This window comes from Strongylocentrotus purpuratus, unplaced genomic scaffold, assembly GCF_000002235.5.
Source record: "Strongylocentrotus purpuratus isolate Spur 01 unplaced genomic scaffold, Spur_5.0 spur5_scaffold_8, whole genome shotgun sequence".
In the NCBI taxonomy this organism is placed as follows: domain Eukaryota; kingdom Metazoa; phylum Echinodermata; class Echinoidea; order Camarodonta; family Strongylocentrotidae; genus Strongylocentrotus; species Strongylocentrotus purpuratus.
Genome location: NW_022145614.1, coordinates 11,177,936 through 11,232,006, shown reverse-complemented (window position 1 = coordinate 11,232,006; position 54,071 = coordinate 11,177,936). Strand labels below are relative to the sequence as shown.

Sequence of the window (54,071 nt, the reverse complement as noted above, 5' to 3'; positions counted from 1 at the left end):
CAAAACGAATTGCATTATGCAACGTCTAGACATAAAGGTGAAATCTCACATTTATTTTTCTTATTCTTCTTTTAAATTTCGAAGCGTTGCATGGGATCTTAATCCTGTTTTTTCTACATACATCAATGCCCCCATTTAAGCATACTTAGAATCTGGTCACGCTTCGAAAAGTTCGTGGCCTAGCATTTTGCTTCTGTTGATGATCAAATAGAGAAAACACCCTTTATAGAACAGGGAGAGTGTGAACAAAGCACGAAGTAGGAGCAGTGCAATTTAAATATCAAGGGATGGATTAGAGTTTATTTCTAAAATGAAATGAAAGGGCTATTTTATTTTCAAGAGTCCTTTCACTTCATTGAAGAAATAATCTCTCTTTATATCTTAGAAACACTTGCTCTTTAAAGTCAAATTAACTCGAGAGCAGGGCTCAAATTGATTTTTTGTCCACGGGGGCTCTTCCCCCCAAAAAAGAGCCCCCGTGAGCCTTCTCACGGGGGCTCTTTTAGTACTAACGGGGGCTCTTTTTTATACAAATATCCATTGAATTGGTACCTATGATACTCCTCAATTATTTGCTATTTCATCATTATCATTCCAATCAGCATTTTCCCTCTTACAAATTTACAAGCTACATAGCTGTTACTGGCCTGTGTATATAATATATACACATACAACACTGATCTTTATGATGTCTTTAACGTGACATATCTTCTTCTCCCCTTGCAAACGAGAAAGAAAACAAGGTCATTAAAAGGGATTAAGCGACAAATAATGATTGTGATTCAAATTGATGCGAATATTTGTTTGAATAAGCACTGCTATTCACCCGAATCTTCTTTGTAAAAACAACTTTTACAAATCTCAGTCATGCTTACTGAGTTGAGACGTTCCATTCAATGTAAAATACTCATTAAAGAATACACTTCTCCTAATCTGAAAGTGATCTTACAACACAGTGGCAGATTTGCATGGCTGAGATTTGTAAAAGTCGTTTTTACAAAGAAGATTCTGTTGAAAAGCATTGCTTATTCAAAAAAATCCTTGCATCAATTTGAATCACAAGGATTATTTGTCGCATGATCCTTTTATTAAATAACCTTGTTTTCTTTTTTGTTTGCAGGGGGAAAAGAAGCTATGTCACGTTAAGAAATCATAAAGATCAGTTGTATTATGCGTATATACATTATGATACCAGAACAAATGTTGATTATCAGAATGTCATTTTGGAATACCTCTATACAAATACCACATTGTCTTTATTTAATTCAGTATAATGCTTTTCCTCAAAAATAGTTTTGCCATTTTGTTAGGGTTGAGACGCTAAGAAATGGTTTCAAATATACATAACACGAACCCTGAACCATTGCAAAATGATGGTGGTTCTCTCTCTCTCTCTCTCTCTCTCTTTACTTTAATCATGCATTATCAACTACATATAAAGCAGCAACCAAAAACTTAGGGTTATCTGAGATAGGTGAAAGTAAGAGTTAAAAAGAACGTCATGCTAAAACGGCGCTTCACTCCCCCCCCCATGAAAAAAATAAAATAGATTAGTAGTCCTCCTCTCCAGCATCCCCCCCCCCCGCTTTAATATCACATTTTCACTTGGCAGCCCAAGGGGGTGGGAGGAGGGGGTTAAACCCCTAACCCCCCCCCCCCGTATATCTGCCCATGTTACCACATCATTCCACGACATCTTGGTCTTCCTCTTCTTCTCAATAGGGACTTTTAGATTTGCGTGGACGTGGACGTGTTACGTCCTTTTAAGGCACTGGCAGTCACATGTCACGTCCTTTTAAGCACTGGCACTGCCTTAAAAGGAGGTCACACGTTTCAGTCCACGTTCCCATCATGCAAATCTAAAGGTCCCTAATATTGATTTACTGGTCGAGGTTCATTATTTGCTAGTCATTTGAAATCACCAGATTTCAGCGGGTTAACGCTTTCACAACGAAAAACTTCTCCATGACCATGTTTCTGCCCTTGCGCGATCGCCTCCAGCTCCAGCAGACATAGCGCGGCAGCGTGCACACGTACCGCTACTAAGGGCGCAGTAGGCCTATAACCACTGCTGACGGCGGCACTGCACTGTGAGCTGAATCGGTAATAATCATAAAACAAGAAATCTTGCACGCTAATCTAAGTTCCATTTCATTTGAAAATTGAAACTCAATATTGTGTTAAAGTTATAACAGAAAAGAAAATCTTTATTTTATAATTCCACGGGGGCGATTTTTAATTTTGCAATCGCCCCCGTAAGCAACCTGACGAGGGCGATTATGTAGCTCACGGGGGCGAATCTCCCACCGCCCCCGTGTATTTTGAGCGCTGGTCATAGCGATTCATCCAAATAAGAAATCCAAGTAAGAGGCATTTTGAAAGTTTTAAGAAAATTCTTTCAAATTCCAGGATATTGGGTGTTCTTTTTCAGGAAACTCTATTTAAACGAGTGGAAGCACTGGCGGTTCTGTTTTTTAAACTGTAACAATTCTAGTTGGATCAGATATAGACCAAAAACATGCCTCATTATCTTCAGTATACAAGTGTCATTTCGGACCTTACAGCTTTCATAGAAATCGCTTCTGGACCGTCAAAGAAAAAGTTTGAGAACCCCTGGTCTACGCATTATACACATCAGGACCAACTTGACAACTTGACAAAAATTTGAGGGGGGTTCGACCCCCCCTCCCCCTCCCTCCTCCCCCCTCCCCTCCCCCCTCCCCCTCCCCCTCCCCCTCCCCCCCCCCCCCCCCCCCCCCCCCCCCCCCCCCTCCCCCTGCGTACGCGCCTGCATGTGCATCCCTTCCTCCTTATTTCCTTATCCATCGTTACGGTCACTACCATTTGAGTAGGGCCGGCCCCCTCCTTAATAACGACTCCAAAGCCATCAAGAATGACCCCATAATTTATAGATTACCATTCTGCCGTTCTTTGGAGGGGCCGGGCGCGGCCTTTTCAGAAGTGTTTCTACACTAACCTTTTCATGCACTCCGGCTTAACATAAACAAGCATGCTAAGATTGTTTTGAAAAGAAGCATAATTTCGACTCAGTTTCGCATAACCTAAAAATAAGAATACAGCCAGTCACCCCTCCCCCCCCCCCTCCCCTCAATGCATCCGCCTTCACGCACCCCCCTTCCCCTTGTCTTTCCCTTATTCGTCGTTACTGTCACTAAATTTTAGTGCCATTTCGTTGTCTTTCTTTCTCCCCGGCTCCTCTCTTCTTTTTCTTTCCTCTTTTTTGAACTCTCTCTCTTTTCTTTACTTTTTTGTTCTCTTTTCTTTTATCTTCTCCTTTTCCCCCTTTTTTTTCCTTCTTTTTTTCTTTCTCTTTTTTCCTTCTCAATTTTTTTTTGCTTCGCCAATAGGGGGGGGGGGGGGGGGGCCGCGGCCGTTTCGGCCCACCCCTGGATCCGCCACTGATACATCCACGGTACAAGTGTTTTCATTGTGTAACAGAGAGAGGAAAATTATAAAAAGACAGACCGAGAAAAAGATCGGATTGAAGAAAAAAAAATCCCTGGAAGCTCACTTCTTCACGAAGACCGGTTTCAATTTGATTTCTTCTGATAGAAATTTAGAATAAAATAAAATAACATAAAATTGGAGAAAAAAAATGAAACTGGTAGTTATAGAGAAGTGAACTTTCACTTCATTTGTATGTCAATTGCTGTATAAAATCTTATAAAATAATTGTTCACGCAAGAATGATTTCGTGTAGATTGTGTATAGGCAGAAAGTATGAATTTAACGTTTTTGTCAACTTCCATCTGTTCTTTAAATTCATTGGGCTAATAAGTTTTTTAAATGCAGATAAATTATCAGGTGCATAATCTAAGGCAGCATTTTCCAACCGGGAGTGCCGCTAGGCGCGGATCCAGGATTTCTTAGGGGTTGGGGCCCAAATTTGTAATAAATATGAAATTTAGTGTGCTGAAATATGAAAATCGTGCTGGCCAATATTTCGCTCAGAGGGGGAGGGGGGGGGGGGGGGGTAGTGAGCACTAATTTTTTTGGGGGGCCCTCGAAAATTTGAAAAATTGCACCCCCCCCCTGGATCCGCCACTGGGTGCCGCAAGACATCACTGGGGGTGCCGCGAGAGAAATCAAGTCATATTAAGAAAACACGGAAATAACATCAATTTCGTGAAAACCAAATATAAGAAACTGATAGAGAATGTAAATTCGTGAGGAATTCAAATTTCAAAAGTAATTTAAGGTCTTTCTTCCTCGCTGGCAAAATTTAGGAACCGGATTTCAGGCTTCGAAGTGCCTGAATACCTCCACATTATTTTGGACATAATAGAGGTGCTCGAATATCTTTCTAATTGACAGCGAAATGCCCGAGTATATCTTTTAAATCTTAATTATATTTTTTCTACTTACGTTCGCTTCACTCGCTCGCAACATTAAGAAACGGGTTTGCAATAACTCGCCTGTCATTCATTTCCATCTACTTAATCAATCAATTGAGAGGAGGAGAGGGGCGTCTGGGGTTTGGGGAGGGGATGGGGGGGGGCAGTGGCGGATCCAGGGGGCCCCCCCCCCCTTGAGAAAAAAATCATGTAAAATCACGTGATTTTTACCTTTTTGGGGGGGTTGGGCCCCCCCTGGCGCTCAAGGGGGGGGGGGTGCAAATTGAAAATTTTTTGAGGATCAAAAAAAAAAAAAAAATTGTGCTCACTACCCCCCCCCCCCCCCCCTGTCTTTCTCCTTTTAGTTAACCTAGCGTCCATCATTGCGGGTAAAGAGAGTACGAGACAAATTTAATAGAATCGCAAATCTTTAGATTTTAGCCCCTAGTTATCACAATTTCTGGCCTCACTGTATATAACAATTTTTTTGTCGACTTCTACTTTTCCTTTCTTTTCGAATTCGAGACTAAACTAAACATTATACAGACCAAGCAACAATAGCAGAAGGCTCAGCAAATATTCCTTGTGTGTGTGTGTGTGTGTGTGTGTACACTGTACAATAATCGATAAGGCATATCTATATAGATGTATTTCTGTTGCCTGGTTTCCAGCCAAGGGTCGTATTGATTATGTGTACAACTTCAACAGTGGCGTATCGGGGGTGCATACACGAAAAAAGATAAGGAGAGGGTTGAAGTTTCACGATTTACATGTCCCTATAAAGAATTTTGTCACATTTTCGCACCGATTAAGGATAAAAAGTATGAAGTAGCATATGCAAAACTTGAAAGAAATCCGAACTTTCGAAACTATGGCTATCAATCACGGGATAAGAGCAACATAAATAATTTCACACAGTGTCATCTGAATAAAAACCGGGAATCAATCTTGTTTCTATCTCTGAACTGATAAGTTTGGACAAGGCAAGAGTGCTAATGAAGATAACTATTGTTTCTATCTCTGAACTGATAAGTTTAGACAAGGCAAGAGTGCCAATTATGAAGATAATTATTGTGTCGGCAATTTATTAATGGTGTCGGCAAATTAAATATCTGAGGTAATCACTTTCCCCCTTGTTTTCTTGCTTGTTGTCATTTTGTTTTAGGCGGGAGAGTTAGATCTAACAAAATTCGGTCCCACGTACTGCATACAAAATAGTTTTATAGTAACGCCCCTTCTGAAGCTTCTATATATTTTTTCGTTTGCTCGTTAAGTCCAAGGCCCAGATAGGAACTGTTGTCTGTATTTGGAAAGAACATACATGAACTCACTTGTATTACCATATAAGAAATTGATTTCCTCTCTACAAGCTCACAATCAAACAGCTGCTCACCAATTGTAATTTAGGGAGGGTACCCAATAAAAGGCCTCCGAAGTATGTAAATAACATTGTATAGATTCAGCGAAGCCTTCGCCACTGAATAAATACCAGAGAATCACGATTGTATGTATGTGGTTCATGATTATATCGATAATTCATTCAAATAATTAAGATAATTATAGAATGATTCAGCAATTTTTAAGCTACATTTTCATCATTCACTTCTGCTGGCATTTAATCACAAATTTGACACTTGAATTTTGTTGTTATGAAATTAACCAATGTCTATTGCGTGGTGTTTATGTCTTATTAATGCACAGGTTTGTCATCTCGGTTTTCAAGATAGGAGAATATCATCTAAATTGCTTGTTGTTCTTGTATCGGGGATCGGTCATTTGCACATACTAGACCTGTATATGGAATCAATGACTGCAAGATACGCAATATTTCAGTAGCAGATTGCTTTATAAAATAACCTCAAAACACATCTCTTCAAAATTGCTTTGCAGTATACGTTTATTATATTGTTGGTTGTTATCCCTTTGTTATTGTATCTTAGTTGACTGTTCTTAGTTTTCTTATCATTTGCGCATTGACCACATTAATCATGCATAATTATATAGAGTAAATGTTGGCGCAGGTAGATATTTATATGTTGTTATTATTATTTGTATTATTCTCTATGTTATCTTCATCATCATCATCATTATCTTCTACTAAAAAGAAAAGCCATGATGTAAAAAGGGGCCTCGGTCCGACATCAAACAAGGCAGAAAATGGAATCATAATTATTAGCTATGATTACGAAGTCCAAATTTCAAATGTTTTTTTAGTCAGACATATTGGAGTTTGATTCCTTCAAGTATAAGATTAATCACTTTGAAAATCATTCTGCGTATTTACATTATGAATGACTGTGCAAATACTGTTCTCATAGTGAAGATTATGATCAGCAATAACCACATTATTATGTATGCTCACCAGTCTAAATATGTTTATCGTATAGATCGTGCAAACTTTTTGAAGTTCAAGACAAATTAACATCAATCAAATGTATTCCTTATCAAAAATTTGTTATTTTCTCTTTTCCTCATACGAGGCACTTTATTACTTTATATCATTTGAACAACATTGCGTATAGAGTTTGATTACAATACACATTCAACAGTCTGATAAAAATCAAATAGAGGAGACAAAACGAAAGTGGAAGGGAAAGATCAAGGCATGAATAAAAATGCGTCAAAGGCTTAATATAACCATTAAGAAAGATTTATCTTCGTTATCAAACATACTTCGTATAGTATACAGCAATACTTTTTTTTTCAAAAGAAAAACATTTAGGGCGGATGTGGTAATGTGGTTTTTATCCGGTTATTTTTCATGAAATATTTGAAGAAATTATGGACATACAAAAGTGAAAGTTGTTTCGATTCTCATAAAAAATAATGAGGAAGTTTTGTGTGTAATATATATATATAGGTTATGTCTTAATTTCTCTGCCTTGTACCTCCCAATCCGTACATCTTTTCCTGCACGCCACAGTATTCGTGCTACTCAATCGTTTCTTTGGAAAAACTACAAAAATCCCGAGTTCAGGTGCTTTATAAAACGACAAGGAAGCAAAGCCGCTGAGGCCGCTCCCTTTCCTAGTTCATCTGTATATTTTATACAATTATAATTTGTTTTCAATTTTTCAGATAATTCTTGTTTTGTGTTCAAAACCATGATCATAATTAATTAACCAACCCTAGTTCTTTATCATATTTTCTGATGTATTTTTGTGTCCATAAAGTTTGGGAGGAGGGCGCATAATGATTTATCTTCGTTATCAAATATACTTCGTAGAGTATACAGCAATACCCTTTTTTCAAAAGAAAAACATTTAGGGCGGATGTGGTAATGTGGTTTTTATCCGGTTATTTTTCATGAAATATTTGAAGAAATTATGGACATACAAAAGTGAAAGTTGTTTCGATTCTCATAAAAAATAATGAGGAAGTTTTATGTGTAATATATATATATAGGTTATGTCTTAATTTCTCTGCCTTGTACCTCCCAATCCGTACATCTTTTCCTGCACGCCACAGTATTCGTGCTACTCAATCGTTTCTTTAGAAAAACTACAAAAATCCCGAGTTCAGGTGCTTTATAAAACGACAAGGAAGCAAAGCCGCTGAGGCCGCTCCCTTTCCTAGTTCATCTGTATATTTTATACAATTATAATTTGTTTTCAATTTTTCAGATAATTCTTGTTTTGTGTTCAAAACCATGATCATATTTGATTAACCAACCCTAGTTCTTTATCATATTTTCTGATGTATTTTGGTGTCCATAAAGTTTGGGAGGAAGGCGCATAATGCTTAATATTTGAGGGGTATGCCATTTTGTTTGGTATTAAAGGGGGAGATCTGTGCTCCTTGGATCCGCCACTAGTTTTTCCTTAATAATTTTGATAATTAAGTTTTAGATTTGTAAAGCGCGCTTGTCATTTAGGCACATAGCTTGATTCAGGCATTAACTGTAAATGAAATTGCCCTAGTTTTGTGATTTATGTAAGCAGCTATATCATGCGAAATTGATTGTAATTCACTTCACATCCATGACAAAACGTAAAAATAAACAATGAAATGAATATTACTTCCGCATTTCAGGTACCCCTTGAGAGACCAAAAAGTGCTTGTCATCGTGCTCTTTGAAGCTTGTTTACGAATGCCTGGAATGACACGGACTAAACATTGTTATGCTGCTCTTCAGCACATCAAAGATTATAAAATTGATTAATGCTATCTTGCTCGTCGCTAAATCTGGCCAAAAGCCAAGAATATTGATAAGGCCTCTATTAGTAGCTTCAACAATGTTCTTTTTACAAATACATGTACATGTATTTTTCTTTCATATCCCCGATGACCGATTACATTGTCATTTGTCACCATGATAAAATGTTTAAAACAAATATTAGAACGGAACTGATAACAATTTCTCGCTCGATCCCCTTGCTCGGTTGCAAAATCAAGAAACTGGTAAGTGCATATTCGGGCAAAAAAAAACTGTCATTGCCCCCTCCCCCCTCCCCTGCGCCTTCTGTTGTTATAATCTTTTTTTTTTTTTGGAGAGAGAGAGAGAGGGGAAGAGAGGGAGGGAGGAAGTGTAAGAGGGAGAGAAATAGAGGGAGGGAGGGGAGGGAGAGAGAGAGAGAGAGAGAGAGAGAGAGAGAGAGAGAGGGGGGGGGGGGAGAAGGAAAGAATGGTTTCTAATCTAGAACCTATTTCATAATTCAGTATATTGTACAAAAGGATAAAAAAATACTCATCATATAACTGCGATTCTGTCCTTTAATATGTTGAATATTTTTCGAAATCATCTAGGTCACTTCTTTTGGATCATCAAGTAAGTTGACAAACGGCCCGCTTTCAAAGGGCCCATGAGCCTAACAGTAACGGCCCACGAAGCCGACATTTCGGTATTTGCGCCCCCCCCCGACCCCCACCCCTTCTCTTCTCATCCTTTAGCCCCCTTTTACTCTCTCTCTCTCTCTCTTACTCCTAATATTGTTTCTCTTTCTAATATTGCTTCTCTATCTAATTGTGCTTCTCTTTCTAATTATCTGTGTGCTTTTTGTCCGTCTTCTTTCTGAGAAAGATTGTTCCGTCTCCCCTCTCTTTTTTCATCTTTGGTCTCATAGTAGCTATGTCTGCCCCCTTTCTTTCTCTCTGTATGTCTCTGTCTCTCTCACTCTTCAAAAAACTCTATCTGTCTTTTTAAAAATATTTTCTTCTCAATTCCTCTGCTTGCAAAATTTATCTTGTATTCCTTTACCCCCCCCCTCTCTCTCTCTCTCTCTCTCTCTCTCTCTCTCTCTCTCTCTCACACCCTTTATCTCTATCTGAGTCGGTCTCTCTGGGAGTGTCTATCTCTGTGCATGATCTCAAGTGGTAAAACGTGTCAAATCTTTGATGTCAAAATTTAATGCCTATTTCCTTATCTCGAAAATCATGTCTACCCCAAAAATGTAATGCAGTGGAACCTCTTTATAATTCTTTTAACAACCTGTCATTATAACAAGGTAATATCTTCTTTGTTTTTCTTTACCTGTGCTCTATTCTTTTGAGCTCTAATGTACCGAAATTTCAATACAGCAAAGTATGATTTTGTTGTTGTTATTCCAATGACTTTATAGGATGTCATGAAAAGGTTCCACTGTAAAATCATTTCTTTGACGAAAAAAGTACCTCTAATTATCTGTCCAATGTTTCTACATCATCACTAATGTTACTATACCGTGCGAAGCCAAAAAAGATTTACACTAGGAAAATTCTCATTTATTTTCAAAAGTCAGTTATGAAAGTAAGGTTATCATACATGTTTTTAAAGAGTGTTATATCCTGAATAGTTTGGTATCATTTTTGTGTGGTATGTGTTCACGCTTGGATGAACAGGAGGCATTGTTTGCGAGAGTGCAAAAATCGGTTTGCGCAAAAGTATTAAAGTAAGAGAATGAGTTTAATGTATCAAATGAGATGCATTGCATATGCTTTTTTCAGAAGCAAAGTCACACACACACGCGCACAAATGTTCTTTGATATTTGATATGTGTGGCGTGATAAATTTTGTTAGGGATGTTATTTGGATCTGCAAAGACCGAATTGATACCCAAATCTCAAATGTTTTATTCAAACATCACATAAGCATTAATTTGGCGCAAGTCGATTTTTGCACTCTCTTAAAAAAAAATTCTCCTGTTCATCCAAACGTGAACACATACCACACATAAATGATACCAAATGATTTAGGATAAAACACTCTTTCATAAGATGTATAATAATTTACTGTTCATAGATGATTTTAAAATAATTAGCAATTTTCTAGATGTAAACTTTTTTTTACTACAAGGTATATGACCACAATCCAGTATAATCACTATAATCAGATTTACATACTCATTCAAAGGAATTGACATGATATAGAGTGTATTTGTACGATTTGATTTAATTTAATCACGAGGTATTAATTAGAAGACTTTTCCACATACATGTATTTTTCTCTGGATTTTCAATTTGAATGATCATAGATGTACACATGCAGCATCAACCATTGTTTAAAATGTACACATATTTTATTTCAATGATTTATAATCGTGGGTGACATAGTCAAAAAGACTTGTCACAATCAATATGCAATATGAAAAATATACATCTTCATGATTGAGTTTCAAACACAAATTAACAAACAATTCAAGAATTATATAAATGTGATGTAATATAACAGTTCTTTGTCTCAATTTGCGAAGGAATACAAAATATGTCAGTACCATTGAAATATTGTGCAATTACTGCAATGCTTACATTGCAAATTCAAGTAAATCAATTTGCTACGAACATCACTCTGACTTCCCAGTGCAGTTTTCGGATTCTCTGATGGTGATGAAAACTCTCTTTTTTTTGGTTACAACCGTCAGCAACTTTCAGACTTTAAATACATCCCCTTAAACTACCCCCCCCCCCACCTCCCCTCAAAAGTTCTTAATTGGTATTCTGAAAAATATTGTTATCGTCCATCATCTCCTAAGCAAAACAGGGTTGCTCCAGCACTGGCAAAACAATTCCTGACTAGATGTGAGCAGAACACGGCACTTTTTGTTTATCAAGCAGGTGTTATTGTATTAGGAGACTGTTTTAACCATACTTCATTGACCTTTTGAGAACAGGCGCATACCTAGACTGCAAATTGGTAGCTTAATTAGACATAGCATCTGTACCCACACATTTTCTTGTTTCTAATGGCTATGAGCATACTACTGTTCACATAGATACATGTATATATATCATCACATTAAAACCAGAGATCAAAGTGATTAAGATAAAGCTGCATGTGTACTGTAAATGCAATTTCCATTTTTGGTATTTCTTTTTTTGTAACAATGACTTGGGCGTCTTTGGATTCTAGTCGAGGTGAGTTGTTCTTGAACCATATCGTTGAACCTCCAAAATATAATAATCTGTATTGGATATATACAAGGCCAAAACCACATTAATCTTAAATTGTTTTTACAGTCAAATTTACCCTCAGAACCCATTTAGAAAAATGACTGGCAGAGATGACTAGATTCTATCTGCTAGAGCCAAGAGGGTTGTAAATTAACTTGTATCCTCCAACCAGATCTTAAACGCCATTTTGGCTCTCAACAAACCGTTTAAAATGTTGAACCAGATTTAGGTGAGATCTGTCCAAACGATGAGAGTAAAAATGGCACTGATAAGGACTTCATAGGGAGTCAACACCCCCCCCCCCCCTGGCTCTCTGTATTTAAAATCACATACAAACTTATACGAACAATTATTTTCTCTCGAAAAACAATGTTAGTACTAACAAAATGAAATAAAGTTTCATGAAAATGTAACAAGAAAACACAGAAAGACATGTTACACACAATATTTAGGAGAGAAAAAAGGTCCTTTCTTCATTACCTAGACATGTTTGGCCTTGGCGAATAATTAGTAATAACTACCCTGTCTTCTGCCTTGATCATAGTATACAATCTCTTCATCTGTTATATATAAAAATATAATATTCTAATATTCTAGAAGCTCCCACATTAATGATACCTCCAAGTCATTATCATTTTCATCATCGACAGGTATCCTAGTATACATCAATAAGAGGAATGTCATATTTCATGAGGATTTCATGAAATCTAATCACCTTGTTTTTGTATCATTACTTCTGCCTCGTACAAACGGTACTGATGGATCTAAGAAATGGACAAAATAGATTGAACAATGTTTGGGAAAATAACAAATTACAGCATGTTTTTTCCCCCATCATACCGGTACTTGAATATTACACTGTCATCTAGTATCTGCCATACTAGGTTTGGCACTGACAAATTATTTTTTTCAACATCAAAAATCCATATCCTATTACCTGGTAGTCTAATGTTAAGTGAAATACATTTACCGCAATTAATTAATTACATAAATCTCATAGTCATGGAAAATTCTACTACAAAAAAGGAGAAAATATATCAAAATATTCATAAAAAATTGCTTTGGCATTCCTTTTCCATAATAATATTTTCTAAAAAAAGTAAATAAACAAATACATTGGAATTAAAAATCCTTTGTCTAATTTATTTGTCAAACTAATAATAATATAAAATATAATATATGTATCTGTACCAAAAGAACACAGTTACATAAGAGATCAAATGTTCAAAAAAGAAAACATAATTATTTTGTTGATATCAAATTAATGAATACAAGGATACTATTTCTTGATTCAAATCGAAATTAAAATGCAGGAAGAAAAGTAAATGATTCAAAGAGGTAAACAAAAGAATACAAACTGTATAACATTTAAGTACTGAGAAAATTAGTATTTAGAAAATAAACGAGCATGCATTTATCTCTCCTTCTGCATTATTAGATACCAGTAAATAACCTACATCACCTCAGGAATGACTCCTTGTATAGATTAAAAAATATACAAAGAAAGTAAGATTTAAGCTTTCGAATGTCAAATTTTTAATGCAGCAGCCAATACATTCATGTTAATTTCAGTAATTTTTGTTAATCAGGTAAAATATCTATGACAATGTGCAGCAGGGCTCCAATTCACAGACAAAACATTCAAAAATCGTTTTCATTTACAAGCAAGAGTATGTTCTGATCATCCTAAAATAACAACTTTCGGGGGGGGGGGGGGGGGGGGGCTAGACATGGAACTAACAAGTCCCCAAAATCTAAGTCCGGACCTCTATATGTTGGTACATTATTTGGGCTCATGAATACCAGTTACCATTTTGTTTAACAATGTTTCCAGTTTTACAAATCTGAGATGCATGGCCCTACGTTGTTATCAGTGTCTGTGATATGGTGTAATATCAAAGCCCTGAAAAAAATTCGATTCAAAATGATCATGAAGTGCTTCGAAAAAGAAAAAATCTTTGAGTGACCGGTAATTGGACACGTACTGTTTTCATACGATAATAATTGCAGCATTTGTTTTTTGGACATGTACGTTTTTCATTCAAGTATTTACGTTTAGACTATGCACATGCATTCTTTTTAGTCTCAATATATCTAACAGGGATGCCAGTTAGAATTAATCAGAGGGCCTGAAAACACCTAGAATGAGCCATTTTGTACACAGAAAAGCCTAAACAATGGTCTGAAAATAACTTGCCATGGCATGAATTCATGCTATTGCCTGAAAACTGGCATCCCTTATCTAACCTTTTAATGTTTGTTTTTAATTGTTTGATGTTAATGCTCACTCAAGTGCAATGTTCCATGTAGAGATTTTAAAATGTAAATGTACTGGGAGTAGCAAGTGTGTGTGTGTGGGGGGGGGGGGGGGGCACATGCCGCTGGTGGAACACTTGCAGCTCCAACTCCTTTTATTCTTTCATATTCTTATTATGTATTTGTCTCTTGCCACTGTTAAGTATCTGTGCTTTTTATGATTGGTCAAATAAGTAATAATAATAATAATAATGATAATGATAATGACAGAAATTCACTTTGAAACATGAAAAATTGCATAGTCACATTTCCTCTCATATCAAATACTCCCAACAGTTATGTCAGGAGCTGTAACTCATTTAGAAAGTGTAAATGTACCTCCTCTTACTGCATGAACTACAATATTAATGATTAATGTTTAGATATTCGTAAGGCAGCATGAATATGTGCATGAAATGTTGATGTAATTGCACGATACAAATGTTTGACATTTACATCATATTACGTCCAGGTACCGAGAGCCAGAAGGGTGTTAACTCTGTGTGAAAGTATCCCAGTTAATGCCCTTCCAAACAAATACCAATAACAGATATAACCAATAACAATAAGCATACAATTGTATCATCTATAAGGCAGTCATTTTCGATTATCCACCCTTTCTCAAACGGTGAAATTTAAAGCTCAGGATGACTTGAAAACAATATTTAAATATCTTTTGCTTACATATACAAAAGAACCCATAGCATGATATAAAGTAGAAACACTTGTTCACAATATATTCTGTACTTCAATTACATGTATGTACACATGTCCATTTATTTTACTGTTAAAAAAAAAGATATTAGGAAATTGCAGAACTTACTGTTGCACAAATAATAATGAATGACATCAACTTTTGTTATTTTTTATTTTTTATAGACATTAATTTGACTTGAGCTGAACTACAAAAAATGTACAACCTTTCGCAACTAAACCGCCCCGGACTGCACCTTAGCTTGATCTTTTCTTAAACTGCCCTTAAGCCCGTAAGAAGGAAAAGCTAATTCGGTTCAGAATTATAGTGCAGTCAGACCAATAGTCTATGATTTCAGGCACTAAATTTCTAGTTGTTAAGATTTCCATGACGAATATAATTACTGTTTCTTAAAGAATCGGATCGCACAGTCAGAGAGTGGAGTGTGCGGAGGGCATAAGGCACAGAGAATAGAAAAACATCTTAATTCTTACTTGTGATTAGGTTCTAGGAGATGAAAATTACAAAAACTAATAAGGTAAGACAAAGCCTGAACTTGCCCTTATTGAATACTAATGAAAATAAAGGGAAGTTTCCTTCAAGTTCAGAATTTTTTTAATGAAGAAACTTAATTTAAATTTACTAAGAGGTCACAATGTAAAATTGCACTAGACATTTAATGTAGATAATAATATTTCATTTATAAAGCTCCTTTTCATTAGAAAAAAAGTGCATAAACAAGAAAAACAAACAGGCAAATAGAGAAAATTATCATACAAATCTTACATTAATTACAAACAGAGGGGAACATTTCAACAAATTAGAAAAAAATGTGTTTTCAGACACTGCTTGCAAAAGAAAGATGGATCAAAGTTTTCTATCACCGATGAAATAAATTTGAATCAATGATACTTTGCGGTAACCTGATAAATAAGAACTAAAAATTGCATAGTCCAGACCAAACAAGAGTACTCAGTACAATGATTCTTCATACAATATATCATCATCTGTATTATCACAACAATACTGATTTCCATCCAACAATTTATAAGGCCTAAAAAAAAATTAAAAATGTATTGCCCTTTAGGTGCCAAAACATGGGTCGGTCGGTCAGATCTGTGTTTTTTTTTACTTGTTTTTTTTACTCCCTCTTTGGGCTGATATTTCTCAGTTTTTAATTCTTAAATACATTTTTCTCTCTTTTTTAAAAGGACGACCGTAGATTTGAAGATTTTCTTGATTTTTGGGTCGGTCGCAAATGGCAATACAACAACTTTTTTTTTTAAAGGCCTAATTGTAGTCGGGATTGTCCAATAATGCATGCATCCGAGGTACATGTAAATATTGATGTCTGTCTTATCTCACTACATATAAAAAATGGTATTATGCTAGGAGGAGCTCGTGCAGCATGGGCTCTGACAACACTTCTTCCTTGAGAGGTGACTGGCGATTGCCAGTGCCCCTCCTGAGGCAAACCGAACAAAGGTGTCTCCTACCAGAGGACCCATGGCGTAAAGGCCAGGCTCTGCTTCAGTTTCCATGGTAATGGGATCAACACTTACAGGATTGTTCTTGCAGTTGATGTCACTGCTTTCTTCACCCAGGCTAACCCCTCCGCCAGGTAGGAAGGACAGGTCTGGCTTCGCTCCTATGAAGACTGTAACCATCGAGACGGCCATACGCTGCGTTGAATCATTACCTGATAGGGTCACCATGCAGTCCCTGCTGAAGTCCACCACCTGGTGCTTTGGGAATGGTGTGTAGCCTTCCTCCTCGATCTCCCCTCGCATCATCTGCAGGACTCGATGGTACTCAGGGTAGACCACCTTGGGAAGCTTGCTGAGGGTGATTGCCGAATCCCAGGGTGACCTCCGGAAGACATGGACGACTGGAACTCCTGCGTTTCTGGCCATGAGGATGGCATCAGCAGCAGACAGTCCTGACCCGATCACCAGAACAGGGTAGGACTGACTACTAAGGTCGCCTTCCTGAATGGAAGATTCAAGGTACTTCAGATCGTACCTCACATACCGGAAGTCATCTCCAGGGACGTTGAGCCGATTCGGTTTCCCCATCATCCCCGTTGCAAGGACAACGTTGGGAGACAGTACTGTGAAGTTTTGCCGGCATCCGCAGTTGGGGTCAATGTGTTCGCCTTTGACCTCAAACAGGTTCTCCCCCTCCAGCTTGCAGCATCGCTGACACGGGATCTCAGGCTCTCCACTCTCATTGTTGATGACGCGTCGACCCTTCAGACGACGGATGGAAAGAACCTTGGTGTAAGGCACAAAGTTATCCTCAAGCTTCTTGGTCTTGACAAAATCTTGGTAGTAGTGGGCCACCTCGGACAACGTTGCTCTCTTGTAGTTGCTCATCACCATGGGGTCCTTGTGAGTTTCCCTGTTAGAGAAATATTAAAAATACACTGAATTTTTTTCACTGAAAATAATGTGTTTACAGTATCTCTATTAAACTCTTTATGAACAATTGAACATGTATGCTTCCTAAGTCTGAATGTAATTGCCACCCTATATTTTTGTTTGTATCAACAACAGAAAGTACCCTATGGCACTCACTTTAGTAGGAATGCTTTTGTTTAGTGTGAATAATCTAAATAATCTAAATTTGTTCATTTTAAAGGTTGAAAAAAGAAATCTTGATATTGTTTGGGGAAGCATTCAATAATGACCCCTTAATAATTAAAAGAAATACTACATGTATCTTATTTGACTAAATTAGCATAATTAGCATAATTAACTCTTGAGTAATTGAATCGCTGTACACAATTAATTCTGAAAACAAATGACAGAGGAAAGATACTCTGTACATCTCGATCATCATCGACAACGAGAAGAAGAAGAATAAAATCAATGCACAGGTGAAAAGCACATGGAGGTGTTTGCTACTAAAAAGTAGGCTCTCTATTCCATACCTGTATTCTGCAGCCCATTCATCAAAGCTCATGTCTGGCATTTCCATCCATGCTCCAAGGCTCAGCGTCAACACAGAGTCGTCCATTTCCTGAACAGAAACAGAATTTTTAAATTAATGATTTGACCTATTTATACGTCATATACATGTAGGTACACATGTACGTTTAACGTTGGGGTGGGGGTGCATGGCTTAATTCAGAGGCAATAAGGTACAGAGTATATATGGACATGGTGTCATAGTTGTACATGACCCCCACAGGATTGTTCAGATATGGTGCAGAAAAACGCCACAAAAACAAGAACTTGTGCGTAAGATACAGAAATGTGAAGTGTATTATAAATACTAAAAATCATCATAAAACAAAAACGATTTTTTTTTTTTTTTTTAATTTTTTTTTTTTACCACATATCTGAATGAGCCTTATCTCCTTGCAATGATCATTCAATTACTTCTTGCCATCTGTTTGTTCATCTGCATTGATTCTTGTCTCAGTTGTCTGTTGAATTCTGTTCATCTATCTACATGTACATGAATATGTGTCTCTTCCAGCTCATACAGTCTATTTCTACCATCCATCTCTCTCTATTATGATTATGTGAAGCATACTGGCCATATTTTACACATAAACTACCCCCCCCCCCCACCCCCTTCTCTGCCTCTCCAAATAATATACTTCTGTCTCTCTCTCATTTGAATACTTAGTATCTAAATCATTCAATTCTTTCTCTCTATCCATGGACAAATGTTATATCAGCATTATTTAGATAAGGTCACTGCTTCTTTACCGACTTATCCGTAACCCACACACACACACACACACACACACACACACACATCAGGGAGTCCATAGCATTACCGGTATAAACCTTTTTAGCCTTGCTATCACTAAATCTAAAGCAGTATTTGAGCCTGAACCATATTTTGGATATACATATTGTTGTCAGAGCCAAAAATACCACATATTTGCTCACCTTTCTCACTCTCTCTCTCTCTCTCTCTCTCTCTCTCTCTCTCTCACTCTCTCTCTCTCTCTTTCTCTCTCTCTTTCTCTCTCCTGCATTGTCCAATAGAAATGTGCCATGGTCATCAGTAATAGTCTACAATATCACACCCTATTTGTCTCTGCACACTGCAATGATTATGTACCTGAAAGTGTAATGTACATATTCAATTGAAATGAATCCTATGAGGTATGAATTGCATTTGCATCTTTCATCATAAGGTATACCATGTACATAAATTGTAAGGCCAAGTAGTGCAACAAAAGAGGCATAGTTTGGTGTGTATACCAGGGAGTGATAGTAAGCACTTTTCTCAACCCCCCCCCCCTCTCTTGACTAAAAAAAATTACAAAAATAAAATGGCACCTGGCACCCCCCCCCCCCCCTTTGAGAAATTGGGAGGAAAATCTGGAAAATTCAGGAAAAAAGGGGTAAAATCAGGAAACCAATTTAAATCGGGTAATTATCAGGCCTGGTATACTGATTTTTGTACACACTGTATGTCATGGAAACACTGGAGAGATTATTTTCTCCTATTGAAATATTATCAATATTATCAACATTTTCTACACGTACATGTAATGCCAATGGCATATATACATTAGATCCTTTGTTTATATTTGCAATCTGCTATGCTTAACTGGAGACAGTTCAAAGTTTAATCCTACTTTTCTACTACATTTCTATAAAGCCAATTAAACTGATGTTTGGTTTCTCGCCGCACCTGCTTCTTGTTTTATTCTGCCTGCTTATTATATTTTTGTAAAATCATGAAACAAAAAGAACATGGAAAAATTCAAGAAAAAAAGGAATAACAAATATTAAACGAATGATAGTAAATAAAAAAAATTAAAAAAATCTTGCATTAAATTCAACCTCACAGCAAAGATGTACATGTATAAAAGATAACATTTCGTAAGATATCAAATAACAAAATACACCCTCTTCCTTTTCAAATGAAAAAAAAAAGGGAAAAAAAAAAGAAACTAGGAATCAAGTTAACTTGGCTATTACTTAGGTTCAATCATGCTTTGGAGTCTGTACTTTTTAGGGCTAATGAATGAAATCACAAAATCAGTAAAAAGATAAAAAGAAGGATGAATTAAGGGATGAACTGACCCATGAAATATGGGTCAGCTCACTTTGAAACACGATTTATGCAGGTTAAGTCCTTGACATCATTTTTCCACTTCAAGGATCAACAGTGCATACATGTACATGTACGTCACATTTCAAGACCATACAATACCCGGTAGACAATTAGTTTAATAACAACTGCCTTGAACAGTTCCATGGTTTGGTACACATATGGGACATGCACAGATGTACTGATGTACACTGTATACAAACCATGCTTCCCCTACTGTTGTGTTCTCATAACTTGCATCGATTATGTGCTTCAGCAATTTTCTATTATATAAGTAATTGTTCACTGAACTGTGTACATACATATCTCACTATGAACATGACTACAGTTCCTCAGGTAGACAAAGGAACATCCCTTCCGTGCTATTGTGTAAAAATGTGTAGCACAGGTGTTACATGCTTATTCGCCTTTTTACATAATAGCAGTGAAGGGATGTTCCTTTGTCTACCTGAGGAACTGTATATTTTGTCCGCTTTCTTTGTCCATCATATTCAGTGTCTATTTGATAATTAATCATATTGAAGTAAACCCAGCAAAAATCACAAAAAACAAACCATACCTGACATTGATACTAGTAGATGTTCCTATTAAAAGGAAAGCTATCAAGTACATCAACTACAGCTTGTAAAGTGTAGGAAAAATAAACATCAGGGGTGATAGTGAGCACTAAAAAAAAAATAGGTTTTTTGTTTTCCCGTCAACCACGCCCCCCTTAAGTAAAAAAAAAAGAAGAGGATTCGCGGGGAAAAAACGGCATCTAACAACATTCCCCCCTTTCGAGTAAGAAAATTGGGACAAAATTAGGGAAAAAAAAAGGGCAAAATAGGGAAGAATAGAGAAAATAAGAGGGAAATCGGGAAACCAGGATAAAATGGGGAAGAAGAAAAAAAATTGGTAAAAAAAAAAAAAAAAAAAAAAAAAAAAAAAAAAAAAAAAAATCTGGATTTTTTTTTTTTTTTTTTTTTTTTTTTTAAATCGGGAAGAAAAAAAAAATCGGGAAAAAATCGGGAAAAATAAAAAAAATCGGGAAACCGATTTAAATCGGGTTTTTATCAGGCCTGAAACATGTCTGATTTTATTTTAGTACAGAGAAATCAGGGAGGGGGGGGGGGTCTCGCAATATATGTCACAGAGTTGCCAATTTGTGTTTGAATGATCACATCTTCAAAAATTCATAACTTTCTTATATCTAATCGAAATTCGCTCAAACTTTCACTGACCTATTCCTCTCATTTTACTGCTTCTCTAAAAACCAATTTCATATCAGGGAAGACTTCCCCTTTAACTGTCCAGGGGGGTGTTTTCACAAAGACTAAGATAAAATTTAAGTTGGACTTACAATGTAAGTATGGCAGGCCATTCATGCCACTGGTTGCTCTCACCATTGGTCTCTCGATTATGATCTTTAGATAATATTTTTTTCTTTAATAATGAACTATCAAAAAAGGTCATTTCTGTAGCTTTGTGACCACAATTTGACATCCCTTGAGAGATCAATACCAGTAAATGGTGAGAGCAAACAGTGGCATGAATGGCCTGCCATAGTTAAAGTCCAACTTAAAGGCGATCTTAGTCTTTGTGAAACACTCCCCCGGTATCCAAAGCACCTCTCAATCAGAGTTTCTGTTCCAGCTCTCTATGAGCGTGCGCCACCGGAGAAAATATGGATGACTACTTACCCACCAAGATCCGCCTGGATTTCCCGTCCCAAGTACTATATGATCCACAGCATTGGCCTGATGGTGGCGCCATTCGAGCCGAGATTTCTCATCCTCCCCCAGGTCTGCCCCGGGGCGGGAGAGGGTGTCGAACAGGAGGGCCACAGGGTTGTGGGAGCGCCCCTCGAGGCCTTCGCTGAGGTACTCCAAATCCTGCATGAATAGAAATGGGATGGTGAATACATATAGGTCGCCGGCCCCTGTATTGTTATTATTATTCAATTATTAAATTAACGGTCACCATATTTTTAGCAAAGTGGAGCTGAATTGGTATGATTGGATTTAATCTACATGTAAATATCACACATTTTGGGGTCTAAAATTACCTTCATAGCAATTATACATGTAGCTCCTAAAAAGGGCACTAGAAATATCATAAATAAGAATAAGAGTATGAACCACGCACTTTGAAGATATCAAAAAGTATATACAGTGTATTAAAGAAATAGGTTTCCATATAAAAAATTTGCTTCACTGTACAATGCCTTATTTATGCAATGTTCATAAAATGAGCTACACCTGTATGTCATTATATTTCAATACATACATAGTACAAGATAGTAGTTACACACCATGAATGTAATCATTGAAATTTGTTCATGCATCCCATATTCAGCAAACACGGTTGAAAGGAAAAGATATATTTCAATAAAAGAATATTTGCTGAACATACTGATCAAGTTAACTCATCCGTATCCTCTGTTAGTTTCAACAGATTGCAGATGAAAAAGGATGGTTTTGGTCCATTGCCCCTCACGTAACATGTTAAGTAGCAGCTAGTATTTACATTATCCCTCAAATACATCTAGGAATGTGGCTTTTTTTGCTGCTGAATGGCAAGGCTGGCAATTTCGCTCTGGAATGCTCAAATTGAGCTTTGAAAAAAATGACTTGTGTATTAAAGCCTTTATACAAAATTAACAATGGCGCTTAGCAAGCAGCAGAAAGAAAATGTCAAGCTGGTGCAGTTTGTTTGGATGAGGATATAAAGAGCAGAGCATTAAAAAAAAAAAAATGAGAAGAACAGGAATAGAATGTATTGAAAATTTGAAGCCACATAGAAAAGGAACCATGTAATGCCTTGTAACTCCTTGGTTATACTTACACACTCCAAAATAGACTGGTCCTCGTTCCCTTCTAGCTTGAGTTGCAGTATAGGGTTTGGATGTGGCTCACCCGTGAAGTGTGGCCAGTTACCAGACAAGAGGTATGACAGACATATCCCCGATGGGCCATTACCTGAAAACCCGACAAAGGATGAGAGAAATCATGAAAAAATAAATATTCTGCCAACATGAATTGGAATATCCTCATGATTTACAAGTTTGTTGATCTCTTTAGCCTTTAGGACATTGCATACATGTAGTTTTCACACAATACAACTTTAAAATGGTCTCTTCGAAAATTGAAATTGTCACTCTTCTGTAGAGGTTTAGTAATAAAATTCAAGACAGTTTAAGTACAGGTACATGTACAGTGTATGTAATTGTACAGTACATGTACATGTACAGTACATGTACAGTGTATGTACGTACATTTTTGTTTACAAGTCTAGGTCAAATACCAGACACCAGCAAAGAAATATAAAAAAAGGGGAAAATACTACAGGATGAAATAAGAGAAAATGTGAGCTAAAACTAAATAAATAAATTATTAAATGTCAAAATTAAATAATTAAATATGAAAATACACCTGTATATTGTAATACCAAGCAGCAATAAGTTAAGGGTTTTCCTGTATTTCCACAGACATTTAACTAGAGAAAGTGCCATGAATAACATAATTTAATCCATATTCAGTTTTACACTTAATAGCCATGAAGCAAGGTTAGATGCTATGTCAGGGTTGGTTTGTTGAGAAGCATGCACTTTTCTTGGCATCATTAATTCTACCCAAACTCTGGTACATTATCACATCCAAAGTGAACACGAAATTAAAGGCACAATCACATAAAATGTAACTGAACTAAATGTACATGTAGTATGTACTAACCTAACATGTACATGATGTTATTTATTTTGCCAATAATACCTTTTTAATTGAGTCATATTTTGACAGTCACATTTAAAATTGACAATTTACATACAGGTAGTCAATGATCACCTTTGTGATCTGTTTAAATGAACTACAGGTACACCATGAACAAAGACTAACAAGTTGAATCTACATGAATGTATACATGTACACTCATTTCGATTTGTGTTTAGATTAAAATATGAATGTACATGTACATGTTGTGGGACAAAAATGCATTATGGAATGGCTTGATATCATGTATTTTTAAAGTGCTAAACAATAATTCCAGAATAATGTTATTGTTTGTATCGTTTTTATTATCTATAATGATGCATTTTTGCATCCAGGGACACTCACTGTAGCTGGAGCTGCAATTCATCGCTCTAGGCCTCTAGGGTAGTCTTCGTGTTACGGGGGCTTTTATGGTTTCCTGTCCTACATGTATGTTTGTTTGCAGCTTTTGAGTGTTATCTTTTTTTCTCATTTTCTTTTTTTTGGTCTACATGTGCATCCGGAAGGATGGTAAAACAATAGAGTATACATGTGACTATTTTCCTGAAGCTCGAAAATGCGTCTTCACCAGACCGATACGCTCGTCACAAAGTACATATACAGTTGTACTGTAGATGAAGACGGACCTGCTATTTCCCAAATAGCGGGCTATTTTGGAAACAAGACCTAGATTCCTCAAGATATTTTCTCGACCAAATAACCCTCTAATTGCAACTTCAGTCTGATGAAGACAGGCCTAATCAATTAGCCATATGCCTAATAGTCAATGATATGAGCATACTGTCTGAAGCCCACCCCTCACTACACGATCATCCTGTAATGACGTAATCCAATTTTGTGTGTGCAGAAATGGCAATTGTATTACAGTGTAAGTAGAAAATCTAAACAAACATCATCTTCCTGATTTAGCTTCTAAATAATAATAAAAATACACAAAAGAATTAATAATCATAAATTTTTAGTGCATTGAACTCTTCTAGTCAGAATAAAAGCTGAATTGGCTTCAAAAGTTCAAATAGTAGACAATCGCACTACTGGTGTGATGTCACTACGATTCTGAGCCGATTTAGCTTATGGAGCGCTAATTTTTGTCTTCTCCAAATTCGCGAGGAAATATAAGTGCCGAATCACCCCCCCCCCCCCCCCCCCCCGGTCTTCTATTTTTATTTTTAAAATGGTTAGATTTACATGTACCTGTTTTGGGGCCAGGGGAGTGGGCCCACCCCCCCCCCCTAGATCTGCCACTGACCCTACCCATACATGTACAACAAAACCAAAATGAAGATGCTAGACAATCAAACAGCCCTTCTAACAATAATGGAAGAGATGTAGATACATGTAAAAGTACACAGACTGATTCAGTAGCCAGTACTTAGGCATGCACTAGTGTGCATTTAAAAATAAATCAATGATTGGCAAACAAGGACGAGTTGATCAATTTCTTAACTTCATTTAAGTATCAATTAAAAAATGATCCCATTCAAAATAAAATAGTCGAAAACTAGTCGAAAATAGAGGAAAAAACGGAAAATATGATTTTTGGCTATTTTCAAATTTCAACTCTGAATATATTTTTCATCTATCTTTAGTTCCAAATCCTTAGCCGAACAATACATACAGTGTAGTTTGTCTCTATTTTCTATTTTTTCAATAGGAAAATAGAAGAAAAATTGTCTAGTTTTCTAGGAAATACCCCCAAAATATAGATACATAGCAACCAGGGAAGTGCCCTTTTCCTCTCTCTCTCTCTCTCTCTCTAAAAAAAAAAAAAAAAAAGAAAGAAAAGAAGTAACTAAATACAAAATAGAAGGCTTACCTATGACAAGCACTGGGGTGTAGTGCTCTTTCAGTGCATGGTTATCACCATTACTTCTCTGATCCGGGCTGCTTCCGTACCTAGATGTTGAGTTGCGTTCACTGTTGCAGGGGCAGTAGTCTTCTGAAGCCATTTAATGCATCCACAAATAAGGTCCGTTTCAAACTCCTGGGTAACTAGTAACTACCTGCCCGACTAAACTGCCAATTGTTCAAACTTAATAGGTAGGAGTTGATTATTCCGACAGTGAAGGAGGTCAAATTATGCTCTCCTAATGAAGTACCCGAATGTCAATCACATCCAAATACTCAAATCCTCATGTGGAGCTACATGTCTCCTCCTAAAGTTGATCAAGGCTTTCAAGTCCTCCTCTGACTCGAGCGCAGACAGTAATCACAGCTGATGACCGACGATGATCTGAGGAGCTATTTCCCGTCCAGACGGCTTCATTCGCATTCTTCCCTCCCCTGACTGCGACCCGGTTTTACCACAAGGTAATTGGCTGTCTACGAGCCCGGGATATATGTCAATCTTTATTTATCCCGCTTCCCGATCAAAGTATCCTTATCCCGATGTATTTACAAATGTTTCTGTCAGATACTGAAGATAAACGAAGCAATAGAGAGGAGTAACTGATATATTGGACACACAAGTGTCTCACCAGCAGTGTCCTGTCACCTGGTTAGAAACAACAGGCTTTCGTTCACCGGGAGATATGGCAGCTGAATGTGATGAGCTGAGCAGCAGTACGATACCACGACCATCCTCATCCTGAACTAAGGGTCCTGATGATCATTTGGGTCTGCAAGCATGGGAGATAGGAGGAGAGAGTATAATTATGCATATGTAGGTATGTAGGTGGATGGGAAAGAATCTCTCTTGTATTTTACTGAAAAGATGGGTTATACCTGAATGCATTTCAAGTACTGGCAAATAGCACAAGTTTGTTACCGGTAGTCTAGTCATCTCTACCACATATAATATACGCTCAATGGTGACAAGATTACATGGATAAATTAGAGATACTTTTACTTATTTGTTCACACTTTTGAAAGCCTGGACCCTTAGATTAAAAATATAAAAAATAATAACAATTTTTAAAAAGGTATACAGTGTATGTACCACTATGTCAGTATTACAAAATTAGTTTCTCATCTTCAATGCTTTCAAAAAAGTCTGAAATTTAAGACTAAGTGTGATGCACGTGCTCTCTCCGTGCAAGAATGAATAGACAGAGCACTGAGTAAATCATGTTTATTCATAGTGTAGGCGTCTTTCAACTGAACCAACCAACCAATCAGAGCTTGAATTATACACCAGAACCAATAGCACTATCCTTATCAATCAATATTGACAGACTACTTCATGAATTATTCATGAGCAATATCTGCTGACTCACAGTTGACTATTACAGGTTCTGAGGTGTTCCATTATTCCCTCACCAAGGTACTAGAAACATCTTGAATTTGTAACAATTGCAGCATGCAACACATACATTTATAAAAATGTGACTTGACAAAGAGAAGGTTAAAAATCATCTTGGGGGAAAGGAGGGCAAAGAGTGAACTCTTCTTTAAAGATAAAGACCAGTTATGGTCATGCGATTGCATTGTGAAAGAAACATTGTGGAATCGATCAGAAAAGGTTGATCATCTAGCATCTAGCATCTGCAAGGTTCTGGAATCATCAAAATGAGAAGAAATTTGGCCCATTCTTCGTAAAGTTACAAGCACTATACACAGAAAGATGTATATGGGACTACCCTATATCTCTCACAGTCCATGAGAGAAACAAATTTACCAAATATATGAATTAGTAGGCGGTTTCCCGGCAAATTTTGTTATCATCATGTATTAGCCAAAACATATTCTTTCACATGATTGGTAATAAGAGCTTCCATTTCATTTTTTGAAATTGGGGCGTTTCCAATACTGGTCTTTACCTTTAAAGGCCCACTGCACTACTTGTAGCTACTTGCGCCCTCTATATAACAAACCATGCCTAATCGGTGACCATTGGTCCCCCATGATCCTCTTTTTCTTATGTTAACTGAGAGCTGAGTTGATGAGATAACCACATGTCCAGTGACCTTGCAGGGCAGTCTAATCCCTCCTGTAAACTATGGCAGATACGCTTTAATATTGTGTATAGAGGGGATGGAACATGAACACATGTATGTAGGTCCATGTACATGTATTGTATATATCTCATATCTATGAAATATGACAGCAGTGGATGGACCTACCAGAGCAACACCATCCCTGGTAATACAGTAACGGTATAATATATTCCTTTCAAATTACTGAAACCTATATATACATGTATGTACAAGTCAAACATCAACATGTTTCCAAAGAAGGCAATGCAAAACATTATATTTATTTTTTGCTCTAAAGGATAAACTCTTCTGGATTTCCATGGAAAGTATTGAAATGGAAACTCTATAGTAATTTTTAGGCTGCTTAAAGGCCAAGTCCACTTCAAAAAATAACTCACTTTCTATAGAAGCAGAGAAATCAGACAAACCAATCAAAAAAAGTTTGAGCAAAATCGGACAAGTAATAAGAAAGTTATGAATATTTACCGACATGAAAAAGCTTTGAAACTGAAAGTCACAAGACAAGTTGGCAACTCACTCATGAGTCTGTGACGTCATTGCCTCACTATCCATTAATTGTTTTCTTTATATTGATAATATAAATTTCCCATTTTCCCCCTAAGAATCTTATTTTCTCACACCAGCATCCAACTTATATTGATAGTAATATGTTTTTGTGTGGATGCACTAATATGGAGTAATTTTTTTCCAGTTAAAGGTAAATACCAGTTTTGGAAACACCCTGCTCTCAAAAGATTATTATGGAAGCTCTTATTACCAATCATGTGAAAGAATATGTTTTGACTATTAAATACATGTACGTGATGATACAAATTTTGCCGGGAAACTGCCTACTAATTGATACATTTGGTAAATTATCATATCTATCCGGACTGGATAGATACATGTATAAAGGGTAGTCCCATATATACATCTTTCTGTGTACAGTGCTTTTAACTTTACCATGACCAGGCCAAATTTCTTATCATTTTGATGATTCCAGAACCTTGCAGTACACACCAAGATATCAACCTTTTTTGATCAATTCCACAACATTTCTTTCACAATGCAATCGCATGACCAGAACTGGTCAACCTTTATTAGTAATGTTTGAATCATGACAAATTTGAGTTTTGATAAGCTTTTTGTATAAGAATCAATAATTATGAATGCAATATTCAGAAAATAGTATAAATTCATCAAAGTTCATAAAAGATTTTGTGGAATGTCATTCAGGCAATTTACAATGTGTGATTGGGCAAAGGCATGGGGAAATCAATTTTTTTTTTTTTTTTTTTTTTTTTTTTGGGGGGGGGGGGGGCGGTATAAATAGGGAAATTAATGGATAAGAATATATAAAGCGATTGATAAATACTAAATAGTGAGGCAATGACGTCACAAGCTGATAATCAAATTGTAAATTGTGTAGTGATTTCCATTGTTCAATACATTTTCATACTTTTTCAAAAATTCATAACTTCCTTATTAGTTTTCTGAATTTAATCAAACTTGTTTTGATTGGTTTGTTTGTCTGACTTGTCTGCTTCTATTGAGAGTAAGTCTTTTTTTTGGAGTGGACTTGGCATTTAATAGTTTCTTAAAATGCATGTGAAAACAGAATCATGAGACATGCAACCAGTCAACCTCAATATTTTTTTTGGCGTGGTATGATGTGTTCTTAATTTTTTATGCAACCACAAAATCACTTCTTCAAAAGCCTTGGACCTAAAATCTTTCAAAGGTCTGGTATTGAACCAGGCACTCCGGCAGACTAGTCAACCCTTTGGGTTTTTAACTGGGTGCTTTGAAAAAAGAAATGAAAAAAAAATCAGACTGAGATGTAGTGCTCTACAAATTGACTTGTAGCCGTGTGGGATTAATTCAGGATCAATTTAGGATTAATAAAGATTTTCAGTAGAGGGAGGTGGGTGGTACTTATAAATTAGGTAGCCCTTATTGGAAACTGTTCTTTTGTATGAATAAAAACCATTACTTGCATACATTACCATTCAAATCAAAAGAAAATAAAGATCTAATGTAGATCTAGTTTAAATCCCTATATCTTTATTTTGTGTTCTTTTAAAAAATGAACGCAGCCTAAGGATGGGGTCATGAGACCATTCTCTAGACTGACAATTAACGAAAAATCCTGCAGATGTAGTTTAAGCTCCTTGATTTAGTATACCTGTCCACCTTTAAAATGAAATGCCACATTCCCTGAATTTAAAATTATGACTTACATGTAAGCATGAGCATCAGCATGGCTGGTCACCAAAGCCCAGGCAAATGAGAGGGAGTCTGCCTTTTCCCAGAATAGGAGCCGATAAAAGATATTCTATTTCTACTTTTCATCCTTCAAAGGTAATACAAAGTTTTGGTATGGGGTCATGAATTTGGTTTAAATAAATATATTGGAAGCATATAGGATCCTACACTATTCAGTGATCGTTGTTGCGGTCGAAATCGACTCTAAAATTATGAAATTGTAAATAATAAACATTTTATGTTGAATAGCTCCCTCTCAAGTTCAAGATATTAATTAAGCTATAAAACAATGCTTATTGACTAAAATCGACCAATTAGCTATTGTCTTTCGGAAATTATATACCATAACTACATACTCTGAGATTTTCACGGTCGCAGCTACATGTACCATTGTACGGCCGTAGGAGCTATTTTCAAATTTATCCAAATTTATCGGGAGCACCGGTAAATCTTTATATTAAATTTTTCTCGAAAGCAGAAGTGTGTTAGGGGATAAAATTTCTGGTGTTTTTAATACATCCACACAGGGGCATCCAAATATATCAAAATTGTAAAGAATCACTATCTACCCATTTTTCAAAATTTCCAAAAACTTTGTAATACCTTTAATGTTTAGATGTCATATTGCTGTGTATACTAACACACAGCTCAAAGTGGCATACATACATGTATATCTGCTCGTTCTAAATTATAAAGTATGTAAAATGACTTGTGAGTACGAGTGGCCTGCTGTGCATTGCAGTGACAGTGGCAGTGGAGTGGCTGCATGCATGCAGACAACAGTGTTAGTCGCAAGTGCAGACCCAATGCAAAAACACCCCTTCACGGTTAAGGCCGCCATTTTAATTTGCGAGTAAACATTGCGTCATCAATTTTTTCAGACGCGCATGTATTGGATTGTCTCCTGAACTGACTGCGCTGCATGTAGAAGTTTACGCATTGAGCTCTGTAAAGTGAATTACCCGCTCTGATTGGTCGATCCACTCTAGCAGATTCGACATTAAGTGAGAGAGGGCCCACTTAAGTAGAGAGCGCAATGGTCCCGCCAATACAAAATATTACACAACACACTGACATGTCATGCTTTAAACAAGTAACGGCAAACGCACTTTACACATAACTGATGCACATTAAGCGTAGGCTACTGGTACACACATAAAATAGAAAAATCAACAAATATTTCAGTACAACTTCCAAGTTGTACCTTAAATATGATGAAAATGAGAATTGTTAAAACTTAAGTAGATCTAGATTCTAGGCCTAAACGGTTAAACGTAAATCAAATGAACTTTTTGTAGCACATGCGCAGTAACACTAACAGTTTACAATTTCAAAACGGAACACTGCTGCACATTACAATTGCATACCATACCAGCACGGCGGTGTTAAGTTAGCGACTGTAATCTAAGCAATTCATCATTTAATGACTTATGCGGTCGCTAACTTAGCACACGCGTGCTGGCACCCCACTATTCGTACGGTATGCAATTGTACTGTGTAGTAGTTTGCTGTGGATTCCATGAGAAAGTGAATATTAATTATAGTCTAAATTACTCACTCTAAGTTTTCGATTTTAGGAAAAGTAGACTTCTACTGATTAGCTCCAAAAAAGATAAGAAAATTGACACAAAACAGATAAGAAACATGGGCCTAACAACTTTTAATTATATCATGACCATTAGTACTGTAGCGGCTCTTACATTCGCCCTACTTACATTTGCCCTACTTTCACCGTACTTTCATGTCTCCAGTATTTTTCCATCACGGTACTTATTTATATTCATTATTCGGGCCACGTGTGTATTTCTTTCCAATCGCGCATCGTGGTTCCGCACTGTTCACCCCGCGTATTTTCAACTCCACGAGGTTTTTCTCCACTCCCGCCTTCACCTTGGTCGAGTCAAGACGTCTCCGTAATTTCCTCTCCACGCTTTATTCTTCTGTGCCTGTCGTTTCTTCTACGGCACGTCTACTCTTTTTCTGCCGTGTTCATCGGGCTGCAGTCTCCCAGTGGAACGTTATAGTCAGCACCGACATGGCGCCTGACTCTCCGCTGGGAGCTGCCAGTGTCTTCGTTCCGGTAGCTCTTTCCACTCACGAGCTCATCATTTCACCGCAGCTCATCTAAACATTTCTTCATCAAAGTCCGGCGCATCAAACGAGCAACTATTACTACTCAGCACCAGTGCCGGCTTTGCATGTCTACATTTCTACTTGCCTCCGACATCAAGCGATTCACTGCTTCGTCGTCGAGCGCCACATCTCTTCTCGCCTGAGAGCTTCAACCACATCTTTATCACGAGCGTCAGCGTCGAGATCCTTCACCGCTCTTCAGCCACGACTACGAAGCTTCATCTCCGCCTTTAAGCCTCCGCAGCATTCATCGCGTGAGCCCCTTCCTTCGTTTTCATCTCTCTTCATCTTCATTGGACTTTCGACGCCATTTCTATTCTGTCGTAAGCTTTCATTCATTATGTACATCGCATTTATTCATGTTCATTCTCATCCTTAATCATTATGTAATCTTCGTGCAATATTCACATTTTCAAGTCTGCTATATTTGCTTGACTGCACTTTGCAAGTGCATTGTCAGCTTTGTTCAGTACCCAATAAATTAACGAAAAGGGAATACTTTCTTTCATGTATTTTATTGTCAGTGCAACCTTGCTTCCTTGTAGCTAAAATAAAAATAAGAGTTATGTTGTGTGACGAGTGAACACGCTTTCAAATATCCATTCACAATACCTCACACTCATATCTCTAAAGTGGTGACCCCTCGTTTACTTTGAAGCTTGGTTGTACGAATTTATTATTCCCTGACTTTTTAGACTTAGCAGTGTTTTATAAAATGTCTTCATTCTGGATTATGTATTGAATGTTTTTTTATGCTCTTGCATTTATACACGTTTATTCGATGCATACCATGTCAATATTCACTGTTCTGTTTTTGGCAACTAAACAGCCGTTCGCATACCATGCTTGTTGTATTACATTCTTTCAACATGCCATGCTTGTACATTTCTTAGGCTGTTGTAAATTACTGCATACACTATATAATACATGCACTTTTACATTTTTATCAGCCATTGATTCTTGTGACATTTTGTACTTTGCTCATTTATATATTATCGCCTTTCATCTGTGTATTGCATACACAGCTTCAATTCTGGCAGGGGAGTAATGTAGCGGCTCTTACATTCGCCCTACTTACATTTGCCCTACTTTCACCGTACTTTCATGTCTCCAGTATTTTTCCATCACGGTACTTATTTATATTCATTATTCGGGCCACGTGTGTATTTCTTTCCAATCGCGCATCGTGGTTCCGCACTGTTCACCCCGCGTATTTTCAACTCCACGAGGTTTTTCTCCACTCCCGCCTTCACCTTGGTCGAGTCAAGACGTCTCCGTAATTTCCTCTCCACGCTTTATTCTTCTGTGCCTGTCGTTTCTTCTACGGCACGTCTACTCTTTTTCTGCCGTGTTCATCGGGCTGCAGTCTCCCAGTGGAACGTTATAGTCAGCACCGACATGGCGCCTGACTCTCCGCTGGGAGCTGCCAGTGTCTTCGTTCCGGTAGCTCTTTCCACTCACGAGCTCATCATTTCACCGCAGCTCATCTAAACATTTCTTCATCAAAGTCCGGCGCATCAAACGAGCAACTATTACTACTCAGCACCAGTGCCGGCTTTGCATGTCTACATTTCTACTTGCCTCCGACATCAAGCGATTCACTGCTTCGTCGTCGAGCGCCACATCTCTTCTCTTCTCTTCTCTTCTCGCCTGAGAGCTTCAACCACATCTTTATCACGAGCGTCAGCGTCGAGATCCTTCACCGCTCTTCAGCCACGACTACGAAGCTTCATCTCCGCCTTTAAGCCTCCGCAGCATTCATCGCGTGAGCCCCTTCCTTCGTTTTCATCTCTCTTCATCTTCATTGGACTTTCGACGCCATTTCTATTCTGTCGTAAGCTTTCATTCATTATGTACATCGCATTTATTCATGTTCATTCTCATCCTTAATCATTATGTAATCTTCGTGCAATATTCACATTTTCAAGTCTGCTATATTTGCTTGACTGCACTTTGCAAGTGCATTGTCAGCTTTGTTCAGTACCCAATAAATTAACGAAAAGGGAATACTTTCTTTCATGTATTTTATTGTCAGTGCAACCTTGCTTCCTTGTAGCTAAAATAAAAATAAGAGTTATGTTGTGTGACGAGTGAACACGCTTTCAAATATCCATTCACAATACCTCACACTCATATCTCTAAAGTACTTTAACAATTGATGAAGATATTTGATTTTCAGTATGATTCAGTAGGGTATCTCCTAGACCGAATTTTTCTGTCTCTTTCGTTCGTTAGCCTCTGATTTTGGGGAAGGTCGGCTCTCTATTTAGGGATTAAGTTTGGCCAAGTTTTGTGTAACGTTTCTTTACACAAACGCGTGAACACTAAAGCGTATAGGGTAGCGCGCCCAGTATTCGGTCAATTCCCAGTATTCGGTCAGACAGCCGTTTCAACAGCTGTAACAATTTAAAAAATAATTTATGAGCCACGAAACTTGCACAAATCAGGCAGCTGAACAATTTTTCTTAACTCTCAAAATTAAATCAGATTTAGGGCCCCGGAATGATCTCCAACTTAGCTCGAAATTGGTCAGTGTCGCACAACTTTCCGCACTTTCGCGTTCTCTTAGCACATGCGCTAACATGCATAGCCATATGTAGAAGTCTATTGCGAAACAACTACGTGTGCTGTCACAATGAATTTAGTATGTGTGTGAAGAGAATCACTTCCGTGTTCGCTCCATCGCAGCGAATTTGCAAATGACGCACTTGCCGATGTGCAAGAGGTATTTATACGATACCCTTGCCATGCGGTATCGCTCAGCCAGTATTCGGTCAACGCATTGACATTCAGTGCTTTATTGCGCAATTGTGTGAAAATAGTGCGCAAATACGCTACGCTCCTTTGCAACGGAGATACCACGCACTAATCGCGTGACCGAATTCTAGTCGGCGCGACCGAATTCTGGGCAGAAAAATGCTCCGTCTTCTTTCGGAAGTCTTTTGCTTATCGTTATTCTATATTTTCAGTGACTATAAAATCCTGTTAGAGGAATAAATTTCTTTTCTTTTGATGGGTAGATTGCCCAATGAAAGAGGTAAGAATTCAAAATATTAGTGATTTCCCCTTAAGTGACCGAATACTGGGTACTCTACCCTAGGGCTGTTCTGTCTCAAAAGAGAGAGCCGAGCTTACCCAAATCAGAGGCTAACGAACGAAAGAGACAGAAAAATTTGGTCTAGGTATCTCCACGCCGGAGTTACTGATCAAAATTTGAATACCATTCTGAACTAGCGCCGGGTACCATACCGGGCCGGGTATTGTGCCAGAGCAGCATGCAACTGCAGTGGCCTAGGCCTACGCCTGGCGGTGGCAATGCAGTTCCAGTGGCATGGCAGTCATGTCATTGTCAGGATGTCATTGCATATTGGCAGTGCAGCTGCAGTGCATTGATGATTGAGATTCCAGCGAGAAATGTAAACTATTTCCAAGAATTCATAGTCAATGATGCAAATAGGCAGCTTGTTTAATATTACTTTGTCATAAATTAGATACCTTACCTCAGGTAAATAATGAAATGATCCCAAAGTTGCCAAAGTGTTCCGTTCGTCAGTCCCAAGCACAGCACGCCACGTTTGACACTTTATGCAGATCACATACATTGTACATGTAGTGTACATGTACGTGCGTACCACGTACAGTTCGGGTTCGTTCGGGTACAGTACGTACACCGGTACGGTACATAAATCACATGTCAAAGGCGATTGCGTAACTCCATAAAAGGGATTTATGGTCTGGCTTCTATTCATTAGTGCATTCACCCGGCCTATACTTCAAGTACATGACCTAGCTCTGCGTGACAACATAATAATATTATGTCCAATTTATTGTCCATGTATAAAGTATGTATGTAGGATATCTATGGGCCATATAAACTACAAAAAAAAAAAATCTTCCGTAGGCTATCATATAAGAAAAAAAAAAATCCGCATCACCACTATTACATGTTACGCAGGCCCTAGGAAGGTTTTTCGAAGTGGGGGGGGGGGGGGGGGGGGGGGGGGGCTCAAGTATTTACGATCAGGTAGAGCATGCAAAGCAAAGTGGAGCGTAAATTTGCGTAGGGTCCAGGGTCAAAGCCCCGGCGGAGCCCCATGAAGCTCAGGGGTTTTAGGCATTTATTTACGGTCAGATGAGCATATTTTGATACCTAATTTGTGAGACTGGCATGCTCGGGGGTTTTAGGCATTAAATTACGATCAGATGAGCATCCATGGGCCATAGCCCCCGGAAGCTCAGGCGTTTTAGGCATTTAATTATGGTCAGATGAGCCCAAGGAGCCCCCCTTAGGGCCCTTAATTGGTGGGGTCCAGGGGGCAGAGCCCCCGGAAGCTTAGGGAAAATCATGCCATTTCAGCAACATTTGTAAATCACTGGTATCGAATTAGAAATAACCACGTTTGAATTTCATTTGGGGGAATTGCCCCCAAAGCCCCCCTCCCCCATCAGTACGCAGGTGCGAGGGAGCAATAGTGAATGAGACAATGGAGAGGGGAGAAGGTGACGGAAGTAGTGGCTTCCTCCTCACAGGTTTTTGAAGTTTTGTTGTATTAAAAAATTACAGTCCTTAGCAAAACTATAGTATAAAATCAAGCAATATACGTTTTTCACACTTCACTTTCCTCGGTATTTACTTGTATATTTTGAAGGATATTATACAAGGGAGCGTAGCTACCGAGTGAGAAGATTCTAGTCTTTAGTCAGTATTTGCTATACATTTCAGCTGCCGAAATAATTCTCACTGCTCTCTTTTGAATGAGTAGAATTTTACCTTAGTAGGATTTGGCTGTGGCTCCCAGGCAAGCACACCATAATTATAAGTATGGCAAAACAAAATTAAGGAAGAGTACAACACATTATGATTAAGTGCATTTCTAGGGAAACAAAAAATTCAATTTGTTGATCATTCCAACATTTCTAGAGAGCATCTTCCAAGTCAATTTATCATCACTGTGGAGACCTAGACATTTGATAAATGAAACCTTTGCAATATTTATCTGATCAAAGATTACATTACCAGGCATTTTACACGCAAAAAACTGAGGTGCTAAATGTTGGGTGCTGAGTGAGATTCTGCACTTGAAGTGCCAAAATCAGCACTTGACGGGTTAACTTTAACAAGGAAACCGAAACGTGCTGAATATTTGAGTGCAGAAAACGAGTGCTATAACAATATGCAGCACTTAACATCGAGTGCTGACTGCATAACCTGATCTGATTGGTCGGTTAGTATAATAGCTGTTACCTTGTGAATATTTGTTTTTGAATCAAATTCAGCTAAGAGATTCTTACATTCTTCATTCTCCAGGTCAATACCCAAGGCCTCAAAAGTCTGAATAACTTTGCTCCTTAAACTGTCAACAACATCAGTATTCAAAGCTGTTGCAGCAGATAACACTCTGTTTGTCATAGCATGGGTCATGTTGGTGTTTGATAAAAGAGAACCAATGAAAAATGCAGCTGGTCTCACTATGAACATGACAGACAATGAAAGCGGACAAAATATACAGTTCCTCAGGTAGACAAAGGAACATCCCTTGACTGCTATTATGTAAAATTTGTAGAACAGGTGAATATGCATGTGACACCTGTTCTACACATTTTTACATAATAGCAGTGAAGGGATGTTCCTTTGTCTACCTAAGGAACTGTATATTTTGTCCGCTTTCATTGTCTGTCATATTCATAGTGTCTTGTACTGTCATTATGCATTGCTCCATCTTGTTCTTGTAGTAGGCCTATCCTATCATCATCATCATCATCAAATGCATCATCTGCTGCAGGATTATGCACTTCACCAACAGCAACACCCAAATCAGCATCAACTAGACCCTCCATACCCTGTACAACTTCAGGTTCAGGTTCTTCTTGTGGATGTTGGTTTAATAAATGTTTCCTGTAAGAGTTGAAAGTGGTAAATGACGAAGGACATCCACCTTGACCACATACCAAATGTAGATGGGGCATGTCAAACAACGCATGAGTTAGCACTTGCACAAGGGCTATTCTGCTAGCACCCAAAAGAGAGCAAAACTTGGCACTTTAAGTGCACAACAGTCAGCTCCTTTGGGTGCTAGCAAAGTAGCCCGGGTGCAAGTGCTAACTCAGCACTTCGAGTGGAGTCACTATGCGAGCTCCTAAAAAGTGCTAAAATTGAATCTTTAAGTGCTAAATTTAGCACAACAGTCAGCTCCTTTGGGTGCTAGCAAAGTAGCCCGGGTGCAAGTGCTAACTCAGCACTTCGAGTGCAGTCACTATGCGAGCTCCTAAAAAGTGCTAAAATTGAATCTTTAAGTGCTAAATTTAGCACTTTTTTTTTTTAGTGTACTGTTTCACTATTACTGAATAACATCTATTTGGTTGTCAATGAATTAGTGACATGTTATTTGCATGAATCCAAATAGTCAATACACAATGCTCTCTATTTACAATTTATAAAGGAGTTTCTAAGTTTCTATGATAACAGAATACACTTGTATCGTCTGCAAATAGCAACAAAGAAAAGAAAACTCCAGTGCACATCCAAATTCTATTCCTTTGAATATATTAAGATAAAGGTATCCCAAAGGTATCCGATCAAAGGGAGCCTCCATGTTCCGCATCTGAGCGACATAGGTGTTTTTTCTTCTTAAAACATTCCGAGAAACCCTCGTATCATACGAGCAGGTTTGTCAGAATGGTGCCGAATGATAAAGGCCAGAATTTGGTAACCCGGCATGATGTCACGACAATAAATATTATTAATAAAAACCGTAACAAAAACACAGGGACACCCCCAAAGAAAATTATGATAAAAGAGAGAGGTGAATTCATTGTTTACAATGAAAGTCTTTTTTTAATGTTGGTGATAACGGTCAAATTTGACTAATCGCCATATAACGCTGAACTAAACAACAACAACAACAATAATATCTCAGGTATGCCTCAGTGTGCCCCTCATTTGAATAGCTCATGAGGCATTGATAGAAATTCATAACTAATGATTTACTAAGGATTTCTCTTTTCCAGTCGTTTTCCAGCACTCCTGATAAAACAGTCTTATATAATGTTTCCCAAATACCTATTCTGGAAAAGAAATGAATGGAGCAAAATCAATAAGTAGAGTTAGGCTACACTGTATAGACCTAGTTTGTACAATAAATTTGTTTAACAGAAAATAACGATCTCAAAGGCAACAACTTTGAAATTTCAATATAACAGTCGTCTCGTAACCGGGATGTCACTCGGAGAGAACTTAAAGGCATTGGTCCCCTGGTTGCTAGCATGCACATGCTTTCTTAAAGGGACAGTTGAGTTCTGTTGCAGAGGGCGCTACACAAAATAATTTTTTGTGAGATAATGAAAAACTGAGTGTCAAATTTGAAAGAACATAATATTTAAATGACAAAATCATCTTTGTTTGATCAAAATTGGTTCAGAGACGGCTGAAATATAACGATTTCTAATACTCGTGTATACCACCACAAATATTAGATATTTTGAAAAATTAAAAAAAACCGTTGAAAAAACCGAAATAACGCCTTTTACGTCGTATTTCAGTCAATGCCGATGTTGACTTTTTTGTTGGCATTTTTTTGTTGCTTATAAATATTACCCACAATTAGCCGGCTCATGAATTGTTATTTTTAATTAAATAAATTAACGGTCACCGTGTTTTTTTAATGTGGAGCTGAATTGGTATGATCGTATTGGCTAAATTTCACATTTTGGGGTCTAAAATTACCTTCATAGCAACTTTATGTTTTAAAAGGGCACTATAAATGTCATAGATAAGAATAACAGCAATAACCATGCACTTTGAAGGCATTTGCGGTCTGAAAACAGAACTCACTTATCCCTTAAATGAGCAGTAAAAAAAAAAAATATCCACCAAACGACACATGATTTGGGTCCGGAATTCATTTGGAGAACTCATAGGCACACCCCGATCGACGCCCCGTAAATTTTCAAACCATTATCAAACAGGCATGCACTCTTGGTGACTTTAATATTCATTTTGATTATCAAACAAAGGAAAGAAAAGACAAAAAAAAAAAAAAAAACAGACAAAAATCTTGGTTTGTATTTTGTTTGCACATTGGGAAGTCGATGATGCGAGTCACTCATTTAGAGAGATAGATGGCGCTACAACAGTACAGTTGTTTTGTTAAGTTAATTTTTGAGATATTCTTTGCGTGTCCCCGTTATTGAAAGAATCTATAATTATTGTTAGTGGAAGGTAATACAAAGTTTTGGTATGGGATCATGAATTTGGTTCAAATGAGCATATTGGAACTTGGAAGCATATGCGATCATACACTATCCAGTGAGCGTTGTCGCGGTTGAAATCGAGTCTAAAGTTATGATATTGTAAATAATAAACTCTTTATGTTGTATAGCTCCCTCTTAAGGTCAAGATATTAATAAAGCTATAAAACAACACACACACACACACATATAAAACAACGTGTCTTGACTAAAATCGATGGATTGGGCTATTCCTGTTTGAAAATTATATATCACAACTACATATTATGAGATTTTCATGGTCGCAGCTACCATTGTATGGCCGTATGCGCTATTTCAAATTCATCAAAATTTACCGGGAACACCGGTAAATTTTTATTTTCAATTTTTCTCGAAATATATCAAAATTGTAAAGAATCACTATCCAGCCAATTTTCAAAATTCATCAAAAGTTTGTTTTACCTTGAAGACTCTTCATGAATATAATATTTGAAAACACGAAAGACTTCATGCATGGCTGCCGTCAATGAAACGGAGTTAAGTCTTTTGTCAATTCTGCTTGTTGCTACGACAGTCAGCCGGTGAAAACGAAATTTTTAAATCAAATTATGGAAATGCAAGCATCACTTTAAACGCACAGGTGTCATATGAAAGGGCAGAAACTGAACTTTCTAGAAAATTAATGTGAATTTTCTTCGAAATTCAGATACCGCCCGCCAAATGACTTTATGGTTTCCTTCCTTCAAATTGCTTTTAATCACTCATGCGTGAAAATAATATGCATCATATGAGTTTCATCAAATGAAAGAGGAGGATCTAAGCTTTACAAATATGTGTCATTTATTAATTATAATTATAATTGTGATTAAGTTATGATAAAACATCGATAATTCTCGGTTTCGTTTTTTCTGGGTCGCATTGTACAAAAAAGGCGTGCACAATTTAGTGTAAATCTATACACTGACGGGATGATTAATAACAAGTAACAGAATAAATGATGGGCGTGCTCAGAATGTGAGAGCGCTAAGAAGAGTTAAAGGAGAAAGAGGTTGTTAAAGCTAAAAGGACAGGACACTCGGCGTAGAGGAAGGGAAGGATAGAGAGAACTAAGAGAGCTGATCCATAGTAAAAAACGGAGATGTAAAGATGTTTGAAGGAAGAAAGAGAGAATATCATATAAAACAATGATAGTCTAAAACTAACCGAAGAATAGACTTGAACTAACTGTTCAAGCTGACTTAATTTTGATCTGTTATTCTTGTATATTGTATGTTGGAGGCTTGGCGAATAAAAATCAATCAATCAATCTAGTGAAAACACAGCACAGAACATAATGTGTCTTTTGGACTATTTTCATCTCTGAATAATTATGATTTATATATATATATTTTGTTCCAAATCCTTAGCCTAAAATATGTTTTGTTTGTGTTTGTTTTTCATTTTGAAGAAAATAGTATGGTTTGCTAGGAATTATCATGAACATTATAAAGAAAATAGCCAAATATATATATATATATATATATATATACATATATATATATATATATATATATATATATATATATATTCATATATGAACAAAGGGGAATATAACGGGGTTGACGGATTGAGCAGGAGATGTAACACCAATCAAGACTCACACGACGTCGATAAGTTTGACCAACAGGACCATCACAGTAACCTAAATGCAAGAGTCTGGACCCCAAGGAAGAACAGCTTTGTTATATTAACAAAGCTTAATGGGCTATCCAGCCATTCACTATACTATTGATTTTTTTTTACTATGTACATGCATTTTCTTTGTATTGTTTTTAATATTGTGATGGAAAATAAATACCAATGGCATTACCAAGAGTAGAATTAAGGACGATAAGTAAACAATCCCTGGGCCCCGTCTAATAAAGAGTTGCGATTTATTCAGTATTCGCAAGTCCTCTTATCAATTGCAAGGTTGCAGTCACTTATATTCTCTCTTATGTACATAGTTGGGATTGATGTCAATCGCAAATAAGTTGCGATTAATATCAACTCTTAATAAGACGGGGTCATGGTCGCCATGCACGAGAATCTCAGCATAACACCCGGTATTAGGATTTGCTAAATATATTCCGTTGAGGCTGTGTAACGTATTTCACTTATACTATGGTGCTTTTCAACGGAAGAAAATCCCGATTCGAATTTGATAGGATTTGCTTAATTATTCAGTTCAGTTCAGTTCAGTTCATTTATTCAATTCATTTCTAAAATGTACAGACAGTTGTACGTGACAAAAAACATACATATTTACAAGTCATGAAATAAAAAGCAATAAATATTATAAGTAGGCCTATTACATTGTAAGAAAATGAATTATGAGAACTTTAAAATAAAGCCAGATTGGCCTTGTGAAAAAAAAAGTCCTCATTTGCTAGAGAGTGATTTGGAGGCTTCATAATAATATTTTCAAATTTGTACAACAAAGGGAAAAAGAAACAAGCAATGGATATGAATATATACATGCATAGAATATGAAATACAAAATACCTACATGTAGATGCCAACAGATATAAAGTGCATCCAAGTAATTACCCGATCCCCCCCCAAAAAAAAACAAAACAAAAAAAACAACAACCTAAAAACCTAAATTACTTCCTTTTTCAAGTGGATGTTTTCAAATATCAAAGAGTTGCAAACTAAGCATATTTTGAAATAAAATATTGTTTCAATTTTCTTTTAAAGAAAGAAAGAGAGAGAGAGATGCATGAACAAATATAATTGGGAAGTGAGTTCCAGATTGATGGGAAACTATATCGAACTGACCGTTGTACAAAGGTTTTCCCGACTTTCCATAAATGAAATAAGCTGCTGTTTCGTGTGCCATGGGAATGAATTTCTTTATTTATAGTGAACATTTTAACAATATTTTTGGGGAGGATACTCTTGAAGTAAAAATATCCAAGTAGGATAGTATGATATTGGTATAAATGGAAAATGTTCAAAGTATTCAATTTATGGAAAAGGGGAGCCGAATGAGTAAGATAATGACTACCAGTACATATTCGTATTGCCCTCTTTTGTAATTTGAAAATGACATCTAATTTGGTTTTACTACAATTTCCCCAGACAGTTATACAATATAAGATATGTGATAATATTAAGGCGTTATACAGTGAGAATAAGGCTGAACCAGGAAGACAGCTTCTTAATTTATACATAATACCAATGCATTTAGATATTTTGGTACTTAAATAGTTAATATGTGAATCCCACTTCAAATTTTCATCTATATTGACTCCAAGAAAACAAATAGATTTAGATTTAGTTATTGGTGTAGAATCGATACTTAATGTAAGATCATTGCAGGTTTTAGTCGCATTGGACAGCTTATTATGGAAAGATATAAAACAAGTTTTAGTCAGATTAAGTATTAATTTATTGGCCTTAAACCATTTAGATATGTTATGTAGTTCAACATTAATATTCTCTTGCATATCTTTTAAATCCGGCTGAGTAAAGAACAAAGTGGTATCGTCTGCATACATAATAAAGTCAAATTTGGTAGATGATTTTTCAATATCGTTAACGTATATGAGAAATAATAGGGGACCTAATATAGAACCTTGTGGAACCCCGTGTTTAATTAAACTATGAGTGGAAGAAGCATCATTGAATATGGTAAATTGATAACGACTACATAGATAGTTTTTAAACCATATGAGTGGGAGGCCATGTACACCATAATGCTGTAGTTTACATAATAGAATATCGTGATTAACTATATCAAACGCCTTTGAGAGATCTATAAATATTCCTATTCCAAAATCGTTATTTTTTACTGAAGATACAATTTTATCCTGTAAATCTATAAGAGCATGACAAGTCGAGTGGTTACTTCTAAATCCATATTGACTGTCTGTTAAGATGCTGTTAGCTATTAAGAATGAATACAAACGTTTATACATACATTTTTCCAGTATCTTTGAGAAGCATGGCAATATTGAAATAGGTCTATAGTTTTTGCAGAGATGAGAGTCATTTTTCTTATAAACTGGTACAATTTTAGCAATTTTAAGTTTGTCTGGTACATTACCTGTACTTATAGATAAATTGAATATATAACATAAAGGCTTTACAATCGAGTATATAATCTTTTTTACAATATTACTGTTGATGCCGTCAAAACCACAGGAGTTACTTTTCTTCAGCGATTTAGTAATTTCAAGAATTTCAGATTCAGTAATAGGCTTTAAAAATAACGATTTCGAAAGTGGATCATTTAAATATCCTTCAAATGTATCATTTCGTGCAACAACCTGAGAAGAAGTTAAAATATTTGTGCAGCAATTAATAAAATATGAATTTAATTCATTAGCTATACATTGTCTGTTAACTCAACAGAAAAACTGCCACTTTCCAGATTTCTTTCGAATGTATTAATAAAAATGTTATCAATGAGAGATGCAGTATTCATAGTAATACGAGTTGGATATTTGATGACAGGAGTAAGACCAAATGAAAAATTAATGTTTAGGAAATCGTTTGTATTTTCATCAGTTGATTTCAGTAAGTCTATATTAAAATCACCTGTCATAATAATTTCTCTTTTTTCAGTGCTAAGTTTTTCAAGTGTTTCAGAATAAAAATGTATGAATGATTTAATATCTGTGCTAGGCTTTCGATAAAAAACACCAACCGTCAGCCTATCTCTATCTTGTCTAAACAAATCTACACATAAATATTCACAAGTGGAATCACTTTCTACGGAGTGTGTAATTGATTCTCTTCTTTGAAAATTAATGTCATTTTTAATGAAAATACCAACACCTCCGCTTCTACCAGATTTTCTATCAACGTTGACAAACTTGTATCCATCTAAATGAAATGGAATTACTGGTAAACCACATATCCATGTTTCTGATATAGCTATAACTGAAAAACTGTTCTTTATGATAGATAGAAAATTAGAAATGTTCTCAAAATTTGTATGAAGGCTTCTGGCATTTAAGTGAATCATGCTGAATTCGGCATAAGACTGGAAATGTTCATTAAATTCAAAAGGGGTGTAGCTGTTACAAGCAAAATCTGGGTTATTGACATGCAGATCAGGATCAAGATCGTTAAGTGGGTTGTTCATACGAAAGTTCATTCTTACTTATAAGATTACACATTTTGATCGTAGCAATAAAGGAAGAAGAAGAGAGCGCAACTCTACAAAAATAAGTATTACAATCTATTCCGCACCTGAAGCATAGATGGAAATACATGTAAAAATACATGCAACATGCAAAAGAACGAATGTGGGAAGAATTGATATATTTATATTCTTTCATTATAGTCATAAAAGTCAAATTTATTATACGGAAATACAAAAACAACTTAACAAAACAGTTAAGCATAAACAAATACTACATTGATTGAAAATTCCAAGCAATGAATATATATATATAAATATATGTAAAACAGAATTATATACAAATAGTACAAATAAAAATAAGCGTTCACTTTGTCAAAGTTTGTTATCGAACGATAAAAAGGGAAGTTTTTCCCTCCAGAAGATTGTTTAGTTCAGATTTAACATTTCACTATTCATTTGGCAGAGATTTCAGGTCATCCTCGTTTCTGATGAGTTTTTTCTTATGGTCCTTACCACTCAGTAGAGCAATTATTCTCCCGTCATTTTCCTCGTGAGAATTATGACTTGAGGTTTTATTTCAATAAATATGTTTTTCGTATAATCTGCTCTGCTCTTCAACGGTCAATGATCTCTTTATTATCTGCTCTGAATTAGTCAGCAACAGAACTTTCCGTTTTAAAATATTTTCCCTTTGTTTTATCAAGGTTTTGTTTCTATTCGCTATTCCTTTCTATTGTGTTTTGTTTTGTCTTTTATAACAGCGATACCACAATTTTTTGTCGAGTGTAACGCGATATACATGAGTCATTATTTTATATACAATTTAATTTAGTTTTGTTGAGATTTCTACTTAGCAGTTCTCTTATTTGTTTCATTTTGTTTTGTCTTAAATTTGGAAATTTGACATTTTGCTCAGTTGGGGGGGGGGGGGGGGGTAAGGCCACCTTTTTTAGGTCGGCCGTGGGCATAATTTTTGTTTGTTTTTTGTTTTGATTAAAAAAAAAAATATAAAAAAAATCAAAAGGGGGGGGGGGTTTAAGGTTTTTTTTTTAGGGGGGGGGGGGGGGTTTAGATACATAAAATTACCAAAGGGGGGGGGGGGGTTAACCCCCAACCCCCCCCTGCTTACGCGCCTGATACGAGCTATGCAGAGCAAAGTTCTGAAAGTCTGTAGATAGAGACGAATATTCATTTTGAAGGTGGGATGGTCGTACTCTAACCTCTGATCTTGTATTTTTGACAAAATGAAGCACGAAGCAAATGTCTGAAATAATGATAATTATATTGTGCTTTACCACCTCCCCCCCCCCCATTCCATTGTGGGAGGATGGGACCTCAATGCCCTTACACTTTAAAACTAAAATCTTAAAGATCATTATCCGAACTGAAAATTATATGCCATTTTAGTGTTTATCTGAGGAGTGTCAGCTCTCTGAAAATTCAAAATCTAAATATTGAAAATCGGAAGTTGTCGACCTAAAAAAAAAAAAAAAAATCTTTTGTGGAGTACGCATATTTGCATTAATACATCACGTCTCATCGCCTCAGCTGTATAGGTGAACCGGTTGGGTCCACATGAATGTTATGTCGTCTGTTGACTCGTAATTTGAAAGGGTGGGGAAAATGAGGTTTTAATTTGCTTCTGTACAATGATGAAAGGGAAAATCCTTTTTGTTTCTTTATATTTGTATTCTACACTCATTCAGTTTTCCATTTATATCAAGTTGTATTTTCATCGGATAGGGTCTTTAAATCACTCTCTGAAGGGACCGAGAAGTGAGCACTTTTCAAACTGTCAGAGTAACACCTTGAACATGCTAGATTAAACATTAAGCCTTTATAGTGTTGGATTCAGCATGTTCAAAGCGTTAATCTACCATTCTGAAAAAGTTGTCTCTTCTAGGGTATAGGGTATTTTCGTTATTAAAACTATGGTGATGAGGAGAATTGTGGTGATAGTGCTGCTGCTGCTGCTGCTGCTGATGCTGGTGATGACAATTAATTAGAAGGCGTAACTCAACCAAACAAAGCTACAATATACAATTGGTCACCCATGCTTCCTTAGCTGGACAATGGTGGCTGAATGGTGGCTGAATGGTGGCTGATATTTAGGTAATATTTAGGTAATATTTAGGTAATATTTAGGTAATATTTAGGTAATGATACTGCTGCTGCTGCTGCTGATGATGATGATGACAATTAAGAAGAATGTGTCACTCAAACAAACAAAGCTATAATATACGATTGGTCACCCAAGCATCCTCAAGCTGAATGGTGGCTGATATTTAGGTAATATTTAGGTAATGATACTGCTGCTGCTGCTGCTGCTGATGATGATGACAATTAATTAGAAGGTTTAACTCAAACAAACAAAGCTAGGTAGAAGGTACATCGCCAACCTGTAAGAAATCCAAATGTTGATTTAACATTTAAGTTTTTAGAGCGTAATAGGTTTTCAGTGACATAATATTCGATCGAGGCAGGTATAGGGATTTCTTTATTAAAACTATGGTGATAGTGCTGCTGCTGCTGCTGCTGCTGCTGATGCTGGTGATGACAATTAATTAGAAGGCGTAACTCAACCAAACAAAGCTACAATATACAATTGATCACCCATGCTTCCTTAGCTGGACAATGGTGGCTGAATGGTGGCTGATATTTAGGTAATATTTAGGTAATATTTAGGTAATGATACTGCTACTGCTGCTGCTGCTGATGATGATGATGACAATTAATTAGAAGGCGTCACTCAAACAAACAAAGCTACAATATACGGTTGGTCACCCATCCATCCTTAACTAGATAACGAATACTGAAAGGCCACTATCAAGAATGCTTCGCTGAATATAAAACCCCAATTCTTTCAATACCTATAGTTGGATAAACACCGCAATTATTTCAAGGCAACTTACAACACGAGACTAACCACTAAATAATGTACCTTGACCTAAATTCAAATTGAAACTTTACCCTAGAAACCGTGTCCCTATAACTATCTTTCATGAAAAATAAAGTGTTTAACCAATCTTTGGATTTAAATGTAAAGTAGGTAGAAGGTACATCGCCAACCTGTAAGAAATCCAAATTTTAAAGGGCAAACAAGTCAAAACAAGTACTTATTCTAAAATCGAAGGCTTTTAGTCCGCATATGGCGCTATTTTTTGGATAAAACTTCAGGTTATATACAACTCGATTAAATTCAGGTTTTATGAAAGCACACACGATCAAAATCTACCCGGCGAGAAAGCTAAAATGCTTAGAATATAATAATATGTAAGGTAAATCAAGAATTCCCCGGACTAAAAAATAGTAACTGTTATTCTTAAATTGACAGATTTTGTTTTGTACGGCGCTACTTTGTAGGGTAAAACCTCGAATAAACATTTATTCATTTTTTCCAAATCAAAACGTGACTAAAGCAAACAAATGAATTAAGGCGCTAATGAATTGTGATGAGTGAAAAAGGTCGCGTTATTGACAAATTCACAGTGGCGTATTTACGGGAAGGAAAGGGGGCACGTGCCCTGGGCGGTTCCTAAAGGGGGCGCAAAAAAACCCCACAAAAGAGACAATGAGAAAAGGAAAAGAAAAGATTATAATATGCGCCCTAAATACAGGGTAAAGTGCATCAGAAAGAAAGTTTCTGATGGTCTAACATTAAACAAAAATCTAAATCTCGGTCACTTCGCTCCCGCGCATCCTTTCTTTCTTTTTTTTCTTTTTTTGACGCTTGATGACAAGGCTCCCTTGTGAGTTTCTTCATGTTTTAGGGGTCTTATGTTTAGCACATTGTATGAGTTTGTGAAATATCACACAAAAGACTAGAGATGGACTACATTGTGGATTGTGCCAACTCCCAATCTCTGAACTCCTTTATTTCATAAAACACGGTTGCCAAGGGCAATTACGCATGTGTACAACGCTGCTACAATAATCATGAATATTCATGCCATGTTCATACACACCTCCACCGTCTTCAATAAGGTGTAAACACCTTCTTCCCCCTTCTGTAATTATTACTTCTGCGCCTGGTGCATTCAATTGTCAAGCCTTATTGGCTTTTGCGGATGCACCATTTTCCATTTGTACCATGGTTTATACTTTCATATTTTCTTCATATTTTGAATGCTGTTATGTCAATTTATATGTAATTTTGAAATTGTTATCTGTTATGAAATTCCATATTTTATCTTTGTATATATTATCATGATGATGGGAATAAATTTCAATTCAATTCAATAAATGTAAGTTTGTCAAGGATACTGGTGAATCGAAACAGGAAATGGTTTTTGAAAAACAAACATTGATGAGATTTATGACGTGTACAAAGATATTGATAGAAGGAAAACAATTTAAAAAGTGGTTTTGATATTTGCAGTCCTCATGCTATGGAACAGGTGAATAAATAAAAAATATTGGCAAACGAAGCAAAACAAACACTTAAGGCGCCAACTTGTTATTGTTAGGAAACGGAAATAAGTATGAAGCTATTACCAAATGAAATTGGCGTACGTGTACAGGTTGGCCAAGGTGGGTATAAATCACTTGCCCAAATATAGAGTTTCTTAATTTCGCTTGTTCGCTCCGCTCGCTTACAAAAAAATGATGACTCTATATTCTACCTGAAAATGAAATGTTATCACCAGGATATATTAACTTAGACATGATCTAAAAAACTGGAAATTCTAAAATGTGCTTGAATATGAGGTGGTGGTTACCCGAACACTGATGGTAATTTCAAAATTAGCCGCCTAGATCCTCCCCTTGCTGGTTCATGCTAAAATAATGTAGTCAATTAATATGTACTCAATCATGTGGGATTTTTGTTCGTCAATTTAACCCCAATTAAAATGTAAATACTATGGTTAGGTACACACATACGAGCTGGTGATACGTTTTTTGTTGTTGCAACAAATCAAATATGAATATTCTATGATCAATCATATAGGAATAATTGAAACTTGTTTTTATGGTTTTCGCTTTTTACTCCTTGCCTTGGTTACCAACTGCAAAACAAGGGGGATTAGAGGTGATGGATCGGCTCTATGAGATAAAACATGCAATAAATCTTATGATTATTAACTTATAATAGACTGATGATTTTCTAACAAAAAATGAACTATTGTATGAAAATCAATATGGTTTTAGAAAATTTCATTCAACGGAGTTAGCATTGTTACAATTATTTGATAGAGTGTCAAATGCCTTAGCTGATCATAAGCATGTTATTGGAGTATTCATGGATCTGAGCAAGGCATTTGACACTCTTGACCATACAATACTTATACGTAAATTGGAATACTATGGATTGAGGGGTGTCGCTATACAATAGTTTAAAAATGATTTAACAAATAGAAAACAATATGTATGTTATGATTTAAATGAATCAGAATTATTATCTATAACGTGTGGAGTGCCACAAGGGTCAATCCTCGGCCCTTTGTTATTTCTGATATATGTAAATGATATTTATAATTCATCAAATGCACAACAGTATATTTTATTTGCTGATGACACCAATGCATTTTGTTCCAATTCAGATTTTCAGATCCTTTTAAGAAATATTAACGCTGAATTACCAAAATTATCAAAAATGGTTTAGAAGTAATAAACTGTCTCTTAAATTAAAGAAAACAAACTATATATACTTTCAGAACAGAAAAAATAATGATATTCCTGACATTGAAATTACTTTGGATGGTGAATTATTGGAAAAAAGGATAGCAGAAAATTCCTTGGTGTTTTGATCAATGAAAATCTGAGATGGAATAATCATGTGCAATATATTTCTAATACTATTTCACGTAATATTGGTATTCTCTGTAAATTGAAATATGATGTCCCTTCAAATATCTTGTTTATGTTATATAATTCATTAATACTGCCATATATTTCATATTGTAACATTATATGGGCAAATTCGAAAAGTAACGTTGACACCATTTTACTGTTACAAAAGAAAGCAATGCATATATATGTACTGATTCTTCCTATCGCGACTACACCTATCCTTTGTTTTCAAAACTAAAAACTCTAAAAGCTGATGATATATATATTCTACAAATAGCACTTTTCATGTTTCGTTTACAAAATGGTCTACTACCTTCATATTTCCCCCCATTGTTTAATTTGAATAAAACCATCCACTCTTACCCTACAAGGCAAACTGAAAAATTCCATTTAAGAAATCCAAAAACCGCATTGGCTCTCAAATCCATAAGACACGCAGGCCCAGACATTTGGAACTCTCTGCCCATTGTAATAAGAAACCTTAGGACATTGTATTCATTTAAGAAGGCAGTTAAAACTATGTTATTGTCTAAGTATTGATCCTGTCGTGTGTAATTGTACTGTATTCATGTTCGTGTGTACATTGACTGTACATTCAACAATAGGGACTTTTAGATTCGCACGAAGACAATAGGTCTATGCTACGATCGACGTCCTTTTAAAGCACTGCCGTGAATGGAAGTACCACGTATCAGTCCACGCAAATCTAAAAGTCCCTAATGATGTGTAATCGTCCATGACCTAGCATCGTTTAGCCATTCATGAATGAACCTGCATTCAATCAGCAGATGTACGAGATTTATTGTATTATTACCAACGCTCCTTCTGTCCCCTTTCCTTTTCTTCTCTGCAAGTCACTCTTTTCTATTTTTAAATTTTTTTATTGTTGTATCTAAGATGAGGGCTGCGGGCACTTCAAGCTACTTTGCTTATTTCTGAGAATGGGGCATGACAACATCACAATCCACTGAACAAATGCTTATTTGTAATTCGATTTAATAGATTTAGTGATCTCATGATTCAAATATTTATAACTCTTGTTATTGGTCCGATTTATTTCAAAATTACGTCAACCCGTTTCTTAAATCAGGTTTATTAAACCGATTGTATTCATACTTGCCATATCTCCATACTCTTGATATGACTACAAATTAAAATGGGTTTAGATTAATAACTCTTTTTAGGAGAGCAGGCGTCGTCTTCGTTGCTGTACAGTCAGCTTCATGGTCGATTAGTCGCCGGCCAATCGACCATGAAGCTGACTGTACAGGCCATCATGTAGCAACAAAACAGCTGTCCAGACATAAATCGACAATAATTAGCCTATATCTGATACAGGGGCACTTTATATTGAAAACGCTACCAGCCCCCAGTGGTTTTGTGGCCCTTTGGACGCCATATTGGATTTCGTGGTTTCCTGAACCACTGCATAACGTTCTAACCTATCTTAAAAGATTCTATGACCCCGAAAACCATAGCATAGACACCCCAATTATGTTTCTGGGATGGATAATAAGTGACTTATGGCCACTTTTATATTATGGCGGCCATTTTGGACGCCATCTTGGAATTTGGGTTTTCTGGACCATCACAACCCATGCTTACTTGTTTCAATGGATTCTCTGAGCCCCAAAACTATGGGATAAACATAAAAATGATGTCTTTATGATTGATAATAAGTGATTTATGGTCATTTGTAGGTATCGACGGCCATCTTGGACGCCATCTTGAGAATAACAGCTTTCTGAACCTCCGATTAAGGTATACTTTCAGAATGTTATTTCTGAGGTCGAATACTTCTAGAAACCGTTGAAAAACCTTTTGTCGCAATTTTGGAGGGTCAAACCATTGACCCGACTACAACTTACATCTCTCTTGTAACTTGCTAAGCTCCACCCCAAAAAACTCCAGATCTCATTCCCCTTGTGACATCATCTGTCAGTCATCAATGAGCTAACTTGAGAAAGTGGCAAGTAACTTTGCCAAAGTTGACCACCTGTTACAATACCACAAACAATAGCAACATATAAGTTGCTATGTCAGACATGTCAGACTAAACTAATATTCTAGAATAGACAATGTTATGTAATTTCCCCAGCTTAGCACACGTTCATAATAGAATTGCATGCTTCCATACATAATGTACATCATAAAGACATCATCATTGCCTTTGTCTTCCTGGTTATGCTACAGCATGTCTGACATAGCAACTTGTATGTTGCTATTGTATTAAGTATTGTAACAGGTGGTCGACTTCGGCAAAGATACATGCCCACTGACAGAAGTTTACATATCAAAATATGAGATGTATGCTGGACTGCACACCAACAGGAATACACTTGTATTTCAATGTCATGGGCCCTTTAAACCGTATATTGACCCGACAATTGGTCTAGCGGTACGTACACTCGGTGTCAGCATGGTAAAGCTCTCTGTCTTCGCCTTCAAACTTAGACGGACCCCGATTCAAAACGGAGTCACGTGCACGTCTTTTGGATCTTTGGATGGTGACCTTACGACGTGTTATAAATCTCGGTTCCCATCATGTTTCATTGATACACGTCTGTACAGCCCAATGACATAGAACAACAAGGCTCAACTCATATTTTAATAGTGAAAATTAAGCCAAAAATTACCGTCAGCATTCAGCCAATGAATGTGTAATGGAGCTTTGATTCCTCTGAACTTTTCCCCCGTAGGCACGAACAAACACTTTATATGACTTAACTATGCATCTTACTGCATTACTTGTCCGTATTTGGTAAGGAACAACAGAAGGAGAATTTAAAAAAGTTTTTTTTTATAGGATGCAAGGCGCAGTATAAATTAATGAAAATACAAAGAGGCGTCAATGAATTTTACTAACTGGAAGTTATAAAAAAAAAACATGATCATGACCATCAGGCAAATATTTAGTCATCAAATGATTTTGTTTTACGATTTTAATATACTTCCCGGAACTGTTCCTATTACGCACATACAATTATTGAACGAACTTCTTTTTACAATAGATAGTTCAATTATATTTATGATGCACACGGCCCAAATGAACATCAACACCACCGTTTACCATATTTGGTAAACGATGATGAT

General features: G+C 36.6%; 1 protein-coding gene across 2 annotated transcripts; it reads right to left on the bottom strand.

Moving 5' to 3' along the window:
- Positions 1–10,823: 10,823 nt before the first annotated feature.
- On the bottom strand, positions 10,824–35,492 carry LOC589904 (oxidative stress-induced growth inhibitor 1). Of its 2 annotated transcripts, none has more exons than XM_789534.5 (6): positions 35,350–35,492; positions 25,354–26,155; positions 22,615–22,748; positions 21,471–21,662; positions 17,642–17,730; positions 10,824–17,109 (listed from the first exon to the last, which is right to left on the bottom strand). In XM_789534.5, exons 2-6 carry the CDS (start codon positions 25,484–25,486, stop codon positions 16,098–16,100), a joined length of 1,560 nt encoding a protein of 519 aa, XP_794627.3. In that variant the 5' UTR covers positions 25,487–26,155; positions 35,350–35,492; the 3' UTR covers positions 10,824–16,097. The 2 variants fall into 2 exon arrangements, with proteins under 2 accessions (XP_794627.3, XP_011666074.1); XM_011667772.2 differs by having other exon boundaries at positions 25,354–26,138.
- Positions 35,493–54,071: the final 18,579 nt, after the last annotated feature.

Excerpts from the sequence above, each read along its gene's own strand:
- LOC589904 (XM_789534.5), bottom strand. The coding sequence starts at position 25,486 with ATGGCTTCAGAAGACTACTGCCCCTGCAACAGTGAACGCAACTCAACA. Across the intron at positions 21,663-22,614 it reads ACCAGTCTATTTTGGAGTGT|GATTTGGAGTACCTCAGCGA; the intron begins GTAAGTATAACC and ends CTATTCATGCAG. Across the intron at positions 17,110-17,641 it reads GAATGGGCTGCAGAATACAG|GGAAACTCACAAGGACCCCA; the intron begins GTATGGAATAGA and ends TTTCTCTAACAG.